Raw genomic sequence first — 70,632 nt, forward strand, 5'->3', positions numbered from 1 at the left:
GTAGCGTTGGACTTGAAAAAGGCTTTCGATACAGTCAGCCATTCCACGCTACTAGATGACATTTATCAGTCGACACTACCGCCAGGGCTGAAGAGGTGGTCCGCGAACTATCTGAGCGGTCGGCACTCGTCAGTGATATTTCGAGATCAAATTTCAAAGCAGAGAAAGATTAAGCAAGGTGTACCGCAGGGTGGTGTCCTTTCTCCCTTGCTGTTCAATTTCTACATCTCGAAGCTCCCCCAACCACCAGCGGGAGTTTCCCTGATCTCATACGCTGACGACTGCACGATAATGGCGTCGGGCAATGACATCGATGGCCTGTGTTCCAAAGTGAACAACTACCTCACCGACCTTTCTCGCTTTTTCACTGCGAGGAATCTTCAACTTTCCCCCACCAAGTCAACGGCGACCCTCTTTACAACCTGGACAAAGGAGGTCAAGCTGTCCCTTAAGGTAAAATTCGATGATACACCAATTCCGACGGTAAATAACCCCAAAATTTTGGGTGTAACCTTTGACAGCTTGCTCTCCTTCTCTGCGCATACAACCGAAATTGCCACAAAAGTCCAAAACCGCAACAAGGTCCTCAAATCGCTGGCCGGCAGCACTTGGGGCAAAGACAAAGAACTGTTGCTTTCGACATTTAAGGCAATTGGCCGGCCGGTTCTTAACTATGCTGCGCCTGTCTGGTCGCCTGGTACTAGTGATTCGCAGTGGACAAAGCTACAGACTTGTCAAAATACCGCCATTCAGACAGCGACCGGGTGCCTCCTAATGTCACCCATCCAACACCTTCATAACGAGGCACAAATGCTCCCAGTTGTGGAGCACAACAAACTGCTCAGCAAGCAGTTCCTGCTTGGATGTTACCGCAGGTCTCATCCCTGCAGACACCTGCTTGAGCCCGAGCCGCCTCCTAGGCACGTCAGGAGACACCTCCTGATTACGCTGACGAAATCCAGGACAAAACTGACCGTAACGTACTGGTCCTGACAGTATTTAGACAGTCAATCACCGGGAGACCGTTACCACCTTCTTGAACTCCTGTCCTGTGAATGCCGTAATCGGAGTCCAACCACCCCTTATTGCAGACGAAGAGCTCCAGCTTCCTCGTGAGACTCGTGTAACACAGGCACAACTACGTTCTGTATACTGTAGCAGGTTAAACTCCTACATATCCAGAATCGACCCCGACATACCAAACACATGTCCGGCATGTGAAGGTACCCCGCACGACACTAACCACCTCTTCACATGCCCCCTTAAACCGACTCATCTAACCTCCCTCTCCCTCTGGACCCAACCTGTCGAAACAGCATGTTTCCTGGGCCTACCCCTAGATGAGCTAGACGAAGATGACCGATGATATGACTACACTGACAGGGCTACCTATGCTGTTAAGAACAACAACAACAGTGGTGGTTAGGGAGCTTCGAGGTGTAGAAGTAAAAGAAGCAAGTGTAAAGGACAGCACTTTGCGGTACACCTTGCTTTATTCTCCTCTGTTTTGAACTTTGGTCTCGAAAGATAACTGACGAATGCCGACCACTCAGATAGTTCGCGGATTACTTCTTCTGTCCCGGCGGGAAGGTCAACTGTTGAATATCATCTAGTGACGTGGAGTGGCTGACTGAATCGAAAGCCTTCGACAAGTCTAACACTACTACGACAGTCTTCTCGTAGTTAAACCCGCGGTTGATCTGGGTGTTTATGGCGGTGAGTGGTGTACTGTGGTCTTTGCGTAAGCTATGCTGATGTGTAGCTGTGGTCAGACGTTTCGTATAGAGTGTAAGTAGAAAGGTCTTAAGCGTCTTCACTAATGGCGAAAAGACAATTATCGGTCGATAGGACTCCTTTGGTTGGCGGGTTTTACAGGTTTCAGTAGTGGGACCACTCTATCATCTTTTTACTTGTCAGGAATCATGAGAGTGATCGTAACAAGTTGAAGACTTTTGTGAGGTATTCTACTTTCAGCATCAGCATGTTAAGTCCGTTGGGACTAATAGGTTTTGAAGTTTTTGCTAGTTTCATGGCTACCTGAACCCCAACGCTGGAGAAAGCAAGCGGTGCATATTTGTTTGGTTTTAGTAGTTTGTGTAGCCGGCTAAATAAGCTCGCGCATCTCTTCGAGTCCGACGAAAGTACAATCACCATAGGTGATTGCCACCTTGTCGAAGTGCTTCGTCGGGTTCGAGAGGGACCTGAAGACGCAGGTCATTGCGTGAGGTAGAAGCCGTGGGATCTGAACAGGTCTTAAGGTGGCACCACCCGTTACACTGGTTGCATCTCACCCATTTGGAGTTTGGCTGAGCGAATTCATGTCGTTGTTTTTCTATCTCATATGCTCGGTATTGTTGCAAGTCGGTTCGTAAAGTTTCTCGGTGTTCTACAATATAGGTATTGTTAAATATTTTTAATTATTTGAATATTATTTTTTGAACGGTTAAAAAAATTAAGTTCCGTTTTTGAAATATTGACACTGAACAAAATTCCGTCGACTGATATTAAAGTGAGTATTTTGGAAAATTTGGCACCTGGGCTGTAATCTAATTAATTACCATCTTTTCCTTGCCACATAATTTAATTTTCTCGAATTATTAAAATTTAAAAACAAATATCTTCAATAATAATATATTGTATTACACATAACAGATTTGTATTCCTTTGAAATATTAGTCCGATACAATTTGTTCCTTGTCCATTCCTTTTACAGCAGTATCCCACTAAAAGTCTGATCACACCTTTAGGATTTAAGTGATCCGTCACTGAACATACCGCCAACCAACACATTTTCCTACATTGACATTTCATTTGATTTTATTTTTGTACGCTTGTTGTTTTCCACACAATTCGTGGTATAAAATTCGTAAAAGTAAACTACTGCTGCGTTTAATACTTAGACAATTCAACGCTATATTTCACTAAAAATTATATTTACATAAAGCATGAGTATAAACACAGGACGCGTTGGTGGTGACATGCTCTATGGCACCACACTCTCTGCCGAATCGATGAAAGTGATAGCTGAAAGCATTGGCGTTGGCTCATTACCGGATGACGCTGCTAAGGAACTGGCGGAGGATGTAAGCTTTAAAATTAAGCGAATTGTGCAGGATGCCGCCAAATTTATGCATCATTCTAAACGGGAACGTTTGATGTTGAGCGACATTGATCAATCGCTCAAGGTGCGCAACATTGAACCACAATACGGATTTACGGCAAACGACTTCATACCATTTCGTTTTGCATCGGGAGGTGGACGTGAACTACATTTCATAGAAGAAAAGGAAATGGATTTGAATGAAATTGTGCAAAGTGCTGCGCCAAAAGTTCCGTTAGATATAACATTACGATCTCATTGGTTAGTGGTGGATGGGATCCAACCTACAATACCAGAGAATCCGCCTCCACTGTCTAAGGACTCACAAGCTCTGGAATCGGTAAACCCTGTGGTTAAGTTGGAGCAAGGTGTGACGAAAGATGCAGCAGGCAAGCCAGCCACGGGTAAAATACATAAGCTGCGAAATGTGGAGACGGTGCATGTAAAACAATTGGCAACACACGAGTTGTCAGTGGAACAACAACTTTACTACAAAGAGATAACCGAAGCGTGTGTTGGTTCAGACGAACCCCGTCGAGGAGAAGCACTTCAATCGTTAGCGTCAGATCCTGGTCTGCATGAGATGCTGCCGCGTATGTGCACTTTCATTGCTGAAGGTGTGAAAGTAAATGTAGTGCAAAATAACCTGGCGCTTCTCATCTACCTGATGCGTATGGTGCGCGCGCTGCTGGATAATCCGTCATTGTATTTAGAAAAATATGTAAGTTGTGTAACCGCTGTGCTTTGAATTTGCTCACTAATTAATATCTTGCACATTTCAGTTACATGAGCTGATACCATCAGTGACCACTTGCATTGTATCTAAGCAGCTGTGCATGCGTCCAGAATTAGACAATCACTGGGCGCTGCGTGATTTCGCTTCTCGCCTAATGTCGATGATATGCAAGAATTTTAATACGTCTACTAATAATCTGCAAACTCGTGTGACGCGGTGAGAAACAAACAAACTAAAAAATAGACGAAAAGTCCCATAATTTCCATATTTTCTTATACACAGCATCTTCAGCAAAGCATTGCAAAATGACAAGACACATTTATCTTCACTGTACGGCGCTATTGCTGGACTAACGGAAATGGGTGCCGAAGTGGTCAAGGTATTCATTATACCACGACTGAAATTCATATCGGAACGCATTGAACCTCTGCTTTTGGGAAATCAAATGCAAAGTAACACTGATAAGACAGCAGCGGGGCACATACGTGCAATGCTGCAAAAGTGTTGCCCGCCAGTGCTTAGACAGATACGTCGTACGCCAGATATTACCGATGAGTATAGGTTTGCTAGATTTGATTTAACTAATTTACAATGCAATGCTAAACACTTATAATTCCTAGACATGATTACGGTTTCATGGGTCCGGCCCTTTGTCAGGCAGTCATTAAGGCACGCAATGCACCACCATCGACTACCACACCCACACCAAGTAGCATTTCAAATGCGCCTATTACATCGGCGGCCGCCACAGCTTCGACGGTGGGGCGACCACAAGTGACGCAAATCAAGTAATTGAATCAACCAAAAATACTACAATGGAATATGCGTATAAATATTTATTAATTTGTATTTATTTATTTATATTTAGTAGTCCTGTTGTAACAGCTATGCCACAGTTGCGTGCCATACAGCACCCAATTCAACCAACGCAAAAGTTTGTCATTGTTTCGCAGACGACCGCACAACAGGCACAACAACAGCAGCACCCACAGCAACAACAAGTGCCCATTATACACCAACGACCGACAACACCGCAGTCGATTTTGTTGACCACACAGCTAAATGGAAGTGGCAGTAGTGGTGGTAGTGCGACCAATTCTCTTTTGAACCGGAGTGATAGAGTAAGTGTTGATTTTTGCAAAATAATCGTGATACACACCTGCACTTTTATTAAATCTCCTATTTTCATTTCTGTATGCAGGCATCGGTAGATTCGAATTCAATTATTATTGAGACCGAAGAAATACGTGCGCCACCGGAGTTGGATGATCTATCACATTTGGAATAAGACAAAATATTCTAAGAAAAATATGTTCAGTTAGTAAGTAGTATTTTAAGTTTTAAGTATATCGAAGAAAGAATAAACATTCTCTTAATAATGTGAGCGAACCAAATAATTCTTTTTGTAAAGTAGTCTGTTTTTACATCTTAAATATGTTGATGAAGTAACGCATACGAAATTGGGCTTATCAGATGTTTAGATCATGCTCGAAAGTGAAAAAAATAATATGTAGAAAGAAATTTTGAAAGAAAACAAAACGGGGGAAAAATTTAAATAAAAAAAATAAAATAAATATAATATATTAACAAAAAAAAAAGACCAACTAAATAAAAAAGATTGAATGAAAAAAATAATAATAATAAAAACAAATAAAGTAAATAAATAACAAAATACATAAAAAATAAAACAAAAAAAAAAGGATTAAAAAAAAAATAAAAAAAAAAAATTAAATATAAAAATTAAACAAAAAAAAAAAATAAATAAAACAAGTGAACTTTCTATTATAACATCTTGTATTTATTTGATCAGGCAAGTGGAAAAAATAATATGTAGACTAAATTTTGAAAAAGAACGATAATAAAAAATAAAAAAACTAAGTAAAAAAAATTAAATAAAAAAATTAAATAAATAAAACTTAAATAAACAAAAAAAAAAAATAATAAAAAAAATCAATACATAAAAAATATGAAAAAAAGTGAACTTTCTATTTTAACATTTTGTATTTATTTGAATTATTATTATGGCAGCTGCCGTAGCCGAATGGGTTGGTGCGTAACTACCATTCGGAATTCAGATAGAACGTTGCAACGCGTTGGTTCAAATCTTAGTGAAACGCCAAAATTAGGAAAAAGTTGTTTTTAATAACGGTCGCCCCTCGGCAGGCAATGGAATGTATTTCTGCCAAGAAAAAGCTCCTCATAGGAGTCGGCATGAAATTGTAGGACCCTCCATTTGTAGAACAACATCAAGACGCACACCACAAATAGGAGGCGGAAAAAATAATATGTAGACCAAATTTTGAAGGAAAAAAAAACAAATAAATAAAAAACAATTGGGTTTATCAGATGTTTAGACCAAGCTCGAAAGTAGAAAAAATAATCTGTAAACCAAATTTTGGTTCAAAACAAGACGGCAAAGTGGGATTTGGAATCTTTTCCAATTCCCCTCACATCAATCTAACATTTAGATTACCCGACTACTGTAGCGTATTCCAAGCGGAAGTATGCGCTATCTGGTATGCTACGAAAACTCTCTTAGAAAATAGAATATCACTAGAGGATATCCGCTTTTTCACCGACAGTCAAGCGGCCGTTCGAGCACTCAGCTCCTCTTATACCCACTCAGATGTCCAAGTTATCTGGATACCGGGTCACAGTGGATTCGAAGGTAACTGCAAAGCTGATGAGCTCGCAAGAGCTGGAACTGCGCAATCAAATATTAGTAACTTACCCACAATCCACATTCCGCTCTCAACATGTAAAATGCTCATCGATCGAGAATTTCACAGCATTGCTGATCGGAGGTGGCGAGTGGAAACTACTTGCGTTACGACCAGACAAATCTGGCCATCCTACAATCTGAAGCAGACAAAAACCCTTATAAGTCTTTCGAAACACGAACTAAGGCATATAACATCTCTTATCACCGGCCACTGCCTTTTGGGCACTCACGCACGTCGGCTCGGAGTTCCTCAAAACGACCTGTGCAGATACTGCGAGGACGAAGATGAGGAAGTATCGAGCAGACATTTGCTGTGCAGTTGTCCGGGTCTAGCCAGAAGTCGACTCGCTCTTCTAGGCTCTCCAACAATTGACAATCTTTCAGTACTCTCGGACCTGAAAATCGAATCTCTCATCAAATTTTCGAAACGAATTAATATCTTTGACCAAAATCTACAATAAAAATCTCGGTTAGGTGGGGAAATCATTTAAAATAATGAGCTCTAGGGCAACACAACGGATAAAACTTGCGGTCTATGTGGCACTCCGATATTTACATATACATGTGTATTTATTTGAATTTATGTTAGAAAACATTAGTTAGGTTCGGTCTTATGCACAAAACGCATTTATAGTCGTTTCTTAGTCGCAAAATATATACTATATGCACAAATCGCCAGAACACTTTCAATATAAATTATTTAATATAATTTTATATTTTGACAACATTTATTTTATTATATTTTATTTTGATTTATTATTTGTTTTCATTTTGTTTTATTCAATTTAATTTGATTTTATTTCTATTTTACTTTTTTTACTCTTCAATTCATTTTAGTTGACTTCGATTTTTTATTTCTATTGTAATATTTTTCATGCAAATTATATTCGCGTATTCATGAAGTCCAATTAACTGTTAATCCGATCATCTGTTTGTTAATTTTACCTATTCAGTAATTTTTTGTTGCTTTATTAATTCGCGCCGTCTATTGATTTTTCACCGCGCTCGCGATGTGGCTCTCAGGAGTTGTCATTGAATGTATGGCGGGGCGTGGTGAAATTTCGTTTTACACCTGCTGTTTATTTCCAAGCCAACCAACCGACCCACCAACCCACCAACCCTAGCCCTAAAATCGAACACCCAACACTTGATTGTTATCAAACCTACATACCCGCACAGATTTAGCACACTCCGCCAAATACACAAATACGCACACACGTACTTATACACATTTATATACATACTTATACTCATATGCGGCAAGCTCTAAAGCAAATGTGCTCGTTCGCATTGTAGTCGCACAAGAAAAACCCTAGTGTGTAGATACAAAATTTTTTAAAACTGCACAAAGGATACGCGTTTCAACACAGAAATATTAAAATTTTCACCGTGAAATACTGAATAAATATTTAAATTAATATAAAATTAAATAAATATATTTATTGAAAATTCAATTGTAATGCGCGCACATTTTGCTGGTGATGTTGCCATAGCTGAGCACCCAACAGATGCTGGCGACGATAGCATTGATAAAATTGAGGCCGAGGCAGAAGCGTTGGATACACGTATCGATGAATTTAAGCAGGACTCCAAGAATATGGAGGTCGTATCGGAGTTCATTGATGATGTGCTGCAAAAGGCCGAGGCAGAGGCTGTTAAGCAGCAGGGTGGTCAAAATGACAAAGTTTCGCAACAGGTAAAGGATTTAGGACACGCCAACTCCGCAGAAAAAATGAGTTATACAAAATTTTGCAATTGGTGCAGTGCTTATGTGTATACATATACACACATATGTATATGTGTACGTGTATAATTGGGTGTGTTGCTAATTTTAAAATTTCTTGTTTTTGTATATCCTCTTATTGCAGCCAAAGGAGAAAACGCGTCAGAGTGAGTGCTTTTTTCCAAATATATTTTTTGTTGAGCTTAAAAATGATTGTAGTATATTTATGTTATTACATACATATTGATGCATACAGAAAACATACTTATAGAATTATGGAAACTTGAAAGTGTCTGGGTCGTAGTCACGCACACATTTCGTTGTGTAGAAAACACGTTCGCATGAGTCCTTGTAGCTTTTTTCTGTAAAAAAGTTAGGTTTTTCCTTAAGTCCATATGAACATACATATGCATGTATAAATCTGTGGACTCTTGACAAAAAATTTTATATTGGCACAGATTTGCCTATTAACTATTATTAGAGTCAGCTTAGGAATAAATTTCAATAAAATTTTAGCGAAAACATTGAAATTGTGTGTGGAAAATCATGAATTATTGAATTAAAAACAAGACCTGCTGAAGTGGGGTAAGTTATTTGGTCAAAAGTCCATGGATGTATTTTATATCCGTAGTCAACTTCAGACTTTCTTTTGTTTAGTTTTTGTATTAGCGACTTTTTTGTTACTAAATTTTTCATTTTTACTTACGCACATCCTTGCAAGCGTTCAATGCTGCCTTGGCGGTATCTTGTATCTCGGGCGGCAATATTATTGGAATCTGAGCCAACGCTTTTTGCACGCTGAAATCACCCTTTTTCGTAACCTATAAATAGAATGAATAACACACTGAAGTAGATAGCCAAAATTTTGCACGTACAGACACAACAACTAAATGGAGTTAATAAATTTTCACGTTGGGAGGAAACAATATTCTAACTGAATACACACACATATGCACATTTATATATAAATAGGTATATTCATGTGTATGTAGTCACATATTTTTTACTACCCAAATATTTTAGTCAGAGATATTGAGACACAATTTTAAAAATCAAATAAAATTAAAAACAAAAATTAAATAAAATTAAAATCAACAAACCTAAAGCGAAATGATATATATTATAAAGAGAAAAAATTAAAAATAAGCAAACGAAAATTCATAAAAATAAAATAAAATGAAAAAACAACCAAAAATAAAATAAAATAATATGCAATGAAAGAAAATAATATGAATGAAATTAAATAAAAATAAATAAAATAACATAAATAAAAAAATTGAAAAAAGCAAGAAAAAAAAATTATAAAATAAAGCAAAATAAATTAAAGAAAATTTATATCAAAAAATGAAAACTCAAAAACAAAAACAAAAAAAAAACAACAAAATAAAAAAATTGTAATAAAATAATATGATATAAAAAAAAATGATTGTTAATATTAAATTATAATATTATAATATTAAATAAAAAATAAATAAAAAAATAATAAATAAATAATAATAAAAAACCAAAATAGAAAAAAATGAGATAAAACAAAATGAAATAAAATAAAATAAATGAAACACAATTAAATTAAGATAAATTAAATTAAAACAAAGAAAACATGAAAAACAGAAAAGAAGTTCGAAAATCAAAAATATAAAAAATAAATTGAAATGAAAAAACACGTCAACATAAAAATATGCAATGAAATAAAATAAATTAAATCAACACCAAATAAAAAAAACCAAAATAGAAAAAACAATAAAAATAAAATAAAATGGGGGAAAAGAACAAAAAATTATTCTGAACTTAATAAAAATAAAATAAATTAAAAATAGAAAAAAAAATTCTGAACTAAAATAAAATAAAATAAATTAAAAATAGAAAAAAATTATTTTGAACTAAAATAAAATAAAATAAACTAAAAATAGAAAAAAATTAAAAAAGTATATAAAAAACTAAATAAATAAAAAGAAAAAAGGAAACAAAAATATAGATTGAAATAAAGTAAAATATTTAATAATAATATTTAATTTAATAAAATTATATAATTATAAAATGAATCCTACAAAACTAAAGTAAAATGGACTATGAACTAAAATAAAATAAAATAAATTAAAAATAGAAAAAATTATTTTGATCTAAAATAAAATAAAAAAAATTAAAAATAAAAAAAATGAAAAATAAAAAAAAAAATAGAAAAAAAATATTCTGAACTAAAATAAAATAAAATAAACTAAAAATAGAAAAAAAAATTAAAAAGGTATATAAAAAACTAAATAAATAAAAAGAAAAAAAGAAACAAAAATATACGTTGAAATAAAGTAAAATATTTATTTCAATTATTTTACTAATAAAATTATATAATTATAAAATAAATCCTACAAAACTAAAGTAAAATGGAATAAATTAAAACAAAAAAGTATGAAATTAAATAAAATATCAAAAAATATATATATATTTGTATAAATTTTATTATTTTATACAAATTGAAATAAAGGACAATAATAAAATTTGGTTTTAATATAAAATAGCGTACAAATATTAGGCCTCTTCTATTCGCCACTTCTCTGCTCGCTAGCTCTTGGCGAATTGAAGAGTTTGTAAAATGCAAAAATATGTTCGCTCAGAAACCCCACTGATGGAATAATAGTAAAAACACATTTACTAACAAATGCAGCAGCATTCACAACGTAAATGCCTATGAACGAAAGCATAAAAAGTATTGCATATCTTAAATGCTATATTTTTTTGCTATTTTAGTTTTTGTAGACTTTTCGTTCCTTTTATGCAGATTTTGTCTGAGAAAACCTCTAGAAAAATTGTTTGAAGAATACTTTTATACAACATTTCAACCCCCTAGTAACCTCACAAATGCATAGTTTCTAAATTTCCTAAAAAAAATGGTAAAAATATCATAATTTGAGCAAGTTAATGTGTGAAAATGTTATATACAATTATTCTTCGTGAAATTCTACTACATAAGTCCAAGCATCATATTTTGCTCAGATAAGTATTTTCAACTTTTTTGCACTTCTTCGAAAAGCACTCAATTCCCAATTCTCAAGCACAAAATTCTACTCGGACTTGCAAAACCCTTTGGGGTATTACCATATGATCCTAGTGCTTTCATCCTAAATTGGTTGCATTTCGCCCTCATGACTTTTTACTTAATAACCCATAATAAATAATTTAGTTTAAGTCGAACATCACTTACCGTTCCTGCAAGTTGTGCGACGCATTTGGTGTAACACTGTTTTTTGTTTACAAAATAAATATTATTAATGGAAACTTTACAAAGGCTTTCAAGATGAGGTGCATTTCATTCTACCTTCAACTCTGCATTATTTTCAACAAAGTCACCACCTCTTAAACGATCCAGTAGTTCAACTGGAATTTTGAACTTCGGTGCGCAACCATTGCGCATCATTTCCAATGATGTTTCGAACTGTTGCATTGTCACCTTAAATATGAAAAAAAGTTGTGTTTGCAATATTTTGTGAAAGTAGTAACATTAATATCTCGAGGTGTATGCAAAAAATAATATAAATTAATAGAATAATAAATAAAATAATATAAAGGACCAAGAATATGAATTAAGATAGATAAAATTTTGCTTAAATTGAATACGTGCGGTACGGCGCATTTTCTTTCGGTACCTGTCTCACTCACTCAGTGGAGTGCTCGAATAATTGCGGTACCAAATGAAGTCACACAATCTATGGAACTGTAAATCTAGTTAGGTTGCAGTTATGATTAATTCATAGCACATAAGATGCCACATACATCGACCTTACATTTATTAAAGCAATCGAAATCCTAAAGTACCGATTTACGCCATACGTATGATGATTTGCAAATTACCGGCCGATTTCCAAATAATCTGCTGTATCTAAACTTTTTGAATGTGTTGTCAAAGACAAGTTATATTTTAGCGTTTAACGTCTAATTAGTCCTAGACAGCATGGTTTTGTAGTTAGAAGATCTACGTTATCTAACTTATCCATTTTATCTGAAGATTGCCACGCAGGCTTCCAGAACGGTTTTCAACCGGGCGCGATATACACGGATTTCTTTGATAAAATCTCCCATACGATTTTAGTAACTTAATTGGAGTGTCTCGGTTTTCATTCAACTTTCCTTGATTGGATTCGGTCCTATTTAATAAAGATATTGCTATAGTTCTCGGTGGAGTTTCTTTGAAACAGTTCATTGCCACCTCTGGTGTACCTCAGGGTAGTAGATATTTTAGGACCTTTGTTATTTGTTTTCTTTATTAATGATATTTCTTCGTGTTTTTCCTTTGCTAAGTTTCTTGTCTATGCTGATGATCTAAAAGTGTATGCTTAAATAAGAAATTCTAGTGATTCAGCCGTCCTACGGACCGAGTTGAATAATTTATTTTCCTGATGCCTATGCATTGTCTATTTCTTGATATTGAAAAATGGCATAAAATCACATTTTCTAAGCTTCATTTTCTTTGATTCAAATCTCAATTTTATCACGCACTTAAATTATGCCGTTTACATTTCACTTGCTATGCTTTTGTTAGACGTCACTCATCGCACTTCACTGACTCATATACTCTTAAGATATTATACTCTGCGTCTGTTCGGTCCAAATTAGATTATGCTCCTTTTATTTGGAAATCTTATCATGCAGTCCATATAAATCGAGTGGAGAGGGTTCAAATAATTTTTGTGCGTTTCGCACTACATTCACTCAATTTCTCAGACCCGAAACCATCATACGAATCCCGCTGTCGTTTGATTAGTCTCTTTCCATTAAGTGACAGAGGTACTTTTCAGGCAGTATCATTTATGTTTGATCTCATTGATGGAAAAATTGACTGCCCGGTCCTTCCAAAAAAAATACAGTTTAATGTTCCTTGCATTCATTTTCGCCGTTGCAAGATTTTTCGCGTTGGCTTTAGTAGGACATTATACAGTGCCAATGCGCCACTCGTTAGATCGTTGTCTGATCTTTATTATCTCTCAACCTTTTTGGATTTGTACCTTTCTAAACCCAAAAAAGTATTTCAAATGCAATTAAAAAAAGTACTTTCTATGTAAGACATCAAAATAATTTCTTGTATATATTTGTTATTTTAGTTTCATAATCATTAGTTCCGTTAAAATTCAATTGTAACTTGTATATATATTATTTTTAGAATTTTAATGGCTTCTTATGTTGGTAATCTAGTTTTATTACACTTTTAGTATTAGATATTGTAAATTTGCATTTTAGTTCTGAATTTATATCTTAAATGTCTGTTTTGAATTTTGTTAGACATTAATGAATAAATAAGTAAATATACAAATTGGAAGCCAAAGTTATGAGTGCTTCCTTGAATAGCAGACTGCATACCAAGCCTTATTTTGCAAAGTCGCGAGATTTCTTCTGATAACTAAGGATCGGAGACGCTCGAGGTTAGTTTTGAGGCTAACAAAGCTTCAGTTTTCGAATTTTGTGATTCCTTTCTTTTCCGGAAACTATCCACTGAGCATTCACAAGTTGAGACTTGGCATTTTAGTAATTTTTGCAGTAGCTTCTCCTTAATTATCCTGCCTTTGCGATTTAGTTAAGTCAAATTTGTACGAAGGAAGTAAATAGTAAAAGGAAGCTAAAATAAAAGTAATAGTAGAATAACAGAAGGAAGTAATAGTTAGAGCAGATAAGAGGCGGCAAACACGACTGTGAATACCCAGTGTTCGGTTCTTTTCACAAACTTCCAATCCCCATCCATCCATCATTTTCCAGTTGCCTCTCGCTTTCTCCCTTGCAAAAGTATCACAAAGAACGTTTTTTGATTTTTATCTAAGTAGGCTCTCCATGGTACCATATAACTTAACCTAATCATGCCTTATCATCTCGTACCGAACTGCTTATAGGTATACAAGGTGAGGTCCAAAATAAACAAGACTGGCGTCATAAAAATATTTTTGATGGCGCTATCTTTTTAATGAGTTATTGCGTTGGAAGTTACATTCGTAGCTGAATTCCAGTGAAAGCTTGGTGACATTCGGTTCGGTGAAAGCGAAGTTATTGCGTCTAAAGTGTCAGTATGTTTGTCTCATCGGTACAAAATTAAGTTTCGAATAAAGAGCTAATATCAAATTTTGTTTTAAAATCGGTAAAACGTTTACCGAATCATTTGAATTGATGAAAAAAGTTTATGGCGATGATCGTCTATTTTGTGCCAGAGTTCATGAGTGGTTTACACGTTTCAGAGATGTTTGTGAGGACATAAATGACAATGAACGTACGGGCCGCCCAAAATCAGTAATCACCGAAAACTTCATCGAAATTGTTCGTAAATTTATCAAAATATCAAAAATAAACCGAAATGGTCGTTCACTGATCATTTGGGCTTACGAAAGGTCTGTGCACGTTTCATTCCGCACAACTGAACTGAGGACTAAAAATTGCTCAGAGCTCAACATTAGAAAGGCTTCATTGCAACTGGTGATGAAATGTGGTGTTTCTAACATGAACCTGAAACTAAGCGTCAAAGTGTGGAATGGAAGGCGCCAGACGAGCCACCACACAAAAAATCGCGTTTGGAGAAATCAAAAATCAAGTCGATGCTCACTTGTTTTTACGATTCCAAGGGAATCGTCCACAAGGAGTTTGGACCAAACCGTCAATACAATTTTCTATCTTGGCGTTTTGAAGCGTTTGTTGCATCACATTCGTCGAATACGCCCTGAATACCGCGCAGAATGAAGCTGGCGCTTATTGCATGATAATGCACCATCTCATCGATCCACTATTGAGACTGATTTTTTGACTAGAAATCGCAATTTAACCATTAATCGCTCACCGTCCTCGCCTGATATGGCTCCTTGTGGCTCCCTTCTACCTATAAGGAAATTGGTCCGTAGAGGCCATCCAAGAGGCTTGTACCGACATCCTGTTTTAGATCGCGCAAAACAGTGTTTCGAGGCCAGATATTTGAATAAATAAACTCGAAGCTATCAGAACAGCGCTCCAGTTGTTTCTATTTTAGCTCAGTCTTGTTTATTTTGGACTTCGCTTTTACAGATATATTTTATATTTAGATGATTTTTCGAAATTGAGATTCCCATACCAAGTTTTGTGTGGTAACTTTTCTCAAAGTAGCAAGGTAGGTAGCTAGGCGGGAATTTTTCAGAAAAAAATTTAAACTCAAGTTATGGATTTGTGATTTTTGCCTCAAAGTTCATAATTTGTTACGAATTTCTGAAGTAGTTCGAATATAAAAAATATGGTAATTTTATAATTTTTTTTACTTCTATGGCTAATGTATTTTTTCTTGTTGCTGCATCGCACTTGTAATATTTATAGCAGAAATTAGTAAAAAATATTAACGATTTGATAGATTTTTAATTTTGTTTGCGCACTTGGATTTTCAGGTACTACTTGTGTATGTAAATGTGTGTTATAAAATAAGGTCCCATCCACAGGATTGAGGAATAATTATTTTCAAAACTATTTGCTTCCTTTCATCAAGTCTTGCACTTCTATTTTAAGTTATAATTTTACTATTGAAACCTTCTTATACTCTCACTCACCGCACTAACACCTGTAAGACACGTACATGCTAATAATGGTAAAAAATATTTTATTAAATTTAATTTAAAAAACATTTCCGTATTTTCTTCAACTATGAAATATTTTATGTCAACGTTTTCAAAAATTAAATAGGTATCTATTTGATATTTGTTAATTGGCAACACGATTCGTAATGATTTGATTCGTAAAAATTAATGATTTGCTGCCACGAAATTCACTTACTTTTATAATCTTATTGCGAAGCGGTACACTGAGTAAACAAAAAATTTATGAAAAATTAAGAAAATGCAATAAATGAAGTGTAATAGTATAATGGGATAGGGGATACATAGGATATATTGCATGCGATAGGAAGAGGAAAACAAAATTTAGAAAGATTTTAGATTTGTATTGAAGTGAGTCTTATTAGCATATTTTTTTTTTCTAAGTATGAAGAAATGTTTGCTATATCCCATGTTTGTGTACATTTAATACTTCCTGCGGTGCCACGTCGCAGAAAAGTAACCGACAGTGATGATGGTGGTAGTCAGTCTGTAGTACCAACTCACTTAGACCTTACAGCTCCGTAAAAAGTAGTTTCGAGAAAAACGAGTTTAAACTTTGAAGTGCATTTCGCTCGAGGCAAATAAGGCACACAACTGTTGGCTTCGCTTCGAGTGATCAAAAACAACTAACCTTTAGTTTCATAAGCCTTTGCATGTCGACCTTACACAAACTCTCATATTGTTTTATAGATGTCGCTGAACATACTTTAGAATAACAAAAGAATCGACAGGCTGAAAGCCTCCGAAAGTAACGGCCAGCTGCCTCAAACAAAGGACAGCTACTATGTGCGCATCAAACTCTCGTCGGGCAGTTACATTTTCTACCATAACTTTGTATCTATGGGGAATTTTTACAATGGACTTCCACAGAAATACGCCTCAAACTATGTCACCTCTTAAGAGAATTGAAAAAAATATTTACCCAGACAACCTGCTCTGATTTTAGCTAAGGCTGAACAATTGCAAAGGAAGTGCTCAAGTGTTTCTTCCTTATCTCTACAACTCCTACAATATTCATGGGAGAAAACTCCTAGTCTCAAGGAATGCCTGCCAAATAGCCAATGATCGGTTATACTAGCCGCAACCTTCGAGATATCCTCTCTTGAGAGGCTAAGCAGCTCCTTTGCCTTTTTTCTGTTTATTTACCGCCATAGTAACCTAGCTGTTACGCGTGTGTCTTCATCTCTCCATGCCATATTGACCTCTTGGATAATGGTGCTTTAAATTATTAATTTGCTCGTGGCCAGAGGTATTATGCCAATAGTACTTCTATCACTGAGCAGTTGAAGAGTAGTACCTTTCTTGGCTAGTTCAACGGCTTTACAATTTCCCTCAATATCTCTGTGGACCGGAACCGAAATAAGGCTGACCTTGAAGACGACAGGGACTGCTTCACATTTGAAATTTTGTATGTTTTTAAGCGAAGGCTTGCAAAAAATGTTGGTGCAATTTTCATAGCGTTATGATAATTTTTACGATTCCAGTTCCATCATGCTGGGGCATGATGAGCAAAAATATGCGACGCATAAAAACAGTTCTAAAATCCAAAATACACAACAAAGCTGACTGGAAATCACTCAGAAATCAATGCATACTCCTACTATTGGGTTGTTCGGAAAGTAATTTCGTTTTTTTTGTGGTGAAAATGAAAGACCATCTTAAACCCAGGCCTTTCAGGTGGTCGTAAACAGTTGAAATCGATAAATTTAACCTCTCACCGATGTCGTGTTGTTATTCGCCGGTTTGCATAAACTAATGCCTTTATCGCGTCTTTATCAGCTTCAACTGACCTTTCAGCTCGTGGTGCATCTTCGACATCAAAATTGCCGGATCGAAATTTTGCAAACCAGTTCTGGCACTGGCGTATTGTCAACACATCTTCTCCATACACATCAGTTAATTTTTTTCTGGCTTGAACAGCATTTTTACTTTTTCTATAGTAAAAAATGACGAAAATGCTGCTTATTGCTCTCCATATTTAAAAGGGCACCGACCAAAAACTATTCCGTAAAATCAATTGAACTTATTCACACACAAGCCTTGCTATATCAGCTGTCAAAACATATAATGACAATGCGACTTAAGTGTGAAGTTAGCTGTGAAAAATACAATTAAATCCTCTGTCGAGGAAAAAAGAAATTACTTTTCGAACAACCCAATACTTTTACGCAGTTTAGTAAAAAAAAATCTGCTGGGCATCTCTGAGAATTTTCGTCAAAACCGCTTGATACTCAATGTGCGCACTGAAATAATCATATATATGACTTATACCTTTCTATTTCTACCTGTTTGTTTATATACCAATTGTGATTAACGGTCTTTTTAAATATAAATTTTTTTGAGTGTAAACTCAGGCTTAATGTTCAAGTAGAGCTTCCGTGTCACATTAGCGGTTATTAAATTTCGGTAAACAGTTATTGCCTTAGGTGGCAAATAGTTGTTGGAAATGTTAAACGGCTTGAAAGCTTGTAATTAAGAGTGGACGTAATCAAAAGACTAAAATCATCAAATCAAGTAAAGCTCATTAGACACCAATAAAATAACAAGGTGCGCAAAGCGAATGAGACGGGGCGTATGAGTAATTTTTTGACAGATAACTAAACCGACAATTAAATTGCACTGTACATTAGTTTTTATTTTTAGCTTACGTACGGTTGTTTTGACGGTATGCCGCTACATATAAGTTTATTTTCATATGTGTTACATATATCTTTACATACATACATATAATCGTATGCAGTGACAAATGAAATTGCTGTTTGTGCCTGTCCCATGCTGCATGTCTTATTCCGAATGCCAATGCAATATATTTTTACAATTTTTTCTACCGTTTTTTACTATGCACTACCATCATCCCAAATTTTGCACAATCAACACTATCAAATGCAATGAAACCAAAATAATGCTTAAAACTCCAACACAAAATTTTGATTAAAAAAACAAAACAAAAAAAAAACACATCCACACGACACTCGACCTAAAAAGGTTTTACTATACCAGATTTCAAGAATGGCAAAATGGTGAATCGTGCACGTGGCTTGGTGGTGCGCATTTTCGACGCCATCTGCAATTGCGCCAACACAGCTGCCGGTCCGGCGCAACGCATTAAATTACGCGCCAAACGTGCAGCTTCGAACGCCGCAGCGTCAGCCACGGAAAATGGCACCGAGGGTAAGAAACAGAATGCCAATGGCAAAGAGAAAAAGAGTGACAAGAAGCAGAAGGATGCTAAGACGGCTAAAGAAGAGGTTAACGGAGAAGAGGCAACCGCCGGCAGCGAGGCACTAGCTGAGGACGGGAAAACGGAAGCGCAACCAGATGAGTCAGATAAGAAGCAAGAAACGGAAGCAGACAAGCAACAGTAATTACGTAAATAGGAGGGAAATGCGTGTGAGTAATAAGTAAACATTGCCAATCATTTAATTTATATTGCTTTAAGGGAGTGAGTGTGAGGCAGTCTAAGGCATTTAGGCAAGTGGGCGGAAAAGGCGAGATCAATTGGTGGGAGAACGTAAACATTGAGTTGCATGCATTAGAATGGAAAGCGTTTTTATTCTTTATATAATATTTTAACATTAGTGTTACCAGTATTATGCTTAAGCTAAGATCGAATTGGTCAATTTTGATGCATTTACATAGGAATACGCTTATACGCAATGTACCTATGCTAGTATATACAAAAATACGTATACATATATACATATGTGCGTAAGCATTTCTGCAATAATTTGCTATAATTTCCATTTAAGCGTTTCCTATCAACCATTGCGACTTTTCTTCCCACTTACCCACCGCCGATGATACTTATCTATAATCCATAATAATAATGAAATATTGAATTGCCGTATTTAATAAGAAAAAGTTAAGTTAAGGAAAGTACATATATACATACATACACATTCTATGCATCCACTCAAAGGTTTTCCAAGCTCACGTGCAGCTCAAGTGTTGCATTTAATTTGCACAACTACTTACATATATACAAAAAATATAGAATTTCTAAATCAGAATCGATGTCACTCAACCCACAAATAAATTAACTATACCAATGTCCACTTTTTAAATACTTATACATATACAATACATATATACAATTTGTATGTTTCAAAAAAATCCACCGCTCAAAATAGACCTTAGATACATAAGAGTAATAGAAGGAGTAGTACTTGCATTGAAAAAAGACGGCGTAGTCGAGTGAAACAAAAAAAACCTGAATTTTCAAATGATAGAAAAAGTAAAAAAGCTTTTGTAAAAAGCGGTAACGCTGGCAAATATTATACTTACCCGACTGGATTTCTACTATGGAAAAGTTGCACATAAGAGCATCTGCTTCACGTAGGTGGCGGAAACTCTACCCCTCCTACTCGTAATGGAGGGGCATTCGTATATAAATTTTAAGACTTCCACTAAAAACTTTAAGAGATGCTCGGGCACACTATTAGGGAGTATCCACCAATTATATTGTATTCTGCTTCTTGATTGGCGCGATAGCCGCTTACGAGATTTTGGCTCAATGCCATGTAACACTTCCGTAAAATTTTTTAACTTTCGATAACGGAACAAAATTGTGGGTGCATCCATTTGTATGGAAAAACTAATACGATGGCAGGGGCAGCGTTTATAAGTGCTCGTTAAGTGTCCTTAGAAACGTTCGTTTGTAAAATAGTTAGGTCACATCAAGGCACATCTACAAGGTGGTAACAATGGCATGTATTGTGTTGTCTGTTGTTGCTTGAAACCTCTAGACCAATGATTGGCAGCCATAGCTCATTGTGCGCTCTCTGAGTATGCTGCTCTATGCAAAAGCGAAGTAAAAGGTAAACAAAGTTTCACAATTTAGAGAACACTTTAAATTATAAAAATGCAAGAATCGTAGAAACAAGATGGCGCCCATCAGGGAGTGCACTCTCTGAGTATGCTGCTCTATACAAAAGCAAAGTAAAAGGTAAACGAAGTTTCATAATTTAGAGAACAGTTTAAATTAGAAACAAAATTGGGCCCATCAGAGAGTGCGTAACATCACATCGGTGCAGTTGCATGAGATGGATGAGAAAATGCGAACAAGAATGCAAGAAGAAGAATAAAAAATGACACAAACAACACACGAATGCATTGCTCAAGTGCAACGTCACGCGCACAGCGATTCTGCTTAACTCGCTGAGAGCAAAGTAAAAGGCAAACGGAAAAAGTTTAACAATTTAGAGAACTGTTTACATTATAAAAATGCAAGAATAATACAAACAAAATTGTGCTCATCAGGGAGTGCGTGACATCACATCGGTGCAGTTGCATGAGTGGGCAGTGAAAATGCGAACAAGAACGTAAGAAAAGAATAAGAAATTGCACAAACAACACAGGAATAAATTGCACAAATGCGACGGCACGCACACAGCGATTCTGAGAGCAAAGTATTATTATTCTCTCCATTGTGAAAAATGTTTAATAAGCTGCTCAACTGAACCCACTACCTTGTTTATGTGCCTTGGCGAACATGCAGTTTTTTTTGAGATTGACTACTGGCTACAGCACTATAAAGCGTTTGGACTGTGGACGTCATTAGGAAATGGTTTGTGTAGTTTTTACACGCTTGGGTTTCAAACTCAGCGCATAACTCCAGTATGAGGAGCTTTTCCATTAGTTAGGTAATTACTATGTGAGTTAAGCGACTTCGTTAGTTCGTAAAACGTTTTCGGCAGAGGAAATGTTCCAGTCGGTTGTTGTGATGACCGTTTCATTTCAAATTAACCACCTACTTCTAATGATTGTTGACACATCAATGTCATATTAGTATTATATATACATACATATTGAGGATAAAAATATGTGTACAAGCACTTACTTCGCTAGAAAAAATCCATTTCATTTACTTTGTGTACTAATAGTCAGAGAATAAATATGACCGAATTCTAACTGAGACCCGAAACATATGCCCATATCGAATATTACTAACGTACACCAACAAATATCCACCTAACTGATTTTTATCAAAAAACTATCAACATTTACATATTATACACGTACATATGTAGATGTACGCATGTATGTAAGTATATCCAAAGGTTTATTAACCTACTCATATTTAATGAGGGAATTTGACGAGCACACAATCAATGTATTTTCTAACTAATCAACTACTTATACATATTTACATACATATGCCCATATAAGCCTATAATATATTAGCTAAGTAACAATTACTAAGAATTAGATAAAATTAGAAGATAAATCAATGTAAGTGTTATATACAACATATATGCAATATAACACTGGATCTCATTATCTATGTTTGTATGTGTGTGCAATTATAAAAAACTAACACAGCCTCGGGCATTTTATATTAACCTATAAATAATTTTGCCCCAAGCACTTATAAAATATGTATGTAAGTGAGCATTTGTACCCGTATAAGAAAAATACAATAATATAATACAAATATATCTAAAAATATTTGTAAAGCCTAAATGTGTACTGATTTTATGAACCAAATTTACTTAAATGTCCTTAGAGTTTTGCTCATTAAAAATCATTTAAACAAAAAACACTCTACTTACACTTTCATTGTAAAACCATTACATTCATACTTACATCAATGCCAAAATCAGCAAGCAAACGAAATTTTTATATGGAAAAAAAAACTTCACATTTTACAAGAAAGTAATTTGTTTGAAGGTAAAATTGTATTTGAAGAATAAAAACCGAACACTTTTGTATGGCACAATTTTGTGGTAGACACTTTGAAGACGTAAGTATTTGTATAACTGTAAACATAATTTTTGAAATGACTTATGTATTTAAAACTGTGTACTTATAAACTTATACAAATTACTGTATCGTATGAATCTGAAGTTGATTACGACAAATCGTTTGATAAGAAGCATTACCTAACAGACTGTACTGTGATCCTTTCCTATTCTATTATATTTGGTTTTATACAAAACAAAAACAAATATATGAATATATATATTGTTAATAAATATGTATATTATTCCGGTGTGTCCTTAGAATTGTTAAGTTTGCTAAATAAAGTTTTTGTTGCTTGATTCCTTTGAAGGAATGCCTGAAATCGGTATTTGAAGATGCTAATGAAACAAAAAAAAAAACGGATGCAAAAAATAGTTGGATTCTGAATAAAATTTTGCTAATTTGCAGTGCTGATTTTTAGTTATTAGTTTGTAGAAAATTATTATGAAATTTGTTTTAATCGGCTCGTCTTATTTTCATCAAAGCAAGTTATTCTATGTGAAGTGTTATTGCTATTGAGCGCCTAAACCAGTGAATGACACAATTATGGACAATCGGTCCAAAGGATATAAATGGTACTTATAGTAAGTCGCAGCATTTTTAGTTTGGATAAGTGAGTGCTAAGAACAATTTTAAAGATCTCTCTATACTGATGAGACTTTCCATAAATGTATGCTTTTTATTTGTTTATCTTTGAAAATGATTTTAATTAAAATTTTTCGTGTGCGTCAAATATGAAAATAAAGTTTATTCTTCTACAAAGCGCTAAAAAATCTAAATTTTATGTACAAATTTTACCATTTTTAAGAACTTTTAGAAAAATTTCGAGTATGCAGAGTTATAGTCCATTGAATTTCAGCATAATAAAGTGCAAGTTTTAAGTGGCTCTAAAATCGCGCCGATTTTTGAAAATTTTTTTTCTGTGCATTTTCTCCAGCAAAAAAAAAATTTTAATATTTTCGACTTAAAATTTGAAGTTTGAAATGTTTTTTTTTTTGAATTCTGAAACTTCAATGAAAATTTGTTGAATTTTTTTAATATTTTCTGTTCATTTTCTTCAGCAAGTTTGAAGTGGCTTGAAAATCGTTCTGATTTTGAGAATATTTTCCATTTTTTTCTATGCATTTTCTTCAGCGAAATAAAATTCAAAAATCAATGCAATTTTTGAGCCACTTCAAATATGAAGCTTGAAATTTGTTTTTTAATTCTGAATTTGGATGAAGATTTCTCCCGAAAAAAAAATTAATGCAATTTTTGAGCCGTTTTATGGTAAATATGAAGTTTGAATTTTTTTTTTTAATTATGAATTTTCTCTGAAAATTTGTTGAACTAATATATTTTCAAATTCTTACAGTTTGAAACTTGCATTTATATGGTTTTTGTAGGAGAATGAACTATATTTTCATAAAAAAATGTATAAAACTAAATAAGAACCGAATAAATTGTCAAAACTTGTCAATAGCCCTAGTGCTTTATTTATTTAACGCAGTGTATCCGTTAAAAAAAGTTTAAAAAAATATTTAGGCATTGTTAATATCCAATTAATGCTAACATTTTCCACTATTTGTTAATGACAAATGAACATAAAAAGTATATAAAATTATTAATACGGAATTGGTGTAGTATTTTATAACGGCAATTGTAAGAAAAATTAAAAACAATAATAAAGCAATGATTAATAAAAATGCATATGATTATACCTAATTTGTTGTAATAATTCTAAAATAAAGTATGAAATAAATTTCAACTAAAGGTAAAGAGTTTTTTTTGGCGATTTTTTGTTTGTTATTGAAATAAGCTTAAAAGTGCTTCTGGGAGAATTTACAGAGATGAACAAAAGTCTACATACATCCCCTATTTTCATTGGTTGGAAAGTCCGTAAAGTTCATTGAAAATTGCGTTGATACAGTTTTATTTGAAACCGTTTTTTAAATACAATAAACTCAAAAAAAAAAAAAAATCTTTCTTTAAAATAAAATAACAAAGTTATGGTGGTGTATGTAGACTTTTGTCCATCACTGTAGATGAGCCTGAAATATGCCAGAAGTTCACATTGTCATAACCGCATAGATATTAATGCAAATACCTCAGTGTTTCTAGTACTGGAAGGTGGCGGCCATGTTGTCTCGGCGGCATCTGTCAAATCTGGAATTTATTATTCAAACGCTGATGCTGTGTCCCATCAGCATGAAAAAGTATAAGATTGAGTGGCACATGCAAATGATATAATTTTATTGCGTATGATTTTAGGATACATTATCCCTCGGAGGTTAAGAGGTATTTATTGGAACTTCTATGAAGGCCTTGCCTTCTCTCCGCGAAACACTCCGACATGCAGAACAAAATTGACTATTTGTCCTCAACCTTTTTGAATGCAGGACAAAAAATAAATCACGAGAAAACGAATGGCATGAAAATCCGATCCACTAGCAGCCGCCCGTTCTTCTTAAAGGGTGATCAAGTTAAGAACATTGACACCTTTACCTACTTGGGTAGTATCATTGCCGCTGAAGACAGTGCGAAACTAGACGTTATCACCAGAGTAAAAAAAACGAACGGCGCGTATGCACCGCTCCGAGTTATCTGGTCTTCGAGCATCCTCAGCGTATATACAAAATTACGGATCTTTAAGACAAATGTACTATCAGTACTATTTTATGGATCGGAAACCTGGCTCACAAAAAATTGGATCGAAAACAAAATTCAAAGCTGTGTGGAAGTAGAAACGTTAGGCAAAACTTGGAACGAAATCAAGCTCCTTCCAAAAAATAGAATCAGGTGGAGGTGTTTTACTGAGGCCCTATGCTCCAGTGAGAGAAATAGGAACCGATGATGATGAACCCTCATGGATTTGACCACCAATATTGTGCGATTTGATACCGCTAGAGTTTTTCTTATGGTAGTTCTTGAAGTCACAGCTACTATACCATTTTGCTACAATCCACTGCATCTGCTAAGTCAACATAGCCCAGACCACCAATCAAATTTAAATGGATCTATGCAGTAGAGTCGGCCGCCATAGCCGAATGGGTTGGTGCGTGACTATCATTCGGAATTCACAGAGAGATCGTAGGTTCAAATCTCGGTGAAACACCAAAATTAAAAGAAACAAATTTTTCTAATAACGGTCGCCCTCCGCAAGCAATGGCAAACCTCCGAGTGTATTTCTGCCATGAAAAAGCTCCTCATAAAAATATCTGCCGTTCGGTGTCGGCTTAAAACTATAGGTCCCTCCATTTGGGGAACAACATCAAGACGCACACCACAAATAGGAGGAGGAGCTCGGCCAAATACCCAAAAAGGGTGTAAGCGCCAATTATATATATATATATTTATATATATATATCTGTCATCCAGAATGGATCACTTTACAAATGAATAACGTTTCGGTTTAAAGAAACAATGCGAGTTTAAAAAAAAAATCTCTGAAAAGACTTCTCATATTCGGCTGGTCAGCCCAATCGAGCATATTTCTGCCATTGCTCTGGTTGGTTGGTTAAAATAGTGATTCATTCAGAATCCAACGAGTGCTTCCTCAATATTCTGCATCATTTTATTTCCATCTCACCACCAACTTGTTTAACGGTTATTTACAGCATGACTGTATCCAGTCTGTGCAGTTTACGAACCTTATTAGGTGGTTGACAGTTGTTCGAGACTCTCGAACAGCGGTTTGCCCCGGGTTGACTTTCTCTCTCTCCATAGGGCAGACATTCACAGAGGAAATGGAAAATCCTTTTCTTTTTCACCGGTTGTTTACAACTATGGCAGTGTGTGTTGTGAGTGATGCCCATTTTAGCTGATTGTTGCCCGACAGACCAAAATCCAGTAATGACTGCCGTGAGTCTCCAGATGTCCCGTCGTTTCATATTTATCAATGATGACGTTTACTTGAGGTTGTAGGTGGGCCATAACGTTCTCCTAATTTTGCATGTCGCCTGGTCTCTGACACTGCAGGTATTAGGAAGGCGTACAAATTTTTCAATTCTAAGCCTATGAGAATATATACCTGCTCCAATACCACAATTCATTTTAGAGTCATCTCTATTGACTGTAGTGATGAAGTTGTTAAGTGAAAATCGCTTAATTCATTCCTCCTGAGATGGAAAAAGAGTGATGTAATTCCTGTTGCATGTTACCATCGGGACGACTCGCTTCATTCAACCTAAATGTACTAATTGCAGCCGCTGTAGCCGAATGGGTTGGTGTATGACTACCATTCGGAAATCAGAGAGAACGTAGGTCGAATCTCGGTGAAAGACCAAAATGAAGAAAAAGTTTTTTCTAGTAGCGGTCGCCCCTCGGTAGGCAAACCTCCGAGTGTATTTCTGCTGTGCAAAAGCTTCTCGGAAAAGAAATATCCGATGTTCGGAGTCGGCTTGAAGCTGTAGGACCCTTCATTTGGAAAACAACATCAAGACGCACGCCACAAATAGGAGGAGGAGCTCGGCCAAACACCCAAAAAGGATGTACGCGCTAATAAAAGCCATTAGCTTTGCTAATAAAAGTCATTACCTAGTCATAAATACCTTGCTGTTGTTGTAGTTGTAATAGCATAAAACATTTCTCATACATTTCTGAGGAGTGCTGCTGAAGTGGCAGTCCTCGGCCGGATTTATTTCCGGGTCATTCTAACTGCCGGGCATAAATATTTTGTCTTATTCGTATTTTTGCCATTTAAAAGCTCCTCGTCTTAAAATTGGAACAACGTTCCTCGAACAACTTTAAGACGCACGCCACACTATGTGGAAAGAGGCCAGTAAACCAATTTATTCTTCCTTTTAGAGGAGCGCCAATTAGGCTCTGAAATCTGATAGAGAGACCTTACGAACTCTCACTGGATGCTTAATGGAACATTTTAGTAGTCGTTATCATTCCAGGAAAATAGTTTTTTTTTGTCGGAACAACTAGCAAGTGCAGCACTTATACATTAATTAAGTCCATTATACTACACTTGGATTCCCTTTTAATTTTCTTTAAATCTACTCGATCTTCGAAGAAATCTGAGTAGATCTTGTGGTGCCAAGGAGCCAAGATGGTCGCTTCTTAACACATCAGTGCCAAAGACCTCAAACCTGATTCGAGCGAAGGCGGGGCAGACACACAGGAAGTGGTCCGCCGTCTCATCCTCCACCATTCACAAGCTGGGCAGAGTACACTGTCTGAGATGCCCAACCTTTCCATGTGCTTTGCCCACAGAAAGTGGCCCGTCATCAGTCCAACCAGCCGTCTGCACTCCCCTCTGCTTAATGACAGAAGGGTTTGCGACAGCCGATCGGACATGACAGGTAACATCAGTTTAGTCCATCTGCAGCCTCTCTCAGCCTGCCAAGCTCGCTTGTGGGTGGTAGTTACCCATTTGCTAACCGTGGCTGTGATGGCCGCAGAAGGGAGTGGCAAAACGACTTCTTTGGCCCAGAGCCCATCTTAGCTAAGGAGTCAGAGGTCTCGTTACCCGTGATACCCAAGTGTCCCGGGACCCATGTTAGCATCAGGTTATTATGTCTACCGACATAGTTCAGCCTGGATTTACAGGACTTGACTACCCCTGATGTGGTTGGAGGGCTGTCTAAGGCCATAAGCGCAGCTTGGCTGTCGCTGCAGACACAGAAAGATCTGCCTCTTCATCGTTTTTCCACAACAAAGTTCATCGCTTCTTGAACCGCATACACCTCCGCTTGAAACACAGATGCATGCATTCCAAGAGCAAAGTGCAGTTTTGTCCCGCTGGATTCCACGTAGACCCCAGAGCCGGAGCCATGCTCGGTCCTGGAGCCATCCGTAAAAATGCGAAAACAGTGTTTGCCGGGCTCATTTTCTGAGTCTTCCTACAGCTGAGCCTCTGGTAGCACTACAATGTATTTTTTTTCAAGTACGACTCTTGATGGCATGGAGTCAAGGGGCCTGAAGTAGTCGGAAAAGCTCAGGTGCAACAGATGGTCACAGTGCGTTGTAGTCTCGATAAGGTCCGCATGACTCCCACTAGAGAGAGTCTACTCATCCAGACCACTGATGCATAGGTGATAATGGGTCTTATCATAGCCGTGTAGATCCATAGGACCTTGCTAGGAGAGAGACCCCACGAGGATTACTCCAAGATATTTAATTTCCTTGGATAGCTGGATTGTGACTCCTTTTAGCTTTGGCAGAACGAGTCCATCAAGCTTCCACCTTCTGGTAAAGAGGACAATACCAGTCTTGGCGGGATTTGTCGATAGCCCATTCGCACAGCACCAAGTGTCAATCCGATCCAGAGTTTTCTGCACTTTCCTACAGATGTTCATAAGCGAAGGGCCTGTTATCAAACAAGCAACATCGTCCGCATATGCTTGTGCGTAGACTCCCGACTCGTTTAAGGTGGTGAGTAGAGGATCGATTACCATGCACCAGAGTAATGGAGATAGCACACCGCCTTGGGGGCAGTCTCTATTAACCCCAGATGACACCAGCAGATCTTCCTCTGCTCGCAGCGAAACGATTCTTTGGGCCAGCATCGAACGGATCCAATTTACTAGCACCCGGTCTACGCCGTGCCTACTAGCAGAGTTACACATACTCTCTAACGCCCCCTCTATGTCTAAAAAGATGCCCATAGCGTAGTCCCTCCTGTCGATGGCCAACTCTACCCTAGCAACAAGGTTTTGCAGTGCCGACTCGCAGGATTTTCCACTCTGATAGGCATGCTGAAATGGAGACAGAGGGTGAGCCTTCAACGACTTCTGACGTATGCGCAATTCCACCAGTCGTTCGAGACTTTTCAGCACGAAAGAGGTCATGCTGATGCGTCTAAAGCTTTTGGGGCTGATGTAGTCGTCTTTTCCAACCTTTGGGATGAAAGCGACCCTCACCATCGTCCAAGAGCGTGGTATGTAAGCCAGTGCCAGGCATGCCGAGAAGATTTTCTTCAAGGCTGGTGTCACAGACTCTGCACCTTCTTTCAGCATGGCAGGATATATGCCATCTGGTCCGGGCGACTTGTAGCTGCCAAAAGATTTGATGGCAAATCGAATGGCGGCCTCATGCACCACCGATCTGGCAACGAACCAGTCATGCCGAGAAGGGGTAACAGCTCTGACAACTGCCTCTATCAATAACGGCTGTTGCCGGCTGACGCTTATCTGATTACCAGGAAAGTGAGATTCCATCACTGCTGAGTGTCTCACTTTGCCGCTCCGTGAAGGAGCCATCAGATTTCCTAAGTGGCCCCAGCTTTGCAGTTGGGTCCCTTTTCAGGATCCTAACCAATTTTGCCGTGTCACTCAGAGATTCAATACCGCTGCAGAATTCTCTATTTTCCAGAATATTTTCCTTATGGATGAATCGCATTTTAATCGGCGACTACGTGGAAAATCAAAATTACCGTGCCTGGTCAATACGAATAGTAGAGAAGCCAATGCATTCTGAGCAAGTGACTGTTTTTTATGTGGTTTGGTTTTTGGTGCTACGGCTTTAGTGGTCGATTTTTCCTAAAAATCATATCAACATCGTTGGGCTCAACGCAAAGTGCGGCATGTTGAGCAAGTTTTTTTTGTTAGCAAATTAAAGAACAAAATTTGGGCGAGCTCTGATTTCAGACGGCGTCACACGCCATTCAATGCAAAAAATCATTTTCGCTTAGCGGCCTTAAACTTGTAGCATAGGCATTACGATGACAGCTGAATTGATTGATGTGTTGAGAGTTGTAACGGCTGAGTCATTCTCTTTTATTGTAGGCAAAAGCCTAGCGTATAAATTATTTAAATATTAAATGATAAATATATACTAGGCCCCACTGTAGGTGATTTGGAAAATCATAGCAAAACAATTACTATTGCAATCATCTGTAGCGCGAAGATGATATCGACTCATAAGTAATAATAGCAGAAATAATAGCCAGAAAAGAATTAAAACACAGTCACATCACAGCGCAAGCCCCCAGCAAAAAATAAATACAAATAAATGGAAGGAAATCCCAGCTGAGTGCAACTTGTAGCCGGCATAACATTAAAATCAAGTAGATAGGTTTGCATTTGTATGTACAATAGGCAATATCTGTATGGCATTTTGTTGCGAATAAGAAATTAAATATTTTAATCAGCGCTGCAAAGAGTGGAAGTACAAAAACGAAAAAAACACAGAAGAAATAACGATCGCAAAATAAAACAAGCGAAATAACACTGGCAAGGGAACGGGTACGTAACGTACATAGCATTCGAAAATCACTGCTAAGTTTGATCGAATTTAGTTGGCGAAGTGTTGAGTGCTTGAACGGATTTGCTAACAAGGCGGCGCGCGCAAATAACAATAAAACGCCACACAGTAGTCATAAAAGTGGTAAAAATAAGAGTAGGATCGGTTTATGACGTTCACGGCTAGCAGAAGTGAGTGAGGCAAGTCAAGCAAAAAACAAAAAAAAAAAGAGTTAATTAAAAATTAAGTTAAAAAATATACTAAAATATGTAAATGCAATGAAATGATTATTAATTTGAGTTAAAATTGGCATCGGAAAAATGTCTAAGAAATTTACATAAAGTAATAGTAAAATAATTAAAATTCTATGATGATAATAAAACAATTATATATTAATTCTTTTCAGAAAAACTTTGTTGAAGAAAAAGAATTTTTAGATTAATAAAAAATTTAAATATACTAAAATAATAAAAATTCTATGATGATAATAAAAAAAAGTAAATATTATAATAATTCCTTTCAGAAAAGCGGTTTTGAAAAAAAAATAGTTTTTAGATTAGTAAAAAATTTAAATCTACTAAAATAATAAAAGTTCTACGATAATAATAAAATAAAAAGTCAGTTTAATAAAAAATGTAAATAAACACGAATGGAAGTTTCTAAGCTCTATCGGAACCGGACTTTATAGCACGACACAAGTTTTCAATGATATTTCATATGCTAGGTCTAGTCATAGTGCTTGTAATAATGGTACTCATAAGTATGGACCTTCATTGCATTTTGATTGGGGCGCTGCTGGCGGAAAAATAAACATGTTTTGAGAATTTTTGGGCCGGATAATTTTTTTGGTTAAAGGCTTGTACATTATTAAAAAAAATTGTATGATTAGCTCTACGCCACCTTGTACTAAATAGGTAGGTGAAATAGTTCAAGCACCACTCTGGAACTCCCCAAGTAACACTAAAGCGCCGTTTTGATACCATTATCATACGTTTAATTGGCAGATATTCGCAGCTAACCAGAGCTGTTGATGCTAGGGAGAAAATTCGTGGGCTTTAAGTTGGTGCACCGAAGAAAGGAACACCCAGTGACCTTAATCGTCCAGCTGCCCATCCCGGACATTTATAGAGAAGGTGCTCAACAGCCTCCTTCACTGAAAGGTTCCCACAACTTTTAAAGGGGTTAAATGGTAAACCTAACCTTTCCGCGTGTGTGCCGATCGTCAGATAACCGGTAAACACAGTTATCAGTGAATGACGTGGAGTCCCCAGAACTTTCTGAGTCCTCCGTTTATTGTATTGGGGCCATAGGGTTTTCGAAATACCACACGAAGAAATGGAGCTCATTCTCTTCTGCGCTTTCGTGAGAAAAAAGGAGAAATAAGCTGCGCAATTCCCTTTTAATAACAGACAGGGGGACGCCGATGACCGGGTAGGAAGTCTGTAAGACCGATTCAGTCCCCTTCCTTTCAAGCTCTTCAGCAATTTCATTTGCCTCTATATTCCTATGTCCTGGAACGCAACTCAGAGAAAGTTTTCATGCACACCCATGAGACGTGATGTCCTCCTTACATGAGTTGACTAGTTTGGATGTGCACCATGGCGTCGTCATATCTTTGATCGCAGCTTGTCTATCGGAAAAAAAGTTGATATCTTCCTTGCTCCCTAAGTATTTTGCATGCCTGCAGAATCGCAATGACTTTTGCCTGAAAAACACTAACAGTATTCGGTAATTTTAAGAAGAGAAAACAGCTGCTCCGACTCCCGTTTCTATCTTGGAGCCGTCAGTGAAGACAGGGGTCCCAGCTTCGGTACAATTTTTCCCCAAAAATGCTACCATGTCGCTTGAGAAATTGCCTCCAGAGGTCAACCTCCTTTAACTTCATTGCACTTTGAGCAGCAATGGAAATAATGTAAAAGTCAATGGGATGTAAGTGCAAAACGACATTAAGGGTAGCGCTGGGGCAACTTCTACATGCTCCGGTCCTTTGTACTTTCTCCAATTTAGTGATATTATAGCCCTTCCGAAGAGTTTCCTAGTAAACCAGGTATCCATATGTTAAAATTGGCAGAACCCTTACGTTGTACATCAATCGCACGACCTGTGGCTTGAGTCCTAATTTTTTGCCGAACATAAATTTGCAGGAGTAGAAAACTATACTGACCTTCTTTACTCGATTTTCAATGTGTAGCTTCCAATGGAGTTTGGAGTCAAGTATCACTCCAAGATACATAACTTCCGATGAAAGCGGAAGAACGTGGTTGTTTAATTTGCGAAGTCTGAAGAGTGGAGGTTTATTTTCTGGTAAATAGCACCAGCTCCGTTTTGTCAGAGTTCGGAAGAAGTTGCCCTCTTTTGAGTGGACACCTCTCTTGGTCGGACAAAAGTTGACTGACGGTGACTGTACGCCCAAGGGAGGAGGTATAATACCATACAAAATACATTAATTTGGTGCCGCTTGAATTTAGACACTTCTTACATTGTTTCTGATAAAATTGCATTTTTTTGCTCTTCAAACCATATAAGTCGAACATAATTTTTTTTATGTTTAGTGATATTTGTGTATTAATGAAATTGATAACACTTCTTTTCAGCATCATGTCAATACAAAAATCCACTTTTTTGCTGCTGCTTATCGCCTGCTTAGCGCATTGGATACGAGCTACGACCAAGGATTATATCGGTATGAAAAAAAATATATATATGTACATATATACTATTGCGAGTTCAAGTTCAAAGTCACCATGTGCAAATACAAAAATACATACGCATGCATGTGTGTATGTGTATTCTTATACTTAGATTTATTTTTGTAACTACAACCAAGATTTTTGGAAGAAAGCTCATTTTTGAGGCTCATCGTAAGAACTACCAAATTTTAGTGTACTGAGGCTGAGTTAAATTGGATTTGTTTATTTTATTGTTGCAATATCAGCATTATTAACCAATGAAGCTCGGTGGTACTGTCAATTCTTCTCATCGAAGTCAGTATCTCCGCAGAAATTTTGCTGACAGTGAAATCGGAAGTCATATTGGAGTAAGAACAAGTAAATATTGATGCGTTCGTTTGATGACTAGAGACCAGTGGAATGCAGTAGCACACTTGGCAAAATACGAACACCCTATGTATATGTATAGTATATAGCGACACGCTTGTGCTCTTAGTAGAAAGAAATTCAGTAAACTCCAGCAGGAGTCGTCCCCAAGATAGTAGATTCTACGTTACCCTAATCATCCGGGTTTGTCACTTCAGTAGTGCTAAGCACAAATTTCCACTGCAATGTGCACTCAGATGGCTCGAAGACACCAAAAGTCAAAGGCGGTGGAATACAGGTATTTGGCAACAAAACCAAGCGTTCTGGGCCGATGGATAGTTTTCCCAAGCATTTTCTAAGCGGAGGTGTATGCCATCTGTCTATGTGCACGAATGTGAGCGAATTGCCATTCTGAGCGACAATCAGACGACACTCAAAGCTATATTAATATGTGAGATTAAGTCCTTACTGGTCCTTAAGTGTATCGAGAAACTGAATCTGTTAGGTGCGCACAATTGCATCTGGTTAATTTGGGTCCTAGGATACAGCAGTAAAACTGGGAACGAAGTAGCGGACGCATTGGCAAGAGAGGACCCGAGTCTTTCCTTGCTGTTGAACAACACATCATCAAGGAGAAGCTTAGGAGTGAAGAGCTAAAGCTAAGGGAGGTTAGCTGGCACCGAACTATGGGACTACGTCAGACGAAATCTTTATTAGGGGGTAAAATCAAAAGAGGTTTAAAAAGTGCACTTCTTCCTTAAATGCAGCGCTATAGCCTGAAGAAGGTTGAGACATCTCGGCCATTTGCAGTCGGAAGAAAGGCAGGTACACACAGCCCAACCCAGCCTATCTTAAGTTTAATAAGGGAACTGGGTGTAGATGAGATTTTTGTTTCTGTCGGAGCAGACTGGCAAGTACAGCACTCAGACACAATTAACTCTATTGCCCTGCATTCGATTTCCTTTTTTAATTTTCTTTAAATCTACTCGATCTGCGAGGAAATCTGATAAGATCTTGTGATGGCAAGAAACCAAGGTGGTCGCTTCAGTGCCAAAGACCTGAAGCCTGATTCGTCTGATTCTCCTCTCCACATGCTGGACAGAGCGCACTGTCTGAGATGCCTACCTTTTCCATGTACTTTGCCCACATAAAGTGGCCTATCATCAGTCCAATAAGCCTCCTACAGTCCCATCTGCTTAGTGACAGGAGGAGCTGCGACAGTCGGTCGGACATGACAGGCAACATCAGCTTTGCTCATCTGTAGCCTCTCTCGGCCTGCCAAGCTCGCTTGTGTTTTAGAGTAACCCGTTTGGTAACCGTGGCTTTGATGGCCGTAGAAGGGAGTGGCAGAACAGGCTCCGGGCCAAAGAAGTGGGCCTCAGAGCCCATTCTGATTGAAGAGTCAGAGATCTGGTTACCCGCGATACTATTATGTCTACCGACATAGTTCAGCCTGGATTTACAGGACTCGACTACCCTCGAAGTGGTTGGGGGGCTGTCTAAGGCCTTGAGCGCAGCTATGCTGTCGCTGCAGACACATATGGATGTGGCACTGTGATGAGCAGAGTGCACAAAATCCCATGAGGTCGAAGTGCAAATCTCCAATAATTCTAAATAAAAATGTAATCTGAGTGTTTGGTTGAATTTTTTTTGCTCTCATTAGTTCGAAAATACACATAAAGTTGTTAAAGCGGTATTTCCGTTTGAATTAAAATCGAGTTTTTTCGTATGTTTAAAATGTTTAACCCTAAAAGATTCTGGTCATCAGCAATTAGTGGATCTGGTTGGTTGGTTGGTTGGTTAGAGTGGTGATTCATCCTGAATCCAACTAGCGCTTCCGCACCATTTTGTTGCCACATCCTCGTTACCAATTTTTATTTACGGCATGACTATACCCAGTCTGTGCGGTTCAGGAACCTTATTAGGCTGTTGACATCTAAGCCAGACAGTTGTTCGAGCTCCTCGAACAGCGGTTTGCCCAGGGTTAACATTCTGTCCTTCCATAGGGCAGGGCATTCACAGAGGAAATGGAAGATTGTTTTTTTCTCTGGTTGTTTACAACTGTGACAATATGTATTGTGAGGGATGCCCATTTTGGCTGCCTGTTCTCCGAAAAGCCAGTTATGACTGCCGTTAGTCTCCAGGCATCCCGTCGTTTCATGTTTAACAATATTGATGATTGTTTAAGGTTGTAGGTGGGCCATAACGTTCTGCTGATTTTGCATTTCGTCTGGCCCCTCCATCTACACTCCGCCATTCGGAGGTATTTTAGGGAGATTGTACTCTTGACTGCACCTAATGGTGTGAATACCGGTTCTGCAAGTGCGTTATTCATGGCAGATCCCCCTCTTGCCAGTTCATCTGCTTTTTCGTTACCTTCAATATTCCGATGTCCTGGGACCCAGATTAAGGTAACATTATGTTTTTCGCTCAAGGTGGAAAGGCTATTCCTACTTTGTTTCACCACCATTGAGGTTGTAGTCGCTGAATCCAGTGCCTGGATTGCAGCTTGGCTATCCGAGAGAATAGCGATATTGCTCTTAAAAGAGAAGTCTGTGATTAGTAGCCTACAAGCTTCCCCAATTGCCAGTACTTCCGCCTGGAAGACACTGCAGGTATTGGGGAGGCGCACAGATTTTTCAATTTTAAGTCTATGAGAATATATACCAGCTCCAACACCACAATCCATTTTAGAACCATCTGTATAGACTGTAGTGTCGAAGTTGTTTAATGAGAATCCCTTATTCCACTCTTCCTTAGATGGAAAGAGAGTGGCAAAATTCCTATTGAATGTTACCGTCGGGACGATGTAGTCAGTCCTCACCGAGGTTAACTGAGTTTGCCGCAATAGTAGACTGGCATGACCATAAGTGTTTTCTTTCCAGCGGCCCGCTTCGTTTAACCTAAATGCACTCATGGTTGCCGTCTTCTTAATATGTAGGTCTATTGGAATAACGTGTGTCAGTGCGTTCAGAGCCTCCCTAGGACATGATCTGATTGCACCGACCGTTATTGCACAGGCTGATCTTTGTATTCTGCCGAGTAATTTGATGTTGTAATCTCTCCCTAGAGCTTTCCACCAAACTACCGAACTATACGATAAAATTGGTCGTATAACCGCCTTGTACAACCATAATGTATGCTTAGGTTGAAGACCCCATCTTCTTCCAAGCATACGTTTACAGGCATATAGAGCAATTTCAGCTTTCCTTACCCGTTCTTCGACGTTTAATTTCCAGCTAAGTTTGGAGTCCAGAATTACCCCTAAGTACTTTGCACTGGGTGAAAGTGAGAGGGTTTGTCCATTAATATTTGGTAGGGTAAAGTTTGGTACCTTGTATCTGGTGGTAAAGAGCATGAGTTCTGTTTTACGCGGGTTTAAACTTAAGCCACAGCCTGTTGCCCAAGAATTAAGCTCGCCTAACGCCCTTTGAATGATTCCACTGATCGTATTAGGACACAGTCCTGATGCCATTAGCACCACATCATCAGCGTACGCCACCTCTTTTACCCCTCCTCTATTAAGTTTTATTCGGATTTTGCTAATCACACATAACCAAAGAAGTGGAGATAGTACTCCCCCCTGTGGAGTACCCCTGTGGACTCTCTTAGTTATGTTGATGTTACCCATATTAGCTCTAATGATCCTGGTTTCTAGCATAGAGATGATCCAATTGGTGATACAATTTTCCACCCCTAAGTCTATTAACGCCCGTTGGATAGCATTCGTGCTAACGTTATTAAATGCGCCCTCTATGTCAAGAAAAGCTGGATCTAAATTACTGTTATTTATAATTGGAGCTTTTGAACTGAATAAAGATAGATATTGATTATCGTGACTTTTATATAAAATACCTAGAAATTTCAAGCGCTTTCCATATATCCGCAACCAGCGTAATTCAATGCAATTAATTGCCTTTAATTCAATATTTCATGTCATTTCATAGATCTACTCGAATTGCCTGACAATGACGAGTTTCAATGGGGTCGTAACGATAATGAAAATGCATACAGCGCAGCGCATTCTGGTGCCCACGAATATAACAGTACTGGCGGCGGCAGTGATTATTTAATGCGTCACATATTGAAGAAGCGACAAGTGATTTTTCAAGTGAGTGCAAGCTATAAAATAGTTGCGCAAATGGAGTTTAGAGTGCAGGGCCGAAAACGGGATACGCAGAATTGCAAATTTGCAAAAAATAAAAATATATTTGTACATACATATTTACAAAGTCATCAAATTTACTTTATCTGTGTAGGAAAATAAAGACTATGGCGAATGCCGCACTTCGCTGGGCGAGATGGGCCATTGTCGTCACCCGCTCTATTGTCGCATGCCGGAGCTGAAGAATGATGTTTGGCGCTTAATCTCCCAGTTGTGTATTATTGAACAAAAGTACATATGTCTCTTTATTACCCCTTTTAGCGTTAGTATATTTATTTATTTATTTAAATCTCTTTCTCTCTTCAAAGATCAATCGGCGTTTGTTGCACTGACAACACCGAGTCACGTTTCAGTCCACAAATCATTACCGATGTAAATAAGAATGGCCTGGAAGAGGCGCGCATTGTTAACAAGCCCGAACAACGTGGCTGCGGCCTAACAACCAAACAATTTCCACGCATTACGGGCGGACGGCCGGCCGAACCGGATGAATGGCCTTGGATGGCCGCTTTGATACGGCCCGGCTTGCCGTATGTGTGGTGTGGCGGTGTACTTGTCACCGATCGTCACGTGCTCACAGCTGGCCACTGTGTGCATGAATTTCGCAAGGATGACATATTTGTGCGCTTGGGCGAGTACAATACGCTACTGATTAACGAGACACGCGCGCGTGATTTTCGTATTGCGAATATGGTGATACACATCGATTATGATCCGCTGACATATGAGCATGACATCGCCCTGCTACGTTTGGATCGCGCCACACTCTTTAATACGTACATCTGGCCGGTTTGTATGCCGCCTATTGGTCAGATTTGGGAGGGACAAGTAGGTGTGGTTACTGGTTGGGGTACGCAAACATTTGGTGGACCGCATTCGGACATACTTATGGAGGTGAGCAAACGCTGATTTAATATTGAGTTGGCACTGGGTAATGGGTTTTTTTTTCGATAATCAAAGACAATTTTTTCATGGAACTAAATAACTTTATTCTGCAATGTATTGCCCACTTTGATCAATGACCTCTTGCCATCTTTCAGACAGCATCATAATTCCACGTTCATAAAACTTCTGGTTTTTATTACAATAGCAAAAAACCGAGTCAGGTACGATTTGACATCATCATCATTATTGAAATTTTTACCATTCAAGGAGTTTTGTAAAGATCGAAACAAAAAGTAACAGATGGTGCAAGGCCAGGACTATATGATGGAAGTGGCAAAACATCCCAACCAAGCTCCAATAATTTTTTCCGAGTGGCTAAAGACGTGTGTGGCCTTGCATTGTCATGATGGAATACATTACCTGTTCGATTTGTCAATTCGGGCCGCTTTTCTTCACTGCAGTGTTAATTTCATTAGTTGTTCGGTTGGGTGGTAAGAGTTCAAAGTAGATAATTCCTTTGTAATCCCACCAAACCGATGACAAAACCTTCTTTTGATGAATATCAGCTTGTGATGTTGGTTGAGTTGGTTCACCTGGCCTGCTCCACGATCTTTTCCGGTTGACTTTGTTTCAAACAAGCCATTTTTCATCGTCAGTTATCAGTCGTTCTAAAAATGGATAATTTTCATTGCGTTTCTTTAGCAAATCGTCGCTGTTAATGCGTTGCGTTAAATTCGTTTCTTTCAGTTCGTGAGGAACCCACGTATCGAGTTTTCGAGCATAGCCAAGTGGTTTTAAGTGATTTTCAATGCATGCATGTAATACATGAAGCTTCTCTGCAATCTCACGTCTTGTACTGTGACGATCCGAATAGATTATTGCATTGATTAGGGCGTCATCAACTTCTACTGGACGACCAGAGCGTTTTTCATCTTTGAGTGAAAAATCACCAGAACGAAATTTGGCAAACCAATTTTGACACTGCCGTTCTTTTAAGGCTTCGTCACCATAAACAGCACATAACTTTTTATGAGCTTGCGATGCGGTTTTCCCTTTACAGAAATTAAAAGCAAAATACGACGAAAATGCTTCTTTTGATTCTCCATTTTTCAACGAACGCTAAACGAAAACTACACAACCGATCAAAAAATTTTTTTTACTGATTGACAGCTGAATTGCAAATTATCAAATAATAAAATGTGTTTTACATTTGTACTACGTCTGCAAACCTAAAAATTCAACTGAAGTCTTCTATGAGTGAAATCCGCAATTACTTAGTTGTCAACCCAATATATACTAGTCCTGCCATAAGTTCAGTTACAAGTTAAGTCCGTTAGAGATATGAAATTATAATACTTTCTTCTCAGAAAGTTATGTTCAGGTTAGGTTAGGATTGGCAGCCGCATCGCACATAGATCCAGCGATGCCACTTAAACCACGAAATGGTTCCGTTGTGAGCCGCTGGGGCTGGGCTACATTTCCTCCTCCAGATTGAACCATCCTGAGCTTTAGACAAAGCTTAGAAGGTTGTTGATATCTAAAGTGTATAGATTATCTATATTCATTAAGAAGTAGGATCTTAAGGCACCTTTCTGGTCTAGAGACGTGAAAATTGAAGGCGTTGAAAATTGAAGAAAAACAAACGGTATCAATTGAAAATCGAAATCCTTTGAAGAGAGTACTGCTCAATTGCTTCACCACGCCTTCTAAGACATCCTCCTGGTACACTTTTGCTCCGGTCTTAACTCCTTTTTCGCAGAAATGAAGAGACGTCACGAATTTACAAGCCACTCTTTCCCACCCAACCATTACGGAGTCTGGATGGTGGCCACGCTGAACCCTTGGACCAACATTTTTTGCGTCTTCAGCAGTTTTAGCATAGATTTTATTGTTTTGCTTATTAAAAACTAATTCAACAGTGAAAATTGTATCATCTGTGAAAATAATATTTTTATGGAAGTTGACCGCATGCCACCGAAGAAGCTGCTTGCATCTGTCGAGTGTAATTTTCTTGAAGCACGAACCACGCGAGGACGATCACTTCTTTCTCTGTCTGTCACTTCAGACGTTTGGGAAACACGATTCATTCCCACTCCATTGTTAACAAGCGAAATTTGCCACGAAACTGAGTGAAATTTATGAGTAGACAATGCATAAGAATAAAAGCAAAATAACGGAACTTTTAAGCGCGAATTTTTCTCGCCGCATGCATTGTAAAATTTGTCACCGAATTTATGGCAAGACTAAGTATATGTAATTGTTTATTATTATAGTACTCGATAGGTCTACGCGATCTTCTAATCGGGGAGCCATTTCGTGAATGTTGGATTTTTTTGGTTATGCCATCATATTTTTGAATTCTTTGTTTTATGCCACTTTCTTTAGGTGTTGCTGCCCATTTGGAAACTTGCCGATTGTCGTAAAGCGATGGTTGAGCGCATTCCGGACACTGTGATGTGCGCTGGCATGCGTGAAGGCGGCCAAGACTCCTGCCAAGGTGATAGTGGTGGTCCACTGCTAGTGCAACTGCCAAATCGTCGCTGGGTCACTGTCGGCATTGTGTCGTGGGGTGTGCGTTGCGGAGAAGCCAATCGGCCTGGCATGTACACGAGCGTGAACCAGTACATGCATTGGATACTTGAAAATTCTGATATTTAATGCAGTTAATGCACTTTTTCTAACTTAATTTGCACGTTTCAGAAACGGTTTATTAAATACAAATTTGTTTAATACTAATAACCTATAACCATATTACAGATTTTTTAATGATTACAATTTAATTATATAAGTAGTAGTGAATCCAGGTAATGCTTAGCATTAACTTATCGTTACATTCGGGTGTTAAGTTTTGTTTCTTAGAACACTTTCAGGTTGGACTAATTTGGAAAAGCGATTTTATACACATCCTCGTAGTTGGTAGCAAAGTGCACTTCAATGCCATCGGTAATGTAGGAGGGTAATTCAGCGAAATCTTTTTTATTTTCTTCGGGTAATATTATGCAGGTGACACCTGAGCGCTTCGCCTATGAAAAAAAAATTTAAACTGAAATCATATAGCCAATAAAATAATTTCGTCTTCAACTTACAGCGATTGTTTTCTCTTTAATACCGCCAACGGGCAATACTCTGCCTTTGAGGGACACCTCACCAGTCATAGCCAGATTTTGGCGTACTGGACGATCCGTTGCCAATGATATCAGCGCCGTCACAATGGTCACACCAGCACTGGGGCCGTCTTTGGGTGTGGCACCCTCAGGTACGTGCAGGTGAATGTGTCTACAAATGGGCGAATAAGCTTTTTAATTACAACGAAGTACTTCAAATATAATTTAGTTATATACCCCTTCTCCAGGAAGGTATTATCTGCTTTTATATCGCGCAGGTAATTGCGTGCCACAGTCAATGCAATTTGTGCAGATTCCTTCATAACAGTGCCCAGATTGCCCGTCAGGTGTATTGAACCACTGACATCATCGTCCTTTGTGAGCTTGCCAGTTTTACGAGCAGCCGTTTCAATATACAACGACGAACCGCCCATAGCGGTCCACGCCAGACCCATAACCACGCCGGGTGGTGTAGCTTCGTACATGCGGTCGGAGGAGAAAATATGTTTGCCCAGGAACGTTGTTAGATTGTCGGCCGCGATCGTGAAATAGTTACCTTCTTTTTTCACAAAGCGATAGGCTACTTTGCGTACAATCTGCAATTATAGAGGAAATTAGTGAAAATAGAATTGAGATGAAATTGAATATTTTCGCACCTTTTCAATGTGTTTTTGCAGATTTCGCACACCCGACTCGCGACAATAGCTTTTAATGAGCGTCGTCAATGCATCATCGTTAATGGTTATGTGATCGCCGGTGATGCCACAATCACGCATTGCCTGTGGTATCAAATATTGGCGTGCGATGGCCACTTTTTCCTCGGCGACGTAGCCGGACATCTCGATCAGTTCCATGCGATCACGCAAAGGCTCGGGTATGGTATCAATAACGTTTGCTGTGCAAATGAAGAGTACGTGCGATAAATCCACGGGCACATCGAGGTAGTGATCGAGGAAATTGGCGTTTTGCTCGGGGTCGAGGAGCTCAAGCAATGCCGAACTGGGATCACCTTGGTAGCCTCTGGAAGTAGTATTTATTAATTTACTTCAGTCTACAGAAAATGTTCTTACAGACTAATGCACTTAATTAAATTTGGTAAACAGATCAAGCTTAAATTTTACGATGTTATCATTAAAGTTAATGATGTTACAATAATTGTTACACAATCGCGCAGATCGCACAAGAGGTTCATTAAATGCATAAATAGTGGTATTATCAGAAAGGTTAAATAAATGATTGATTCTTAGACTATAACAAGAAATATGGCTTTGAAATTGGTTTAATAACTCCTTACAATCGATATTTCCATTAATGATATTGTAGACAAAGATTATTGAGACAAATATTGATTGTAAGCCAAGGAATTTACGGCGACCTACACTGACTCATAGCTTTTTTGATGCAGTCAAAAAAAATTATTTAAATATCAAATTTATTTTATGGTATTTCCATTACATAAAAAAAATCGTATATTTTTTTTTATTGTTAAATAACATGTTTCATTTAATAACAAAATATAACAAAAAATGCTTCTTCATAAGAAAGATATGGCAAATTAAAATAACTCAGTTACAGTTTTGAGGTCACAGCTTAAATGATGCACTAAATTAAAAGTATTCAAAAAACATAAACACATTAATATTTTGATTTCATGATTACGCCTAAAACTTGGGGTATCCCTTTTGATTCAGAACAGCTTTTAATCGAGATGTGGGCAATTCCTGATAAGCCAAGTTTTTACAATATCGAATCTCGAATGCCCATTTTATCCGCACTTTGTACTAGATTATCTTTTAGCAGATCCAGATACATGACTATGACTTTAGACACAATAGGTACAATTTTCACTAGTAGTCTCCTACCTGTTAAGAAACCGGCGATGAACTTTAAGAGATTTCCTCTAATCCTATGGTGTTACAACTTATACAAAAGTATTGAGTGGTCCACCTTGTCAAAGGCTTTCGAAAAGCCTGTATAAATTGCGTCTAATTGGGCACAGTTTTTAAACGCATTTATTATTTGATTGGTAGCTAAAAGAGGATTAGCGCAGGTAGACCTGCCGGGGAAAAATCCATGCTGGCAATGTGATATAACCTGATTTATATGATCAAATAACTTCATTTGTATTATGTGATCGAATAACTTAGCAATAGTGCTCCGCTTGACAATAGGCCTATAGTTAAAGACTTTGTTGTTGTTGTTGTTGTTGTTGTTGTAGCAGCATAAACAATCCCCGTGCATATACGAGGAATGCTGCTGAAGTGACATTTCTTGGCCGGATATAAATCCGGGTCGTTTCGGTTACGTAGAATCGACTGTCGTAGGAACGAGTTACAGACGTCATACCGATCACCTGATTTATAGACTGGTTCAATCCAGCAAAGTTTCCATGAATCGTAAAAGTTCCACTATTTATTTATTTTTATTTGCGCATAGCTTTAATCTCGGAAAGCATATGTTCCGTTTTTTTCAACTAAGAGCTGCTTTTCTGTTTTTTAAAGTATTTAGTATTGTCAACGCGCTCTTGTATTCTATTTTAAGGGCAGAAATTTCATTTAGAACAGTTAACAAAGAAACTTACTGTTGTTTTTTTTTTTCTTTCGCCGTGTCTATGTGGCGGTCAGCTCAGAATGAAATAATGCGAATTCATTATTTGTTTTCTAGTTTCTCAATACTTTGCTTTGACAATCAAAAGTACAGAATGCGCCTTGTGAGATATTTATATTTTGATTTTGAGTGTTAGATAAATATGAACTTTTCGCTTTATTTATTATGCTCTCACTTGGAGAAGGGCATAGGGGAGCAGAGGGGAGCAAATAAACGCCCGACGAGTAGCCTGACAGTTTTTGCACAAGTATTTGTTGTCGGATGATGATTTCCCACGCGCGTAAGCATTATTAGTTATATTAATGCCTTTAATTTCTATGACGCTAAAATTTATTTAGTAAGCAAATTTTTCATATTTCCGTAGTAACTCACTTGCCAATTTTATCCACTTCATCGATTAGCACCAACGGATTCTCAGTCTTAGTTTTCTTGAGGCATTGTATAAGTTTGCCGGGCATAGCGCCTACATAAGTACGTCGATGTCCTTTGATTTCAGCAACGTCGGTCATACCGCCAACACTGAACCGAAAATATTCCCGATTTAAGGCGCGTGCAATGGAGCGCGCTATAATTGTAAAACGATCTCTTATATGGTGCTAACATTTTTTTTACAGCATTACACACCTATACTGGTTTTGCCCACACCCGGTGGACCATGGAAGCAAAGAATTTTGCCCTGAGTGCTACCCTTCAAGTGACTTACAGCAATAAATTCCAAAATACGTTTCTTGATATCCTCCATGCCATAATGGTCATGATCCAAGATTTCCTGTGCTTGTTCTAAGCTCAAGTTCTCCGTACTCGTAACGCCCCACGGCAGTGAAGTTAGCCAGTCTAAGTAGTTGCGTGTAACACTAAATGTTGAAAAGAAAAAATATATATATATATGATTGTTCAAAGAAATTAAGTATAGCGTCTATATAATCACTTGAATTCTGAACTATGACTCTCCAAGAAATTCAGCTTATTCAATTCTTCATCAATGACAGCCATTACGTTTTCGGGCACAGTTTTGTCTTTCAACTTTTCGCGGTATTTTTCGCCAATCGCATCCTTGTCGTCTTTTTCTATACCCAGTTCTTTCTTAATCACTTTAAGCTGTTCTTGGAGTATATATTTGCGATGCTGTTGCTTTACCTTCTCCTCAACCTCGCGCCCAATTTTCTGCTGTAACTTCGAAAGCTCCAACTCTTTTTTCAGTAAAGCCAAAGCAAGCAATAAACGCTTGGGTATCTGTTATAGGAACGGCATTTAAATGATTTATTACAGTTATCTTCTTAAGCTGTTACTTACCTCCATTTCTTCCATGATCTTTTGGAGCTCCTCTGGCTCAGCAGCGGAGAGTGATGCACCTAAATCACACAGATAAACTGGATTATCGACCACACGCTGATTTTGATGCAACATTTGCTGCAAACTCTCCCTGTGTAACAAAGATATAAATGCGCAATATTATAATTTATGCCACATAATTTCATTAAATCTTAATTTACCTGTACAACGGATTCATTGTTATAATATCCCTGATAGTTTTTATCACTTCTTGTGTGAGTGCTTTAACCTCTTCGGTTTGCTTGTACTGTTCATGCTTAACATTTTCCACTTCGACCATAAGCACAGGTTGGGGAATGTTACCAGTTATTGGTGGCACTTGGGTTGTGCCTGTTGCAGGGGGTACAGCATTTGTAGTTGTTGTTGGTGTAACTTCTTCTGTTTTCTCAGCAGGCACTTTGGCGCCTTGATTTACGTCGCGTTTGGACAAGCGGCCAGAGCGAATTTTTCGTGCTAATTTACGTCGTTCCAAATCGTTTGGTTGTTCTTCAGCTGGGATGTTCAATTTTACATTAAAGAGTGGAAAATGTATTGTCGTCTTCTTCTCTGAGTGGAGAGCATTATGACGAAATATGTTCTTATATATAATTTTACAAGAGCAACGAGATAATAGGAAGGAAAGAGAGGTGTGGAAGGGGAGCGCGTGTTCCTGGGTTTTTGAGAAAATAGATGGGGTGGAGCACTAAGGCTCAGGGATTTTTGTAAAGAGTGGGTAATTGAAATCAACAATGTTATACTAACGGTGTTAAAAAAATATTAACAAGTGTAAATTTGTATCGGCAATAAACGCGCTATCGAAGCGGCAGCACCGTATTTCCAAATTGTATTTTGTTGCACTTTCCTTTCCCACTCATTGCATAGAAAAATTGATGTGAACCCTAATTCATTACGCCTTACCTTTCGTCGTTGGGACCAGGTCCTCTAAAATTTGCCCAGTTATTTTAACGCGTCTATGTGCCACAACCACCATGCGCAGCTTATCGCCCAAATCTTGAAGTTCTTGTATTTGCGCAAATGTACCCACATTGTATACATCGTCCAGTTTTTCGACAGTTTCCGATTCATTCTCATTGTCCTTCTTCATAAATACACCCACATACGGTTGATTCAACTTGACCTTGCGTCGTATTAAATCAATTACCAACGGATTTGAAACCTTCAAATACATAAAATTATATAACAAACATTTGCTAAAATTTGTACGACATAAAAATAAACATATTAAAACATTAATTTTTTTTTGGATTTATTGTCGTAACGCACCTCCAAAATTTTCATAAAACGCGGAAATACTGGATTACGTCGTGTCGCCAGTAGCGGTAAATGCGGCCACACTTCCGGCACCGCCACTGTCGCCGGCAACTGGGGATCCTTGTTCACCACGTATTCTGCCGATTCAACTTCCAAATCTTCCTCTTCATCTTTTTTGTGATTAGTGCAGTAGTTACGTGAGTTTATGGCCATTGCTCGCGGTACAAGGGACACGCTACTAGCGTCGAAGCGCCGCTGCAGCACTCCATAACGCAGATTTGAATAAGTCAAATATTGTGCTGCACGCCGCTTTTGTGTCACTAGGTTACCAACCCTAAGAGTGACTGTACGTTGTCGCAGTAGAGAGGACAGCATTTTCCGAGTACAATTTTATAAAATTTTAATATAAATTACACTCGAAAATATAAAAATATATCCCGAGACGAAAACGATATTTCTTATTAGACAGTACTGAATTTTATTATCATCTGTCAGCGTGAAATGTCAGAAACGACGAGAAATAAGTTCTGCGGGAAGTCATATGGAGAGCTTCGTTTAGTGAACACTTGCTGACGCAATAACGAAGTTATGTTTCGGAAGATATTTTGCATAATATGTAGAATAAAAAATGTAAAGGAGAAATATTAAGCCAAAAAATGGCTTAAATATTAATAAAACAGCTTTGTAGAAAACTTTTTGACACAGAAAAGTTGAAGATGAAATAACCGTAGAAGGAAAAGTGGAGCTATGTTTAGTTAGTTGAGTCATCGTACAGTGATGGCTCATATAAAAGTTCGCCCGCAATAGTGGGAAAACAGTATAGAGCATTTGAAGTGAATTTATTATTTATTTAGGTTGAGTCAGAGCTGAAACGCAAAACAACGAATATATCAGTTGGTCTTATTAATTCAAATTAATAAATCCTCCTCGTGGTTCGCGTGACTGAAAATTGGTTAGGTTATGAGGTTATTTATTCTATAAATAGGTGAATCAGGTGAAAGAAAAATTTATAATTTACTTATATACAGTTAGAAGGGCGAAAAAAAGCGAATTTTCCAGAATTTTTTCTGAAAAAACTTTTAAATTTATTGCTTTCAAAATGTTTACACATATTACGTTATCTTTCAATTGTATTTTAAGAATTAGTATTAGTAAAAATATTTATTCGGAAAGGAACTACAGCTGATCTCCGGGAGCTCCTCTCAAAACAGACGTTTTGCGGTGACCACTATATCTCAGAAGTGGATCCTCTGAAATTAAAAAAATCAAACAGATGTACGGCGGCCGCCGTAGCCGAATGGTTTGGTGCGTGACTACAATTCGGAATTCGCAGAGAGAACGTAGGTTCGAATCTCGGTGAAACACCAAAATTAAGAAAAACATTTTTCTAATAGCGGTCGCTCCTCGGCAGGCAAACTTCCGAGTGTATTTCTGCCATGAAAAAGGCTCCTCATAAAAATATCTGCCGTTCGGAGTCGGCTTGAAACTATAGGCCTTTCCATTTGTGGAACAACATCAAGACGCACACAACAAATAGGAGGAGGAGCTCGGCCAAACACCAAAAAAGGGTATACGCGCCAATTATATATATATATATAATGTTAATGTTGTATATAATGTTATTTTTGAACAAAATTTCAATTGTTAAAAAAAATATTTATCGGTGAGAAAAAATCTTCGATTAGATTTAAGAAGATCGTTTCAAAATTTAAGACTAATCGGTTTAGCCGTTTCGATTAATGTTGGTCACCGAGTTTGAAAACACCAATTTGAGAAAAACGCGTTTAAAGTTTGAAGAGCACTTTACATAGGATAAAAACGCCTTTTCAAATTTTCGTGTAACTTCAAAAATATTCACCGGATATTAAATTTTCTATGTGTATTCTTAAATATATGTATGTACATTAAGAAAAAAAAAACAAAAAAATCGATTTTTCTATTTATTTTAACTGTATATAACACCTTAAACAAGACCCAAGACCCATTTTCAAAATGAAATTAGTTATATATTCGCTCAATACTAACATTTTGATAATATTTTCACCAAGTCTAAGATATTGGGCTACGAAGCATGATTAGTTAAAAACAAGCATTAAAAAATATGCTTACGCTGATTCCGCCAGCCACCTCCACTTCATTGCTGTAGTCCCTTAATAGTTTTCGTTTAACGTTTCGAAAATTTCCTACGCCATTACAGTTATTATGATAGTTTTTTGTTGCAAATATAAGTAAAATGTCAAACACATATTTTTCTAGTTATGAGCAGAACAACTGTTTCGACAATCGAAATTGGTTGTGTTCGAAAAGATAAGAAACCGATTAAAATAGGTTTGTTCATGTACAAATTATCCAGTAAGTCGCCAGTAGCTTAATTTCCGGTCAAAGAGAAAAATATCAAACAACGTGTACGCAAAACCAGCAACGAACAGCTGTTTTGGCGGGAAAAATTACTAAAAGTAAAAAATCTTCAGTTAAGCTACCTCGTGTTAAATTTAAAAAAAATTAAGCAAATAAAATGCAAAACCACGAGCTTAGCATCACATGGTTTTACTTTGTCCACAATAATTTGTTCCATTTCATCATCGTTGTCACATGAAGAATATTCCATTAGCAATGGCAATGTTGCTTCCGTCTATATTGCCAAATTAGTTAATAACCAAAAAGTAGAAGCATTAAAAAACAAAATATGCCTTTAATGCTTTCGATTTGTATTTCGGAAACTGCAGCAACGGTGGCCGGAGACTTTAGGCAGAAGTACATACCCCTATATCATTGGTCGATTACTGTTTAATATACGACTTGAAATAAATTTTATCTAAAACATATTTACTTACATTCTCCATTTTAAGCACTATTTTTATTTAAATTAGAACTTTGACTCAATTCCCAAAAATGAATTCGTGCTTATTTTTACTTTGCCATCAGCTGTTTTTCTCACTTAAAGTTTGCAGTAAAAACTTGCAACTTCCCCTCAATATGAAATGCCATTTTGTTCTCTCACTTTCCCCTACTTTGCAAGTTTTTTAAAAACATGAACAGCAAAACTTGATAATTTGTAACAATTGTTACTTTAAACTGAAAAAATAATTAAATAACTCGGAAAGTCGGGAATTTTTGGTACTAAAAACACCGAGATCGCGCTATTCCGTGATTGGCACTCCTAGTTGACACGCAAAATTTGGTTCAAAATATATCTGTATGCATGCGAAAATTATGTGATTGACTTAAAAATATAGCTGACGCACGTTCACGCTTGCAAAAATTAAGGCTACGCATGAGCACGTGTATTTTACTAATTCGTTAATTCATTATGTTCTGGAATAACAACAAGACACACATTTACTATTTTTTAACTTTGCAAGATCGTTTGTTTTTTGTTTGCTTCGTATTTCTTTGTCCCGCAGCTTTACTATTCGCTGAATGTTTATAAATTTTTATGATCTTGCTTGGCGCCGATGAAAGTATGTTAGAAGGAAATAAAATAGTCATCGGCAATTAATGGTGGTTGTTGGGACTGTATACATAAATACTTACATACATGGTAGTATACATATGTATGTATATGCTTTTAAAAGTCTAAACATATATTTATGCGAATTCACTGGCCGATAATTCTTTATAAATTCAAATAATAATTCAAATGAAAAAAAGAAATGTTGCGACCTTTCAAAACAAAGGAAGACAAATCAGGAGCGTGTAGAAAAAAATTAAATAGTCTATATAAATATTTTGTAAAAAATCTGAAACATAAAATACTCAACTACAGTAGCACTTAAAAGATTATAAGTGACCAAATGAAACGAAATACATAAATATATATATATATATGACAATTAGATTAACAAGATTAAAATAGTAAGAAGAAAATGAAGACGATAAGTATGTATGTATGTACTATATATAGTTAAAATTAGTTAAATATGTATTTTACATACTTGAAACAAAAAAAAGGCGAATACAACTTCTTAAAAACATACACATTGAAAAGCGTGCAAAAGTGTGTATAGAATGAATTACCAAGTTAATCACTTGAAAAAAGTAAATTCATAAAATAAAATAAGCAAAAGCAATAAAGCAATAAAATACATATATGCATATTGAAATGACGGCTTAGAACCGAACGACTACGCTCAGATCATTGACGCACGATTACATGAGCATTTGTGTTTTTATTATTATACATATACATATGTACTTGTGTCATATTTGCATACTCTCCCCACGTGCCTTCAGCGAGGGGCGGTAGGAATCCACTGATTGCAAGTACCACTCGAATCCACTTATTGAACTCATTTGCAGAGCAAATGTAATCATTGACACGATACCTATCAAACTCGTATATATGCATATGTACGCTCGAGCATACATAGCTAACTGAAGGCAGCTGACCGTAGAAAGGTAGTAGGCGGCGGGTGGATGAATGCATATTCATTTAGTGTATAATTCCACATTCGATCGTCAACATTGAACGTGTTTGGGTGATAGTGATTATTGAGTTAAAAATATTTGTAGCAAAACAAAAAGCGTAAATGTGGCTTTGAAGGTAATTTTAAGGAAGTGGTAAAAGTGAGAGAAATATCTACTTATTGCTTTGCGGAGAATTAAAGAAAAAGTGCAAGTTGCCTGCAAGGCTGGAGGTGTGATTTTGCGGATAAATGTGCGATTATTTCTTTCAGCTTTTTTGTTGCATATCCGGTTTGCTAGATTTCTTGCTACTACTCCTCAAACCGGCTCTTCCTTCAAATCATTGTACATCGCACAATAATTCAAATAGCAACCAGCTACGGGAATTGTTTCAAATCTGAAAATAATATGAAATATTATAAAAAAAAGGAAATAAAAAATTCAAAAATTCTGTTAAGATAATCTAATCAGTTGGTTTTTCGGTACCAAAACCAAATGAAATATATGCAGAAACTAGGTATTTAGAATTTTCAGAGTGGTTGTAATTGCGCTTAAAGATAATTATATTTAAGATGAACCATTTTAACAGATCTCATTGTTAACATTGTTAAAAATTCAAATTGATTGGACAATCTTTATTGTTTTTTTGTGTAGAATCATTCATGACAAATTATTTTTCAGGAAAGCGCAGAAAAGATGGAGCACCATTTCTTCATGTGCTATTTCGAAAATCCTTTGGCCCCAGTACAATATAGTCAGAAGTACTCAGAAAGTCCTTTGGACTCCTCGCCATTCAATTTTTAAACTTGTAGCTGTGTTTACCGGTCACTGGACGATCGGCACACACGCCGAAAAGCTAGGGTTACCATTTAACCCCCATTGCCAAAGCTGTGGGAACCTTTCAGAGAAGGAGACGGTTGAGCACTTTCTCTGTAATTGTCCGGGTTTGGCAGCTAGACGACTGAGGTCACTGGGTGCTCCTTTCTTCGACAGCCTGGGGCATTGCGCCAACCTAAATCCAATCAATCTTCTCCATTATATCAAAACTGGCTGGCTGTAGATATCTGCCTATTGGAGGACTCCTATCAAAACGGCGCTTCAGTGCTACTTGAGGAGTGCCACTGGCACTTCAACCATTTCAACTACTTACCTACCATTCATGACATTTATTTTTTAAAGATAATCTCTTCCAAATGTTGGCCGTAACTGCTAACTAATTCGGTTATTCGTAAACACCAATTATGAATGACTCAATGATGTAGTCATTAAGCCGGAAATGGGCCTCATCGCTGAACAAAATTCAAGTGCCAAAATGCAGATTTTCGGCGAGTTTTTTAAGAGCCCAACGACTGAAATTATGATGCTTTGAAAGAACGGTCGGCTTCAAATCGTGGACTTGCTGTATTTTATACGCTTTCAAACCCAGATATTTGCGTAAACTCGCCCAAGTAGTGCTATAAGATAGGCCAAGTTGTTGAGATCGATCCAGGTCTCTTCAGGCCGCAGGTCTTTCTCATTTACAGCCGCAATATTCTCTTCACTTCGGGCTCTACGTGGTCTAATCGGTCGAGTATTATCCAATATTGTAAAATTATTCTCAATTTTGCCGATGGTTTACCGAATAGTGCCATAAGTTGGCCTGAGCGCGCGATGAACAATTTTAAACACCGCCGATTTTCGTAATACAATTGTACGCTTTTTAAAGGTTGTTGAGGCATAAGTCTTTCCATGATGAAATTTCATTGAATATTGGAAAAATGATGTATTTAGTTTGACAGTAATCACGCGAGATCTGTCAATAAACCCTAAAAGTACTTCCGATCTGATCACCCTTTATAATAAAAAAATACTCTTTTGCCTATCATGAGAATGAAAGCCATGAGGAAGCCATGGTTTTGAAGGAACACGAACTAACTAAGTGGTATAGGATAAACGAAGCTTAAGAGCTGAGGAGCACTGCCTAATAGGATGAGTGGGCAAACACATGACTTCTGTCGAAGTTGTCTAGATGAGGAGGAGGAAGGGACAATCTCGCACCTTCTGTGCCATTGTCCAATTCTATCCACACGTAGATTTACCATTCTAGGTAGACAATTTTTTAATGAATTGGAAGATCTCAGTTTTGCAGATATCAGGGATATTCCAAAATTTTTGAAAAGCACACACCGGTTTTAAGAAAGATAGGGGAAAGCTCTCCACACGACATCACAATCGGCTATGAGCCTGTGTCCCACCAGACAACTGCTTCAACCTAACCCAACCTGAGCTGAGGAGCTCATTGAATGTTAAAGCCATTTATTTGCTTTGGCAACAAAAAGTTGCTATCAGTTGATCTAAGCTTTGTTTGGCTTGCCCAGGAGCTTGGCCCTGTACATTTTGATTTTTCCTTGTTCACTCCTCTCGGGAGCATAGGGCCTCGACAAGACTTGTCTTGCGTTGGTTTCGTTAATCTATTCTGATTTCTGACAGAGCAGATGATTAACCTGTCGCTACCAGTTCTAAATAGTGGGGATGCCAACCTGTCGTTGCTTAGGAACACCGCCTTACTGCTTGAAGCGCCATCCGTGTTTCACATATTTCTGCCAGAAGGATCGCACAGATGGTTGAGGACTTCGCTAAATTTGGTGTGTCTGCGCTATTACCACGGTTGCCCGCTTCCTCTTGCCGGCGCCACTGATGCAATGTGAAACTGTTTTTTCTTTGTTTTTTTGCTTGTTTTAGCAGCCACAATGCAAATAATGCGCTGACTATTGTGCAGGAGTAAGGATGGAAAGGATAAGTTTTTGGGGTTGAGGAATGAAATTTTTTTTAGAAACAGGGAAAGTAGGTAAATTTGGAAAAGTGCGAGGACCGTGGTTTGCGTGGGATTCGAGCCCACAACCTCTGGGATGGCAGGCTAGTGCACTTACGCTAGACTACCGAGACACTGTACATATTCTTTCCCTATTTTTGATGCAAGCAAATTGCATTTTAAAGAAAAGGCTACTATAAAATATTCTCGGAGAAGACGGATTATTATTATTTTCTCGATGAAAACTTTAGGTTGGAAATTAGATTACAGTCTTCATACTCTAAATATGCATAACATAGCCTGCCTAGTAATTTGGCTGGTCTTGACTTATCCAAGCGGGTTCGACTTTTAGTAGATGTCAATCGTCTGTTACTCATTTAATTACCAAATTTGTGTCTTAAATGCAAACTGTCATTTCCTTTTAAACCAGTATCTTGCTTTTTATACTTTTTATACTTTTTATACCCAGACCGCTGGCAAAAAAAAAAGAGAAAAATAACTGATCACAGTGAAATCGTCAACATATCAACATCTGCTGAGCATCAGTAGACGATTAGTGTAAGCAACATTAAATCAAATACAACAAATAGCAACAACAAAATCTTAAACAATCACAATCCAAGATGTCCAACAAATCAACGATAGCAAAAAATACAGCCGACGAGATTGATAAGATACGTCTTAATCTGGGCGAAGATTGGAAAGTGCTTCGATCTGTCTATGAGCTGTTGCATAATGAGAAAGCGTTTTGTGTGTCCGAAGCGGATCGCGATGCTGTAAAAATTGTACATTTTGTGCAGCCGGACGAAATGAAGGTAAGTTCACATTACCAGATACTTAGAGATATGCATGCATGTGTGTATGTGTTTGTATGTATGCGCCGTACATACTTATACAGCAGTGGGAGGCACCAAAAAAGTAGCGGTGCACTCAATCAGCAGGATATATGGTTTACCTACAACTTCTAAGTTAATGAAGCTATGCGCACTGAGAAAGCGGCTTAAGCGCCACAAAACTGTCAACACACACGACAATATTCGCTGATGATAGCAGTGGGCAATGGGTAGGAGGTGGGGGATTGCGGGCGGCGCGTCACTGTCATGGCCAAATCGGGTTCGCGCGAGCGGGTGTGTTTTGAGCAGCAAAATCAGTTTATTATGCTTGGGCGATAGCACAGCTTTCGATGACAAGGCGGTATTCGTGCGCGTTGGATTTGCAATTAAAAAGTGTGTCAAGTTTATTTTTCTCCTAACGGATTTAAACGGCGGTTTTACGGCAAGTCGAACGCCAATTCAATCACCAAGTCAATGGACACACACACACATATATATAGGGATGCACATACACACATACATCCATGCAAGTAAATCTGTTCGTAACGTATTTGCGCTGCTTAGCTTTTCACTTTGAAAATGGTTTGTCAACATGTCAGCAACTGTTGATGTTGCTGTTGCTAAAAACTTTGTAGTTGCTATGTTGCGCGCCATGTTGCTATGTGTTACTGCTTTGTGTTATTTTGTTGTTGCCATGTTGATCCGCTGTTGACCGCCGTTGATACATGATCATGTTCGTAGATTGTCATGTTTTGATTTTTGATTAGGATTGTGTGTACTCACAGACATCTCTCTATAAGCATTTGTTGTATGTATGTATGTATGTGCAGGTTTATATGACAGCCAGTCAAGCTTAAGTATTTCTTTATTTAATTTCCTCCGAGTGCTTAATTCACTCCAGTTTTTTTAGTATGTACTCGTATGTATGTATGCATGTACTTATGTAGGTATACCACTTGTTGGACTGGACACTGAACGGTGATAGCATTGCTGTAAGCGCAACGACTTATTTAATGATGTTTTAATTTTTGTTGGTGCTATTAAAAAAGGCTTGCAGCGTTCGTTGTTTGGCATTGCCACAAGCTTCATTTAATATGCGGATGCGAATAAAAAATAATAAAAAATAGTTGATGCTAGCCCCGATCACTTTTCATTCGAGGTATTTGCATGATGTCAGTTTTAGTTGTTGATGAACATTTGATCTATTTTAGGTAATTGCATTTATGGGTACTTTGGGGTTTTTCTTGGCTCTTATTTTAAGTAAATTTTGATATTTCTGATTATATGATTGAGATTTATGCAGAGAGAGGGAGAGAAAAAGAGATACACCCAGATCAGATACTTTTGAATTGACTGCATCAATAATAATGACCAGTTAATAATAGGTTGGTTTCTGTATTCTTAAAAAATTCAACCACCGACAAGTCTCATCCAAGAATTATGCACAGGGGAGTACATATTGCACCAGTCATGAAGTCATCAAGGTATCACAATCCAGCAAAAATTGAATATACATATATATTATATATAAGCTGGCTCTTACATAATTTTTGGGGTGTGCGTCTTCTCCTCCAAATGGAGGGACTTTTAGTTTTAAGTCGATTCCGAAATGGCAGATATACACTGGGAGGTTTTTCATTGCTTGCCGAGGCGCGGCCCCTAAGAAAAAAAGTTTTCTATCTTTTGGTGACTCGGACCTATGCACTCTCGAATGGTAGTCAGGCACCAATTCCATTATTCGGCTATGGTGGTCGAAAGCAGAAATTGAATCGCCGGTGTGGTTGGGATAACTTCATTTCATGATCAAGAAAAGGGCATTTACAGGACGAATTAATATTAAAACTGAACCACGTAGATCCCCTTCGATGCCCAAAGCGAGCCTCTAGAGCTGAGCAAGACCATTTGTGTTAAAATTTTGGACAAAAAAAGCTGTGCTACTCTATCTTTTATTATAATTTCAAAATCGTATACAAGATTCTATCGAGAGTTTTATGTGAAAGACTAAAGCTCTCCGTCAAATTCAAATAGATCTGGTAAATAAATAAATAAATAAACTAAAAAAACTACCATAAATTAATAAGTCTGACAAAACTTTCGTGAAAAAATAACGCAGCATCTCATGGTCTATTTTATAGCCGCTTTCGACAACTCGAACAGGAGTTGCCTACACCTACGTACTCGTATATGTCAGGATGTCTGACTTTGGTATCACCACAAAAATATTGCGAATGCTTAAAATGGCATTTGATAATACTGCCAGTGGCGTTAGAATTGGGAGGAACCACACGGGATTTCGGACTGCCTATCGCATGACTATTTAACCTGATAATGGAAAGTGGCAGATTGCCAAATTGCAGATGTACAATACCTATATTGCTCAGGCATCTCCTGTTATAAGTGTGCATAATTGCTCGCGGATGCCAACGCGGTGGTGGAAGAGAATAAAAGGAGTATCTTCTGTTATCAAGCGCATAACTGGCCTCTTGGTACCCATGTGACTGCCGCTGACAGTAATAATTTCGCAGTAGTAAAAGACTTCAGAGAAACTGCTAACAAGTACCATTGTAGACTAAACACACAGCTATACTGTTTTAAAAGATTAACGCATGAAACAATACTTCCGAATATTTGATGTATGAGAAAGAAAGTCCTCAATATCGAATAAAAAAAAAAGTTTCCACAATCAACACGATTTTTGTTCGACCTTAAACTTGTACGTTATTATAATAAAAGTGAATGGCATATAAAACTACATTCCCCGAAGTTCTCTAATTACTCTGATTAAAAAATTTAAAGATTTTATGATAATTTTTTGACATTTGTTAAGTCAAAAAATAATTCCATGCAAATTGACCCGCCCTAATGTACATATGTACATATCTATTTTTTGTTTTTGATAAAGAAAGCATGTGGGCTCGAAATGATTAATTATTCCACAATGAAATTTATAAAAAAGTGAAAAAATAATTCCTTGCAAAATGACCCGCCCTAATGTATATATATATTTATTGTTTTGTTGATAAAGTAAGCATGTGGGCTTGAAAATATTAATTATTCTATAAGTACACTGAAAAATTAAGAAAAATAAAAAAATAATTCTATGAAAATTGACCCGCCCTAATGTATGTACATATATAGATATTGTTTTTTTTTGTTGATTAAGAAAGCATGAGAGCTTGAAAATATGAATTGTTCTGGAATGAAAAATTAAAAAAAGTAAAAAAATAAATATTTCAATACAAATTTACCCGTCCTAATGTATATAGATAGTTTTTTTGTTGATAAAAGAAGTATGTGGGTTTGAAAATATGAATTATTCTAAAATGGAAAGTTAAAAAAAAGTGAAAAAATAATTGCAATCAAATCGACCCGCCCTAATGCATATAGATATTTTTTGTTGATAAAGGAATAATGGGAAAGCTTTGGATTCTCTTACATAATCAAATATACAAATAATCAAATAAAAAACAACTAATGCAAAATAAAAAATTGCAGTTTATTTACTTTGCTTTATCTATTGGGGAAGCTGCTTTGCGCTTAACGACAGTTGATAAGCGGCAGTGCAAAAACCTCATAATTTGTTTAGGTTATTCACTTTATATGTATGTATTGTATAATTAAATTATTAATAAAAAAAACTTTATCATAGCAATTGATTGACCTGAGCATCGATGAGAATAAAACTCACACCATACAAGAGATACAGGATTTATGTCGATTGGTGATTAAATATTCAGTAAAAACCAATCATGGCCGGTTTCACAATCAGCTCTTCGGACAAATGGATCCGTATGGGTTGATGGGGCAATGGATTACCGATGCGCTCAACGCTAGTGCGTAAGTAAAGAAAGAAAATCATAAAATAAAATTAAAATTAAAAAAGTAAAATAAAAAAAAAAAAACAAATTAAAAAAATATATAAAATTGAAAATACTAATTTAAGAGTAAAACAGAAAAGTAAACAGTTTCGGCCAGGTAATATAATATTTTATTTTAGTTACATACAAATAAGTCTCCTTTGTGCGCATTCACCTTTAGGTATAATTTCACACTTGATTTTTTACATGGTTACATTTCTTTTTCTATCATTCTTCAATAACAGTTACACTTATGAAGTAGGTCCCGTCTTCTCGCTGATGGAAACGGAAATCATACACACCGTTTGCCAATTGGCCGGCTATGCTGAAGGTGACGGCATCTTCGCACCTGGTGGTTCCATATCGAATATGTGAGTATACAAAAACACTTGGAATTTATGTTTCTTTAGTAACATGAAATACTAATACATGAAATACTATGCTACGAATATGTACGCCAATGTATGCAAAACAGTTATGCCAGCGGCCAATACTTGACTTTGACGCATTGTGAACATCAGCTGTGCTGCGTTTTGTTTGTTTGCAGTCAGCTTTGGCGCGCTATCAAGATGTTCAATGGCAAGTGTTACTTTAGGGCTAATTACTCACTTCACGACTGTCAGGCAGACCGCAAGACATACAAACGGGCCGACATAGAAGAATACTTGCATAAATACGTACTTTTGGGTGGGTCTGACAACTATTTTGACCGCTCAAGTGCTTTCATGCTAACCATATTTGAGTGAGCCTTGGAGCCGAAGGCAAGGAGGTTCAATTTAGCAGGGTTGTCAAAATAATGGATGAAAAATAAAAATTGAAATTGGTTGTAATGTTATATTTTAGCAGCTGCACTTGAAGAAATTATTATATAATAAGAAAATCATTTTGAATTATTTGAACGAGGATGAAGATAACTCCAAATAATACCAACGAAATGTTAGCCATATATGTTAGCTTTCCACAAAATATTTGCTTTCCTTCCTTAATACCTGTTAACAATCAAACTACTATCTGACGAAAAAATTTCTAAAATCGCATTCATAGACAGAATCTGTTTATTTGTTCTTGGAGGGGTTAGAGGTAGCCAGAGACCCGAAAAAGTAATGATTTTCAATAATTTTTTTTGCTAGCCAATTGTTTTATTTTACGAAAATAAAAACATAGCATTAATAAATCATGTTTCCACCTGATTTTAGCAAAATTTCAATTAAAAAAATTAATAATTATAAAAGTTATCGCTGTTTGTGTGGAGCAGAGAAAATAGCTTTTTTAATGGATCATCTTGTGCCTAATTGAAACTGTTTTTCAAAATTAACAATATGGCAGCCTGAGGAAATATTTCTCAGATTTTCGAGAAAAAACCGACAAATAACTGTTAAAAAAAATCGACATTTTTGAAAAAAAAATCCTTCGAACAGGTACGAATTTTGTATGTTTTTCAAAAGCAGTACAAATTTTATTGAAATCCACCAAGGGGTTTTTAAGTTACAGTGATCACCAGTTCAAAAAACATAGTTTTGAGAAACACGCGTTTAAAATTTTGCTATCGATTGCCGATTTGCCCGAGCGCCCTTTGTAATTGTAATCGGATTCTCTTCAAATTTTCACACAATATTTTTAAGATATTATACTTAAAGAAATTGCAAAAAAAAAATTTAATTTTTTTTAATGCTGGCTACCTTTAACGCCTTAACAGACGAAGAGCACCGAAATTTTTCAGACCAAAATAATAAATTTAACGATTTTTGGATATTGACAAGTTGCTCTGGTGAAAAATTTTCTAGAAAGAGAGACTTGGAATATCATACCCAGTTATATGCTTCGATTCCACATTTTATCTGTTACAAACTTCGAGAGAAAAAATTCAATCAAATTTGGATAAAATAAATCAGTGTTAGATATATTTTCGAAAATGGGCGGGTTATATTGCAGAACAGGTTTTCCATTATCAGTTTAAGATTTTCATCCTATATATTTACAAATATATGTGGCCAGCCACATGGTTCGCAAGTGCGAACCTAATCTCGATTCATGAAACAGCAAAATGATAGAAAAAGTTTTTTCTAACAGCGTTCACCCCTAAGTAGGCAGTGGCAAACCTCCGAGGGTATTTCTGCCATGTAAAAGCTCTTCATAAAAAACCATCAGCCGTTCGGAGATGGCATGTAGGTTGTGGAACAACCTCAAGCCGCACACCACAACTTGGAGGACGAGCTCGGCCAAACACCCAGAAAAGGTGTAAGCGCCAATTATTTATTTTTTTGATTAAAAAACCGAAGTTAACCATATACTGATTTTGATACAAAGCTTATATTTGAAAAATTCTGTTATAGTTTGCTATAGTTTGTTGATCCCTTCCGAATGATAGGATTTGCCCAAGTCTGAAAAACAGCCATTAGTTTCTGCAATCGCCTTCCCCAGCCAATTTTGGAGAATAGAAGGGAGAACGAGTTGCAACCCTATTTCCATTAATTTTGCGAGCACAACTGCTGAGACGGGAGCTGGTGCGTGCGAAAAGGAAAATCACTTGACTTCCTCGTTTCAAACGAACGCCAAACACAAAGGATAGACCGATCTGGCTGAAATTTGGTATGTGTTCCTCCATGAGACCCTACTAACTAAACATAATCTCGATACGCGCCAGTAGGGCCATCTCTATGACTTTGCACGGACATTTCGAACGACCTTCGTATATTAGTTGTTTGTATTTTCTGCAACTTATTTTTTCTTGTCGTTACAATGAAAAACGAATATTTTAGACTCTAATTTTTTCACAGTGCATACAGCTTCACGTATTTTATAACATACCACACCTCTCTCCTCTTCACATGCAGGTATGGCCTTGTCTTGGCCCGCTATAAGCGGCATCCGCATGTCAAGACTGACGGCATGTTTGGCATACGTCCACTTGTGCTCTTCACATCTGAAGAGTCCCATTATAGTTTCATTAAGGCCGCCCATTGGTTGGGTCTAGGCGCCGATAATTGTGTCGTTGTGAAAACGAATGAACGCGGCCAAATGTTGTCAACCGATTTGGAGGCGAAGATTATGAAAGCGCAAGAGACGGGATGTGAACCATTTTTTGTGAACGCTACCGCCGGCACAACAGTTTTGGGCGCATTCGATGATCTCAATGCAACAGCTGACGTGTGCGAGAAATATGGATTGTGGTTGCATGTGGATGTGAGCATAAGAAAAATTATTATTTGGCCTAATTTCATTAACAGATAAGCGAATTTTGTTTTCGAACTCCTTTAGGCATGCCTAGGGGGTGCAGCTCTATTATCCTATCAAAACCGTCAGCTACTGGCCGGGCTGGAGCGCACCAACTCTTTCTCTTGGAATCCACACAAATCACTCGGCGCTCCGTTGCAATGCTCGCTATTTGTCACGCGTGAACGTGAACTACTCACGCACTGCAATAGCATACAAGTTAACTATCTCTTTCAACAGGACAAATTCTACGATGTATCCTACGACACTGGCAATAAGAGTATACAGTGCGGACGCAAAATTGATGCTTTCAAATTTTGGCTAATGCTGAAGGCTCGCGGTTATGGTAGTTTTGGGCGGCTCTTGGATCATGCGATAGACATCTCAAAACTTCTTATTGAGAAAATTAAGCAGCGTGGGAGTGATCGTTTTCGTTTGGTCTTGGATGATTATCAGTACATGAATGTTTGTTTTTGGTACATACCGAATGCGTTGCGAGGTCTCGAAGAAACGCCAGAGTGGCGAGAACGTTTATTTGCCGTGAGTATAAGGAAATTTACAATCAAGTGTGAGTTTTTAGGCATTAAACTGCTTACTGATTTTAGGTTGCGCCCAAAATCAAAGAGCGCATGGCTTATAGCGGTACGCTGATGATCGGCTACACGCCGCTACTGTACCGCGGTTTGGGCAATTTCTTTCGCATGGTCTTCACTTGCTTCCCTGTGCTAGAAGCGACGGAGTTGGATTTTATTCTTGACGAAATTGAGCGCTTGGGCGAAGAGTGCCAGTATTAAGGAATATAGTGAGATTATTTGATATTAGGCTTTTTTGTACACACAGAGTTAAGTTTAAGGTTTATAAAATAAATTGATATGTAATATTAAATTTTATGTAAAATAAAAATAATAAAAGAAAAAATTTTAAGTATTTCATATTCTGTTGTAAATGGGTATTAGTAGGCGGAAGGAGTACATTTCAATTATTGGGGAAGCGGATGAGGCAGTGATGATGTAGCTGCAGTAGAGTTGAAAAGCGTTAAATTGTGGCTCCCGACTTGCAATAGGAATCGTGTGCTGGTTAACAACTGGAAGCCATACATTAATTGTATTGATCGTTGGCATAGAACATAATAAGTCTATGTTCCATCTTGATTCTTGAATTCCGGAAATAGAAATCTGAACAAAATTAAAACGTTCGTTATCTGTGAAGCGCCGTTTACGTGATTTTGGCCGAGTTTAAGGGGTTAGGGGTAGTTAGAATTTTCAAAAAATTGGATTTTTGTTTGCATTTTCTTAAAGTATAGTATCTTAAAAATGTTGTGTGAAAATTTGAAGCGAATCCGACAAATACTTTTCGAGTTATTCAAAAAAATGGCGGTCGGGCGCTCGAGCGCTCCGGGTGGTTCGGGAAACTTTAAATGCATTTTTAACAAAACTATTTTTTTTAACTGGTGATCACTGTAACTTAAAAACCGCTTGGTAGGTTAGGTTAGCCTGGTTGGCAATAAGCCACGTATAGATCTTTTGGTCCCTAGCGATACCAGATGGAGACCGACCTCTATTAATACCATGTAGGATGTCAGCGCTTTTGGCGAATCTAAGTAGAGCTGGGAGTTCCGCTTTTGAGACATCCTCCAGGCCCTCAAACAGTGGGGCTCCCAGGCATCTTAGTCGCGTTTTTAATAATGCCGGACAAACGCACAGAAGGTGTTCTAAAGTTTCCTCAACATCTTCTCTGCATTTTCTGCATTTGTCCGTGTTAGCAATCCCTATCTTCTACGCATGTGCAGCCAAGAGATTATGACCTGTTAGCATACCTATGATAGTTCTGCAGTCCTTTCACTAGAGCGTAAGTACGAATTGAGTTAGTTTTTTGTCGTTAGTTCTACACATAACTTTTGCTGTTTTGCATGTGGTCAGGTTAGTCCACCTAGCTTCCACTCGCCTTTTCATGTGGTCGTCCATTTCATTCTATATTGAGTTTAGCGGTTTTGGTATGTCGTTCTCTTGCTCAAAAGGTAGTCTAACAGCACTTTTTGCTATCTTATCTACTGTTTCGGTCACCATAATGCCTTTGTGACCAGGTACCCAGTAGATATGCAACCTACTGTTTGCGGCTAGCCTTTCTATGGGCTCCCTGCTCCTTCGAAAATTTTTGGACTTAATACAATATGAGCTTATTGTTTTTATTGCTGCTTGACTATCCACGTATATATTAATTGTCGAGTTCTTTCTTGTTCTAGTGTAGGCTAGCTCCGCGGCTTTCCCCACAGCAAAAACTTCCGCTTGGAAAATACTGCTGTGGTCTGGCAGCTTGATAGGCTGCCTTATCCCTAGTTTTGAGCAGTAAATACCCGTTCCCACTCCATCTAAAGTTTTAGAGCCGTCTGTATAGATGTGAAATTTATACTATTTTTGAAAAATATAAAAACTCGTGCCTGATCAGAAGATTTTTTTTCAAAAATTTCTATTTTTGAACAATTAATATTTGGTTTTTTGTTTCTCAAAAATCTGAAATATATTTCCTGAGGCCGCTATATTGTTAATTTTGAAAAACACAAAAAAGCTACGATAAGGCACAAGATTATCTATACTAATATTATAAAGAGGAAAACTTTGTTTGTTTGTTTGTTTGTTTGTAACGAATAGGCTCAAAAACTACTGGACCGATTTTAAAAATTCTTTCACCATTCGAAAACTACATTATCCACGAGTAACATGGAGTACATTTTATTTTGGAAACAAATAGGGTTCCGTAAGATATTTGGATTTTTCGGACACAAACTGAAAAAAATCTTATATATAAAACAAAGTCAACTTTTTGTGTGTGTTCGCTAACCGGCCGTGTCTGCACCGAATTAAACCAAACTTACACACATTGTTAAGAAGGTATTGAAGATGGTTTCCGTATAGTTTGGATACCTATTGGTAGATAGGGTCTCGAGATATAGGTTAAAACGTGGACCCGGGTAACCTTCCGATGTATATGTACAATATGGGTATCAAATGGAAGCTGTTGGTGAATGCTTTAGTACAGAGTATTTTTCATGCCGCTCCGTGACTGGGGTCTCGAGATATAGGTCAAAACGTGGACCCGGGTAACCTTTGGTTGTGTATGTACAATATGGATATCAAATGAAAGCTGTTGATAAGTGCTTTAATACGGGGTAATTTTCATACCTATTGATGACTAGGGTCTCGAAATATATGCCAAAACGTGGACCCGCCGTGTCTTTGCACCGAATTAAACCAAACTTACACACATTGTTAAGTAAGTATTGAAAATGGGTTTCGTAAAGTTTGGTTGTAATTCGGAGCACTGGCAACGGGTACAGCGTTCTTTTGAACCAGCCATAATGTCGCTTACTTTTTTAACGCTTGGGGCGGAACTGAACTGTCAAATTGACAGTGTGAGTTACAATGTGTCAATATTTCTTTCTGATTTGGATGCCATAAGGAAAAAACGTAAGTGCAACATGTAAAAAATGTTTGTGAATTTTTTTGGAGTGGATTTTGGAACAGTGAATAATTTCTTACGAAATTTGAGAATTTAATGTGAAATCCGAATGAAATTATTGTATGTGTTCGTGGAAAAAACAATTTTTTTCGTTTTTGTTTTTGAAAAATATAAATGGATAATGGTTAAAAAAGTTCCAATGCTTAATAAAACATATAAATTGAAACGAAAAATTCATGGATGATCAGGAAAAAAGACGATTGTTTCTTAGTTATTCATATGCGTTGATTTGAAATTTAAAAACAATCTTCTTTTTTCCTGATTTTCAATTTATATTTTATATTTACTCAAAAACAAATAGAAAAACAAAAAATATTGTTTATGCCAAAGCGCTTGAATAAAGAATAAAGAAATAAATAATATGAAAACCATATATTTTCTGTTCTAAACCATATCTATTCTATTTTAGTGTGCCCAGCGAAGGGGGCCGGGTTTGCTAGTCTATTAATAAAACTAGTTTCTCTTGTCCGATTTATTTTAGATGAATCTTCAAGAAAATTCATTTGAAATTTTGCTAAAGTCAAGTCGAAATATGAGGTATTAATGCCATGCTTTTATTTTTGTAAAATAAAGCAAAAAAAACAATATTATTGAAAATTATCATTTTTTCGAGCCTCTGAGTACCTCTAAGCCCTTAACAAAACTCATTTCTTTCTCGTGCTATCTCATTCCCAGAGGATACTTGGGCGAAGGCCGGAAGTTGTTAGCTGCTTGGACTATGTGCAGAAGAATCGTCCTGGGCACTCCCAAGTGAATGGCGATCAAGGATTTTCAAGGATGAAACCTGTCTTACGCCCAATTTTCAATAGGGACTTCACCTAGAAACAACTCTCTAGTAGAGAGATGCGTACAGACTTTCAGACCATTCCAGGGTTTTTCAAGTTGAGATCGATTACATAGTGTTAAAGCTAATAAGTAAGATAGACCTCATTTCCTTCAAAAATTAACTTCCCCTCTCGATCGACTAGCTGCGGTCAAGGATTTTGGGTTAAATATGCTTTAGAATATCGAAAATCTTTATAACATCACGGCAGTTCTACGTTAATTTGCATCGGGTATAAATATAAAATGGTGTTTCGAGAGCTCGTGGGCATGACAAACGACTTAGAAAACCGAGTCAAAGCGTAAGAGCGCCGCTGGATGACCTTTTTGCGTAGTAAGCCGTAGAGAAAATCAGAGCAGCTACTAACAGTAGGTGGATTAATCTGAACGCATGTTGAGTATTCCGATTAGTTTTTCCACTCCGCTGAGTGACGAACCCGAAACGTACTTATTAAGTATTAATATCTAACCATGGAAGATTCAGCAAAGCAAATTGTTAAAATTGATAATCAAAATCAGTGGTAAAATCATGTTCAGGAATGACGCTCATTTTTGGTTTAGCGGTTTCGGAAATAAGTTGAATTGTAGGAATCTACGGTAAATTCAGGTCAGGTACACCTCCACTCGAGAAAAGTCACTGGTTGGTGTGAGTTTTCGTTCACTGATATCAATAAGGGCCTTATTTTCTCGAAGATGAACAAGCAGCTACGTTCACAGACTGGTTATGTTAGGTAAGGTTACCCAGGTTGCTTAGCTAAAACGAGACACTCGGTGGCCCTAAGACCCATTGTGATACCTGCTTTTGATTTCCATCCCCTAACTAAATTGCTTGAAGCGCTTAGATCTTTTTAGGAAGGTAACTATAAGTAGTCCCTCCAGTGAAACATTTTACAAAATTCTCAGCTCCTCAAAGAAATAATTGCCAAGATATTTGGCATGGCTTCTTTGAAGTGCCGGCCATTCACAGAGGATTCAATTTCTTCTTCATCTTAAAAACTCCTGCAAAAGTCATTGTGGGGTACACCCATTCTATAGGCTAGGGTGCCAATAGTGCAATGAACGAATACAGTAGTTCGTAGTTGGTCTGTTCAATCCATGCTACCATGTTCTCCTTTTAAGATTCAGTTTTGGGCAGAGCGCTTTGGAGAGCCTGTAGTTAGTAGCCAGAGACCACCTTCTAATAGTTTCCGTGATTGCAGTTCGTTTAGAGGAATGCTTATGCCTTCTGCCCTTCGCTTAAGATCAAGCTTAGATCCTTTCCTTGCACACTCATCAGCTCTTTCACTTTCACTCCAGAGTGGCCGGGAACCCAAGAAAGTGTGGTGTTGTGTTGTTGGATAAGAGAGAGAAATCTCCTGAATTCTTGAATGGATGCGCGCTGAGGCCAGTGTCTTGATTGCTGCTTGACTATCTACAAAAATGGTAATGTTTGCCGAAGGTAAGCTCATTAGTATTACATTTACTGTCAATAATAACAGAAATCGGACGATGACGATACATTTTTGTGGCCTTGTTTGTATGGTACGGATCACACAAGCATTGAAACATTAAATTTATTGGAAGTTTGAGGGCTGTGCCATCTCACATGGCGGCGATATTCACTGGTGGCCTAGATCGCCGGCCGACTATTATCTGTCTAAAGTATAACTAAATTTCAAAACTTGAGCACTATCAATGAAAAACCCCATATTTAAGAAGAAAGATGTCAAAAGCTTTGGATAAGGAAATTGAGTTCTATGTACTTCTGCTCATAGTGAAGTCTAAATTAAAAAACTTTTGTACTCTCCGTCTTCTTGTCGGAAGTTCTGCAACTCCAACCAACTCCAATCGGTCACACAAAGCAACCGACATACAAACGATTGCAAGGAGCACCAAAATCTTAAATCAATATTGAGCAGGAAGAGATGGGAAACGGTAAAAGAAATCCACATGTATGATTGAACATAAAAAGAAAACAATGAAAAAGGCTGGAAAGAATAGTAAAAGACAAAACTACAAACACAAAGCAACGGGAAGAAGCGAGCATTGCCTCCTGCAGCATATGTCACGATCTTTTCACAGTCAAGGCAAAAGCCACAATAAACAACCCAAAGTGTGCAAAAACACAGTATCATGCACAAGTAAGCAGACAATAAAGAGAACATTTCAAGCAACAGCAAAACAAATCAGCGGCGTAAAGAAAAAGACTCGAATGGACTTCTGCTGAACTTCAATGCAATGTAAACAAACTTTTTTAGGATTGGTGGCAGCACGCGGCAGGTCGGGATGTGGCGGAGGGGGAGTAACAGCAGCAGGGCAAGCAAACGTTTCGTTACAGAAAATTAACAAACAAACTCCAGCAATAACTGAAGAAGAAGAAAACGAAGAGGCAAAGCCCTTTACTGACTGGTAACTGCAAAAAAAACTGTATTTAAGCATTCAATTGCAGAAATTGGATGCGCATGCAAAAATTAATAGTTGGCGACGCCGCCGAATGCAAAGAACAAAAAAAAAATTTTAGCAAAAAAATTAAAATTACAAAAAATTAACAAAAAGCAATGTCGCGCTGTGAAAATCATAAAGCACAATTGGCGTAAAATAAGAAAAAGAGTGAAATTAAGTGCATGTGTGGGTTAATGAATCGGGACGATTGGTACGCGTCGAGTCGCGTACTCATTCTAGTGCGAAGATGGCGCGCATGCGCAATACTCTGCCATTTAGCCGTGAATATACGGAGGAAAGTTCTGAGGCAAGCACACATGCCCGTATGTATGTATACACATAAATATATACACACCTATATTTATGCTACAGCAGCTATCCGGCAGTCAAGCCTACCAATTTGAGCTACTTCATTACCAGTTTGCTTTGCAGCCGAAGTAATGTGTCTTCTAGTGTGTTTTTTGACAAGTCCCATCAGAAAACTGTCAAACTTTCTACTAAAACTTGGAAGAAAAGACGTTCGGTTGATGGTTATATTATTACAGGACACAACCCATGGGGTCAGCATATGGCCACCATTGGAACCATTGAGAACCCAATGTGCCTGTCGTGCTTGGATTAGGTGGATAGCACTGAGCACTTTCTCTGTGAGTGTTCTGCCTTTTGCTAGAGTAAGGCTACGGGTTTTGTGTTCCGATGTCATGTGATTGAGTTGTATTCGTTCTCTAAAACTGGAGGATATTTACATATTTGCCAAATAATCTGGACTAACTACTTCTGTCTCTGTCTCCATTCTTTCCTATCTCTTTCCCCGATACTTTTCTCCTTCCCTCCTTGACTATCTACCCCCTTTCCAGAGCTCTAAATACAATGGGATTTTTAGCCTGAGTGTTTTAGGAGCAACCAAATTCCCCTGGTGCTCCTTTGCTCGACCTTCTCAAATTTCAATTTCAATGTGTCTAGTATCTTTTCTGAAAGTTTACAGCTACTATTTTTAATATGACGATGCCCTACAAAGTTTTAATTGCTAGCCTCTGCATTCGCACCATGTCATTTTTCTTCTTCTAAATATTGCTCAATCTTTTGTCAAACCCACACAAATCAAACTTTATAAAGAATTTAGAAAAACTCAACAACATTCTTTTCTAAATTTTGAACTTTCTAACCTTAAAGCTTAGAAAAATTCTAAGTATGCAGTTTCATAGTTCATTGAAACGCTTCAAGACTGAACTGGGCAATAAAAAGACTTGGGAAGGGTTATCCAAAACCAATAAGATAAATCAGAATATGATAGGTAAGTAGGTAGGTCTGGTGGCTGCAAATATGACACATTTAGAACTATCGTAGGCCCGTTGGGATACTACTGATACTTCTTCCTTACATTATGGGATCCCTTTTAAATCATCCTGCGGCTTTTATAAGCTTAACTTCGTTAGCTTAAGATGCGTTACATCCGCTAGATCTATTAAAAATTCACTACCAAGCGTGTAAAGCTTTTATCTTTAGCTAATCGTCTCACTCACAAAGGAGGGGTCTTATATTATATTGTAGTTTCCTCCTCTTATATTATATTGTAGTTCCTCCTCCTATGGAATTCCCACCCTATTAGGCAAGGAATCCCTCACTCA

At 37.4% G+C, this 70,632-nt stretch overlaps 6 protein-coding genes across 10 annotated transcripts; 4 read left to right on the forward strand and 2 right to left on the reverse strand.

The window, feature by feature from the left end:
• The first annotated feature begins 2,835 nt into the window (after positions 1–2,835).
• Positions 2,836–5,233, forward strand: LOC129242460 (transcription initiation factor TFIID subunit 6). Its single transcript, XM_054879105.1, has 6 exons — positions 2,836–3,821; positions 3,883–4,052; positions 4,119–4,397; positions 4,457–4,624; positions 4,705–4,957; positions 5,038–5,233. Exons 1-6 carry the CDS (start codon positions 2,946–2,948, stop codon positions 5,122–5,124), a joined length of 1,833 nt encoding a protein of 610 aa, XP_054735080.1. The 5' UTR covers positions 2,836–2,945; the 3' UTR covers positions 5,125–5,233.
• Positions 5,234–7,868: 2,635 nt separating this feature from the next.
• Positions 7,869–21,116, forward strand: LOC129242343 (uncharacterized). 2 transcript variants are annotated; one of them, XM_054878931.1, is made up of 3 exons: positions 7,869–8,254; positions 8,427–8,448; positions 18,844–21,116. In XM_054878931.1, the coding sequence occupies exons 1-3, from the start codon at positions 8,018–8,020 to the stop codon at positions 19,221–19,223; spliced, it is 639 nt and encodes a 212-aa protein (XP_054734906.1). In that variant the 5' UTR covers positions 7,869–8,017; the 3' UTR covers positions 19,224–21,116. The 2 variants fall into 2 exon arrangements, with proteins under 2 accessions (XP_054734906.1, XP_054734907.1); XM_054878932.1 differs by having other exon boundaries at positions 18,859–21,116.
• On the reverse strand, positions 8,434–15,980 carry LOC129242344 (general odorant-binding protein lush). 2 transcript variants are annotated; one of them, XM_054878935.1, is made up of 6 exons: positions 15,814–15,980; positions 11,592–11,723; positions 11,478–11,513; positions 8,988–9,102; positions 8,547–8,643; positions 8,434–8,483 (listed from the first exon to the last, which is right to left on the reverse strand). In XM_054878935.1, the coding sequence occupies exons 1-5, from the start codon at positions 15,886–15,888 to the stop codon at positions 8,555–8,557; spliced, it is 447 nt and encodes a 148-aa protein (XP_054734910.1). In that variant the 5' UTR covers positions 15,889–15,980; the 3' UTR covers positions 8,434–8,483; positions 8,547–8,554. The 2 variants fall into 2 exon arrangements, with proteins under 2 accessions (XP_054734910.1, XP_054734908.1); XM_054878933.1 differs by having other exon boundaries at positions 8,462–8,643.
• Positions 21,117–30,823: 9,707 nt separating the features above from the next.
• Positions 30,824–41,604, forward strand: LOC129240248 (proclotting enzyme). Of its 2 annotated transcripts, none has more exons than XM_054875926.1 (6): positions 30,824–30,968; positions 33,363–33,451; positions 37,751–37,914; positions 38,063–38,199; positions 38,277–38,862; positions 41,239–41,604. In XM_054875926.1, exons 2-6 carry the CDS (start codon positions 33,367–33,369, stop codon positions 41,509–41,511), a joined length of 1,245 nt encoding a protein of 414 aa, XP_054731901.1. In that variant the 5' UTR covers positions 30,824–30,968; positions 33,363–33,366; the 3' UTR covers positions 41,512–41,604. The 2 variants fall into 2 exon arrangements, with proteins under 2 accessions (XP_054731901.1, XP_054731902.1); XM_054875927.1 differs by having other exon boundaries at positions 30,824–30,959.
• Positions 41,507–47,658, reverse strand: LOC129240247 (lon protease homolog, mitochondrial). 2 transcript variants are annotated; one of them, XM_054875924.1, is made up of 11 exons: positions 47,160–47,658; positions 46,794–47,052; positions 46,058–46,442; positions 45,858–45,987; positions 45,493–45,797; positions 45,189–45,418; positions 44,937–45,129; positions 42,614–42,977; positions 42,195–42,553; positions 41,940–42,129; positions 41,507–41,876 (listed from the first exon to the last, which is right to left on the reverse strand). In XM_054875924.1, the coding sequence occupies exons 1-11, from the start codon at positions 47,520–47,522 to the stop codon at positions 41,730–41,732; spliced, it is 2,925 nt and encodes a 974-aa protein (XP_054731899.1). In that variant the 5' UTR covers positions 47,523–47,658; the 3' UTR covers positions 41,507–41,729. The 2 variants fall into 2 exon arrangements, with proteins under 2 accessions (XP_054731899.1, XP_054731900.1); XM_054875925.1 differs by having other exon boundaries at positions 46,058–46,388; positions 47,160–47,655.
• A 3,922-nt stretch (positions 47,659–51,580) lies between these two features.
• Positions 51,581–63,125, forward strand: LOC129241381 (cysteine sulfinic acid decarboxylase). The gene is made up of 7 exons (XM_054877663.1): positions 51,581–51,690; positions 54,812–55,157; positions 58,825–59,012; positions 59,278–59,403; positions 61,867–62,215; positions 62,291–62,785; positions 62,851–63,125. The coding sequence occupies exons 2-7, from the start codon at positions 54,966–54,968 to the stop codon at positions 63,037–63,039; spliced, it is 1,539 nt and encodes a 512-aa protein (XP_054733638.1). The 5' UTR covers positions 51,581–51,690; positions 54,812–54,965; the 3' UTR covers positions 63,040–63,125.
• The last annotated feature ends 7,507 nt before the right edge of the window (positions 63,126–70,632 follow it).

Source organism: Anastrepha obliqua, chromosome 3, assembly GCF_027943255.1.
Source record: "Anastrepha obliqua isolate idAnaObli1 chromosome 3, idAnaObli1_1.0, whole genome shotgun sequence".
NCBI classification, from domain to species: domain Eukaryota; kingdom Metazoa; phylum Arthropoda; class Insecta; order Diptera; family Tephritidae; genus Anastrepha; species Anastrepha obliqua.

Bases quoted from the DNA above. Each gene is read 5' to 3' on its own strand.
- LOC129242460 (XM_054879105.1), top strand. From the start codon at position 2,946: ATGAGTATAAACACAGGACGCGTTGGTGGTGACATGCTCTATGGCACC. The intron at 4,053-4,118 runs GTGAGAAACAAA...TCTTATACACAG, and splicing joins CTGCAAACTCGTGTGACGCG to CATCTTCAGCAAAGCATTGC. The intron at 4,958-5,037 runs GTAAGTGTTGAT...TTCTGTATGCAG, and splicing joins TTTTGAACCGGAGTGATAGA to GCATCGGTAGATTCGAATTC.
- LOC129242343 (XM_054878931.1), top strand. From the start codon at position 8,018: ATGCGCGCACATTTTGCTGGTGATGTTGCCATAGCTGAGCACCCAACA. The intron at 8,255-8,426 runs GTAAAGGATTTA...CTCTTATTGCAG, and splicing joins ATGACAAAGTTTCGCAACAG to CCAAAGGAGAAAACGCGTCA. The intron at 8,449-18,843 runs GTGAGTGCTTTT...CGACCTAAAAAG, and splicing joins AAAGGAGAAAACGCGTCAGA to GTTTTACTATACCAGATTTC.
- LOC129242344 (XM_054878935.1), bottom strand. From the start codon at position 15,888: ATGTTTTTTAAATTAAATTTAATAAAATATTTTTTACCATTATTAGCA. The intron at 11,724-15,813 runs GTGAGTGAGAGT...TTCATATTTAAG, and splicing joins GTCTTACAGGTGTTAGTGCG to GTGACAATGCAACAGTTCGA. The intron at 9,103-11,477 runs GTAAGTGATGTT...TTCTATTTATAG, and splicing joins TCGCACAACTTGCAGGAACG to GTTACGAAAAAGGGTGATTT.
- LOC129240248 (XM_054875926.1), top strand. From the start codon at position 33,367: ATGTCAATACAAAAATCCACTTTTTTGCTGCTGCTTATCGCCTGCTTA. The intron at 37,915-38,062 runs GTGAGTGCAAGC...TTATCTGTGTAG, and splicing joins AGCGACAAGTGATTTTTCAA to GAAAATAAAGACTATGGCGA. The intron at 38,863-41,238 runs GTGAGCAAACGC...CACTTTCTTTAG, and splicing joins ATTCGGACATACTTATGGAG to GTGTTGCTGCCCATTTGGAA.
- LOC129240247 (XM_054875924.1), bottom strand. From the start codon at position 47,522: ATGCTGTCCTCTCTACTGCGACAACGTACAGTCACTCTTAGGGTTGGT. The intron at 45,130-45,188 runs GTGTGTAATGCT...TTACAATTATAG, and splicing joins TGTGGGCAAAACCAGTATAG to CGCGCTCCATTGCACGCGCC. The intron at 41,877-41,939 runs GTAAGTTGAAGA...TTTTTTTCATAG, and splicing joins TTAAAGAGAAAACAATCGCT to GCGAAGCGCTCAGGTGTCAC.
- LOC129241381 (XM_054877663.1), top strand. From the start codon at position 54,966: ATGTCCAACAAATCAACGATAGCAAAAAATACAGCCGACGAGATTGAT. The intron at 55,158-58,824 runs GTAAGTTCACAT...ACTTTATCATAG, and splicing joins TGCAGCCGGACGAAATGAAG to CAATTGATTGACCTGAGCAT. The intron at 59,404-61,866 runs GTGAGTATACAA...CTTCACATGCAG, and splicing joins GGTGGTTCCATATCGAATAT to GTATGGCCTTGTCTTGGCCC.